This window comes from Tauraco erythrolophus, chromosome 13 (assembly GCF_009769465.1).
Source record: "Tauraco erythrolophus isolate bTauEry1 chromosome 13, bTauEry1.pri, whole genome shotgun sequence".
Lineage (NCBI taxonomy): Eukaryota > Metazoa > Chordata > Aves > Musophagiformes > Musophagidae > Tauraco > Tauraco erythrolophus.
In genome coordinates, this window is record NC_141477.1 from 17027567 (window position 1) to 17082875 (window position 55309).

The window sequence follows — 55309 nt, forward strand, 5'->3', positions numbered from 1 at the left end:
ATGGGAAGTGGTGACGGAATTCCTTGCTTTGCTGCACGCACGGAGCGTTTGCTTTCCCTGTTAAACCGTCTTTGTCTCAACGCACGAGTTTTCCCACTTTTCCCCTTCCGATTCTCTCCCCCGCCGCACCGGGGGGGCAGTGAGCGAGCGGCTGCGCGGACTCAGTTACCGGCTGGGGTTAAACCACGGCACAGGCCACGGCGGAAGAAAACTGCTGCCGGTCCCGAGCGCCGCGCAGCCGCGTCCGCAGCGGCCGGTCGCCACCCGCCGCCGTTTGCGGGCCCCGCCCACCAGCGCCGCCGTGATGTCACGGGCCACATTCCACCCCCGCCCTCCGCAGCCGTTGGTACAGCCCCCCCCCGCCGGAGGCGCCGCCCCTCGCCCCCGTGCCGCGGTGGTGCAGGCTGAGTTTGGGGCTCCGCGGCATCCGGCTCCGCCCGCTCCCCCCGCGCTCGGTGGTACGTCCCGGGACCGCCCGGCAGCGGACGCAGGAGTCGGTGCAGCCCAGGGCCTCCCCCCGCGCCCGCTTCAGTGGTAGAGGCCGCGATCGCTCCTGTTCGTCAGCGCCGCCGTTGCCTCAGTCGGAGCTCGCTGCCGCCACCGTCTCTGGCCGCCCCGTCCTCCCTCTGATAGTGTATGAGTGATCTATAACCCTGAGCCCGCCATGTCCACTCCGGCCCGTAGGCGCCTCATGCGGGACTTCAAGAGGTACTGAGGCCGCCGGCTGAGGGGAAAGGGGAGGGCAGGCGGGAGGAGGACGAAGGGCTCGGCTCTACCGGGAGAGGAGGGGGGCAGCACAACATGGCGGCGGGCTAGGGCGCGCTCCGCTAATTGCGTAGCGCTGGTCGACGCTGCCTGCTTGCGGGTTACGCTGTTTGCGCAGGGGCGTGTAGCTACCTGCTTGGGTTACGCGAAGTGCGCAGGGGCGGCCGCGCGGGGCGGGGGGGGGGGGGGGCGCGGCGGGGTCGGCGCCTCAGCCCTCTCTGTGCCCCGCAGGCTGCAGGAGGATCCCCCGGCCGGGGTGAGCGGGGCCCCCTCCGAGAACAACATCATGGTGTGGAACGCCGTCATCTTCGGGTGAGTCGGGCGGCGGCGGGGGGCCGGGGCCGGCAGGGCCCGCCGCCGCGCTGCCTCCCGGGGCGGGTCGGAGCCGGGCCGCCCGCGGGTAACGCTGTGCTCTGCTTCTTCCCTCCTGCAGGCCCGAGGGGACTCCTTTCGAGGACGGTAAGTGCGGCTGCGTGCGGGGCCGGTGGTTCGCGCTGTCGGGGTGAGCTGCAGCGTGACACGGCCTTGGTGTGTCACTGCTGTGGACTTTGCAACAGGTGTGGGCCGGGGATGGAGAAGGGACACGCACCTGGCCACGCGTGTGTCTGCTGGATCCAGGGCTTATGTAAATTCTTTTTTTTTTTTTTTTTTTTAAATCCTACTCCAAGGACGTGTTGTCAATTTAGATTGCTATGTTGATTTGTTGATTTACAAAAACATACAAGTTAGCTTGTAAGGGCTTGCTCATAATTGCTAAATCTGACTATCCTAAGCCTAATTTAATGTACTGTTTTAAGGATCTCCAAGCTTTTCTGTTGAACCCTGGCTCATGTTTTTAGGGACACTTATATTTGGAGAGCTGTCAAAAACCTGGTATAGAACCGTTGTGATTTGTTTCGAGTTCTAGTTTTTCTGACGCTGGAAGCGTTTTGCAAGTAAGTCCCAACGTGAGTCAGCTGAAGTAGGAAATGGGCTGAATGTTTGAGAACAGATTTTTCATTTCATTTTCAAGTTCAGAACAGATTTTTGTTTTTTTTTTTTTTTTTTTGTTCTTGGCATCTACTTCAGTCCGCTACAATCAGTATCATTCTGGGTTAAAGATTAAAAGGACTTTCTGACTTTAAAAGGTGACTAAATAGGTCCTTGTAACATACCTGTGTCCTAATAGTTTCCATCTGGCTATGTTGTCTTTTATAGTTTTACTGATGCTGTATGAACACTTCAGCATCTTTGTGAAAACTTGTTAGGCATGAAATACTGTCTACTGAAATCAGTGATGCATTTTTTTCTTTTAAAGATACTTTCAGTGCAGGCTATAATTAATCTTAGATCTCCATGACTCATGACAAAAGCGTAGGAAAAATTCCTTAACTCTTATGTTGTTCTTGGCTAACTCCTTTGTGTCTGTTTATCCTTGGAGGTAGCACCTGTGGGCATGCCTGTAAATTGCAGATGTGCTGGTTTTTTTTTTCTGCGAAGATTTTAAATATTTTAGGCCTAAGAAAACTCCAGTTACTTTTTTTTTGTTTTAATATGTTTGGTTATTTAAAAAACTTGTTATAGTAGTTGCTTCAGAAATCTAATGTTTAGAACTTGAGTATTCCATAATGTCACATAATAGAACAGATAGGCTAAATGTACTCTGCTATCTTATCTTATGAACCTTAAAGAAGGGCTGCCTTAACTTCTAATGAGGGTTGCTAGAGCTGCTTAGGTTCTTGGTGCACTGCCACTAATAGAGTGATTCACCATTTGGAGCAGAAAGCTGTCTCCTTGCAGCCTGCTGAAGTGCAGGTTGTTTCCATGTTCAGGCTCTTCCAGCTCAGTGTGGGGTTAACAAATGCTATAAGGGCTTTTTTTCATATATTTCCATTTAGTTGCAGAAGGCTGGAGGCTGCTTTTGAGAGCCCTGACACACTGATTTCCTCTGTGCTTTCCACTGTGGCGGCATTGTGTCTTTATCTCAGATGCTTAGGACGTGTTGCACTCACAGCAGTTTGAAGTTCAAACAGATGCTCGAGTCTGATACTGCTGTCCTACTGCTTTAGTCGATCTAATAACGCAATCTTGGTGTGCAATGGATTGCCCCTTTCATAGCAAAGTGTGTGTCTTCACAGCAGGCGCTGAGGAAAACAGATATGTCTTGTGTTGCAGGATATGCTGTCTCCTTTTCTCTGGGACCTATCTTAGGTTGTGCTAGATAACAAAATACTAAGTGGTGCCTAGAGATATGTGTGTGTTGGTGTCTGGGCTGTGCTTTTCCATTAAGTGAGCAGAGTAGCACAGTTCAGGTAGTGGGAGCACAGGTCAGATTCAGTTTAGCTTAATGTGCATAAAATTAAGGGAATTTTTATTTAACGGTATTGAGCTGTTAGTTTGGGCTTGTTTTTGTAACTGTGCAGGCCCTTGTGTGTCACAGGTGTGCTGGAGCTCTGTAATTCTTGTTATGAAGCCTTTGCAGGGCAGTGTTCTTCAAGTTGCTTTGTGTTTTCGTTTTTAGGCCCTGTCTCTTCCTGGTGGTACTGTAAAACTTCAGTTATCTAAGTACTTGTGAAAGTAGCCTGTGAAATATTTGTTGTAGTTGCTGTTGAACTAGAGTTGTAATAATTCCAACATTGTAAGAATTACTGTTCTTTATCCTCATTCTGGTGAGGCCCTTCTTCAGTCACAGCTTCTGAGGTTTCTTAGCTTTGTCTGAACTGGAAACCTTAAGCTCAAACACATTTGTTTACTTGCTGTGCTGCATAATGCAGCTAACAGCCCTCCCTCCCCTCCGCCCCCAGACTTTAAAGGGTGTTTTCACAACTTGGTGCGCGGGCTGACTCGGCCTTGGAGGCAACTGCTAATTTAGATCAGCAGCATAACTTCCATCTTCTGGTTTTAAGAGGATTTGATTGCAGGTGTCTGCAGTAAGGACCCTGAAGATGTTTATCCTGCTCTTCACCGTATTGCTAAGAATCTGTATGCATGTGGCGTCTAAAGTGGTAGTGCTGCCACAGTGACGGAAACCCAGGCTTTCCCAGTCCTTCAGACCTGTTTCTTGAAACTGGATGATAATATTGTGGTTAGTGCAAGATTCCTGGCTTGGAGAGAGTTAAATAACACAGCTATTGTAGTATCCTGCCTCGCTGTCCTAGTGCAGGAGGCTTGACCAGAGAAAGCAAGGCATTTGCCTTCTGTGTGGTTTGTTCTGTGCTTATGGAATACGGATTCTGTACCCCGATGCGAGAGAGGAAGAGGTCGTCTCAGAGGAAGAGATGGTCTCTGAGTGGAACAGAGGGGGCTGCTCTTGCTCCCTGCAGCGAGAAGGGCCTGGCAGGGACATGGGTGCTGCTCTGGCAGGGGTCACTTGGGCCAGCATACAGGTCATGGAGAAGCCTTCCTGTTAGCCACGGGAGAGTCGTATCCTGAGGTAGGAGACACAGAGCAACAAGGTAAGTAAGTACAAGAGAGAGAAGAGAATGTTCTTCTAAGATCAGTGATGATCCTAATATCAAGAATGACAGTGAATATGATTTATTCATTTTTAAAGTTGGCTCTCTAGGGTAAATTGCAAGGAATACAAGTTGAAAGATGTAAAATTAGTGACAGAAGAGACTGGACACTGAAGGCCTCATCCCTATCAGCTTGTGTCATGATGCCTGTTTCACTTGTGTGGGCTTTCAGTGCGAGCGACCCTTGGACTCTGGTTCATGGAATCTCTGGATTTGTCTGTTACTAAAGCTCAGCAATGAGGTGTTGCATGCTGTGGAGCTCTTTCAAAGAACCCTTGCTGCTCTGAGTCTTGGCTTGGTGATTTGAGTAGGTGGATAACTCCAGCTGGAAGCTGTCTCGTTGCTCACTCAGATTCGTGTTTTAAGTAATGCTATCCTGTCCCTGGTGGGACAGAGCGCTTCCCTTTCTTTCAGTATTTTTAAACGGATTCTAAGACCAAACTGCCCTTGTTACTGCTTTTTGGCGATCTTACCTGTCCCCTCTGCTCCTGCTTCAGTCAGCGTTCTAGAATAGCGTTCATTTTCTCAAGTATGCCTGTTGAACTCTACTGTTTGATGGTTTGTGCTCGGTTTCCAGCCTGATGCTTGCTTAGTCAGCCTTCCACAGAAGAAAGTGCCTGCTTTCATACCTCGTAAGGAGGCTGCTGGGAACCAGAACTGGGGCAGGGAGAGCTGCGGATCTCCCAAGATTTATAATCGAGTCTCTAAGCATTCGATTCTAAAGGGCCAGTAGTGGTTGGGATTGTCAGCATGTAGGGAAGGAGAAGTAGTCCTGAGCTGATGTTTGTGGCTGGTAGAAGTTGTTACTAACTTGTCAGTGCTGGCTTCCAAACCCATCTCTGATCTGGGTCTGTGCGACTGGATTAGCTGGAGTAAAGCTTGAAAGCCCCACTGCCGACTTGTACTAATTTGAACAATCTTAACTGTATTACTCTTGTTCCTTTTGTTTTACAGCAAGGTAGCAGGCTGGTGGTGCTCTGCTCTGATGTTGTTAGGCTGCTAATAAAAAAAAAAAATTGTAAAAACTTGTTTTTAGGATGTTGAGACTTTCCACTGCTGTACGGAAGGCTCCGAAGCGTCTGTACTCTGTCTTCATATGCAAACTGGAACGTGAAAGCAGTGACCTTCATTTCTTGAGACTTAGTGTTACAGTTTATCTCCTTATAAAGGAAGGAGTCCCTGGGAAATACTGCAGGTTCTTGCTGATCTGAATAGAAGGGGTTGAAAAACCTGTTCTCTGGCTACTAGTTGTTGGCACATGATTGCCAGCCAAGCAAAGGAATACGTTAATTTTAGTGCTGGAAAACTCCATCACAGTAGGAAGTAAGGATGAGCTTTATGTCTGAGCCTGTGAGTTTTAATTTGGGCGCTGAGTGTTGGGGAGGGGGAAAACCCTGTCAGATAGGTAAGAATACCCTTTCAAAAAAAGGTGATGTCTGCCCTGGCAGCTCGTTACAGTTACTACTGGGAGGTGCATTCCTTCTGCAGGAGAGCTGTGTGTTTATATCAGGGTGTTTCAGATACTTCTCCCTGACGTACCCAGGAGCTTCACTAACTGCCTCCTGGATTGGTTGGTCTGAGGCGATAGCATGGTGAAGAGAAACTTGCACGTTTTGGAGTATGTAAAGTTCTTTATTTACTGATGTGAATCACTAACAGTGCTTAGTCCCTTGGACCCGTGCTTATGCAGCTCCGTTGACAGACTTGTTCTCAGATTGTTGTAGCCTGAGCATGGCTAAAATGGCTTACGTTGGCGCAGGCTGTTAAAACGATTGGCTTGGGACTTAACTACAGGGTTTTCCGTTTCTGCTTAATCAACCTTTCCCAAAGGAAGACTAGTTAGTGTGAAGTAAACTATCAGATTTTTATTTTAAAGTGTCTAATCTGGATGCTGCTTTCAATACTGCTGTTGTAGGATAAGACCTGATTACCTTACAGTTGTTGATAAAAATATGTTTTCTTGAAATTTAAGCAGGAGATAAATAAGATGATCCTTGTCGTGATAGCACTTTCCAATCTCCAGGATTTATTAAATCATGGCCTGTTTCACAGATGGTTATACACCCGCTCATGGTGTTTTTACAGTGTGCTGGGATTAGGCTTTGTGGAAGAAAACCTCAAGGGCAGATTTATTTCCTTACACAAATCTTTTGACTGGGGTGGTGGTTTTGGCAATGAAAGTAAGTCACAGGAGATGCTCTTGTACCAGTACTGTGTAGGACTTCAGAGTTAATTATTAACTCCAGAGAGAGTAGAAGAATCACTGTAGGACTGAGCAATCTGTATTCCATATCCAAGGTGCACGTATGAGCTCAATAGTATCAGTTTGTGGTTGTGGAGAGATGCTACTTATTCATTCCTTGTGTCAGTTCATTCTGAATAAAGGTTACTTATCTCTCTTTCAACTCTAGGAACTTTCAAACTTACAATAGAATTCACAGAAGAATATCCAAACAAGCCACCTACTGTTAGATTTGTCTCTAAAATGTTTCATCCAAATGGTAAGTACTTACACAATGTTGTATTTGTTGTTTTGTTTGGGTTTTTTACTTATAGCTTGCTATAGTGCTGTAGGAAAAGATCTACTTATTATTAAAGTTTCCACTATCTAATAAGCTAGGAAAATTCCAGTGTGGTTCTGTGTAGTTTTGGAAAGGATGAATACGTGAGCAGTGCTTGGGCTTGAAGTGAAAGGGCCAGTAAAAGGCGCCTCTTAACTTTCAGGTGTTACAGCACAGTATTGATGAGATGCTCTTCTCTCAACTGTCTGTTGTTAACACCTTACAGAAGAATGTTTTTCTGCTTCAGCAGCAGGGCCTTGGACTTTTGTCTAGCTGTATTGCATGCATGGCATAATGACACTGCCGAACACAGTTGTCTTTTAGCACTTTCTTCCCCAAAATGCCTGTAAGAATGGCATACCTCGAAACGTAGTGCTAGTTTCCAACCATAGCTAGTAATAGTAAGATGGTTTAATTAATCCCCTTCCTTGGTAATTAAAGGTTGGAGATGTATTCCTTGCCTCCAAGCAAACTTTAGCTTTGTGAAGAAACACCGGAAACTTTCAAATGCAGCAAGGCTGCATGTGTGGGTAAAGTGCACTGAGAGAAGGTTCTTCTAAAGCTGCTGAGAAAGATGACACTGACTGTTGCCGATACTTTCTGGAGAAACCTTCTGTGTAAACAGCTTTTTGCTCGTGTTCTTGATATCGTTCACTTGTGGGTAGCTTAAAAGTTTTTACCTTAAAATCTATTCGTAGTTTTTCCATAGTGGTAGTTGCAATGTCACAGAGAAGCCTGATGTTGAAGAATAAGCAGGCGTTGAGTTTAAATACCTCAGGCAGCTGTAGGTGACAGGCTTCACCTCTTGCTACCTACAGGCTTGTTTGCTGGATTTAAGTCTGTCGGACACTACTGACTTTTGTAGTGTTTGTCAGTCCGTAGGGTTTCAGGATCAGGCAATACTAGGGAAAAACTGAGGAGCTGTACAACTTCTGTTTTAAGCCATTATTCTTGAACCTTTTTCTAGTCTATGCAGATGGTAGTATATGTCTGGATATTCTTCAGAATCGTTGGAGTCCAACTTACGATGTCTCTTCCATCTTAACATCCATACAGGTAAAAAAAAAAAAAACCTCTGCATGAGAAGGCAGAATGAAATTGGGATGCTTTGACAAAAACAGTTCAGGAAACGTTTGTTTGTTTGTTTGTTTCCCTCTCCTGAGAGCCAGTATAGCAGCTATACCTTGATATTTGCTAAACTGTTGAATACTTCCTAGATGTAAATTGGCTAGACAGTGACAGCAGGTGGCCACTGAGGGTCCCATCCAGTGAGTAAACTCCTTGGGTGTTGCTGCTCAGCTGCACTGCCAAGAGTAAGACTGATAGTGAAAGCTTCCAGTAACTTACAACTGGAATAATGCGACGTACCTCACCTGTGTCTAGATGAATTTCTGCACTCTTATTAGCATAGATAGTTTAAGGAATATGTTGGAAAACTATGCATACTTTCAAGTGCCTAAGAATGTTTTTCCCTTTGCACAGTCTCTATTGGATGAGCCAAATCCTAACAGTCCAGCAAACAGCCAGGCAGCTCAGCTATACCAAGAGAATAAGCGGGAATATGAAAAACGGGTTTCTGCAATAGTAGAACAGAGCTGGCGTGACTGTTGACCCAGGATGATGCAAATGAACACTGTTGATGAGGAAAATAAAGTGTCCGAGTCATCTTTTTCCTCCTAGCGTTTACTTTGAAAGCAGAATAGCTGTTGTGCTGTTGCCACCCTCCCTTGCTGAAGCTTCTTCTCCTTGGACATCAGAAAGCACCCACTTTGAAGTCAAATGTTCTGTACTTGGGTTACTTGCAAAAGAGTTACTGATGCTGAATTCATTTTCTGTGGTCCCTCTCCAGTCTTAGGGCAGTATTGTGCATTTCTGTAGTGTACACTAAGCTTTTAATTGTAATTGTGTTATACACAGTGATGCTTATGTGTAGCTTGATAAAAGGGATGTTTCTATACATACACATTTTTTAACTGATATTAACTAAAGTGCTGATCTGTCCAGGCTGGTCATTTACCTCTACTATTGGTTTAGACCCCACTGCATTTGTAAGTACTGAGTGAAGAAATAACTTCTCGTTTCCCTTTTGTATTGGTTTATCAACTCCTTACTTATGGAAAAAAAAAAACCCACAACACAACTCTTAAATTGATTCTAGTTCAAATATATAGAAGACTGTGGAATGTGAGTTACTTCTGCACTTCCCATGTGAGATTTATGTACAGATATACATAAATCGCTAGTTGTGGTACTTTGATCATTGCTTAGGGTGAGAAACAACCCTCTTTTTTTTAAATTTTATTTTAAAGGACATGCCTACAGAGACTGCTTCAAAAAGTTTCTATAGTCCTGTCACTGAGGCATTACTGGACAAAACCAGGTAGAGCTGTGGTACTCTGAGCGAAAGACCTTCCACATTAAGGAAGAGGTAAAACCTGAAGCGTTCCAGTGGTGGAATTACTCTCCTTCAGTGTCTTTCTCCCACCCCTTATCTTTATGAGAAAGATAAGTTCTTTGGGATCCAACTGTGCTTTGTTGAAAGTATGAATAAAGTATGGGGTAGGCACTTGAGTCTCTGCAGTTTCTGCTCTTTGTAGATTACTGTGTGGTTTGTGTGAGCTACTGCTGCATGCTTGAGTTAGTTTCCCTTCAGTTTATGAAAGTATTTTTTCAACTCTGAAAAAAAAAACATTTGTAAGTCCAGACTCACTTTTTTTGTAAGGCTCAGTTTGTACATTTGGATACAGTACCTTAAGCAGCAGTGTGGGATGGAACCTACAATTGTGTTGTCCACTGTTCCAGTGTCTTTTGTGTGCACATTGGTCTGTTAGTTGAGAAGTTTAACTTTGCACAAGTAACCCATGTAAGAAACTGTACATTTTTCAAAAGTTGTAAATAAAGTGTAACCTTAGTGCTTATTGTATAAATAGGCAAGAGGTGTATAACTGTGGTTCTTTTAACTGGGATGGCAGGAGTCTGTTGTGGGATCATGCTCCAGGTAGACTCTTTTGGCAGGACTGTGAAATACTTTCTGCCTTCTGCGCAGTAGTTGCTGTGCTTGGGTGCCAGCTGTGCCAGCTGTAGTGCAGGGAAAATAAACAGCCCTTCCAGCCAGAAGGAGGTGTGAGGGGCAAAGGAGGAAGGAGAGGCCGGGATCAACTACCTGGCAGAGAAATAGACACAAGTCTTTTAGCCAAAAAAACACGCTTGCAGGAAGCTCAGCACGGGGCCCTGCCTGGGAATGAGCTGCTGACAAAAAAGGAGCCTGTGAGAATGAGTTAGTTACAGCAACTTAACGGGCTTAGGAATGAATGGATAGAGGAATCGTTTCTGCTCCTGTCTTGCGAGGGACAGAACAGGCTTTAAGTGACTGACACATAACAAAAGCTGGTGTTGCTGCTGAGCTCTGCAATTGAGACAGAAGCTGCCAGGCTCTTTCAGAAAACTAAATCAGGATTTATACCTGCTGTGACAACAGCTCATACCCCTGAACAGGCCTTTTGTCTTCCATGGAACAGCCTTTTACAATCAAAGTCCTTCACAAGTTACATTGCTCATTTTCCTAAAGGAGGGCGTGTCCTAATGGCACCCTCATGGCAGCTGGATGTGGCAGTCTCCTAGGTGTGTATGGAGAAGGCAGGACAGTGAGTACCTGACACAGTCAGTGTTTGGTTTTTTTAAGCATTCCCTCTGCAAGACTTTGCCAAGTCAGAGCCAGTCAAGCAACGTGCACTTCAGCTGCACCCACCAAGTGATAGACCAGTGCAAAAAAACTCCAACAAACCAGCCCTGCCACCTGCATTGACAGGGCTGGCTGAAGCCAACCAAGAGTATTTTACCCATTGCCCTGTGCCAGCTGTAACTGTAATATTGCCACGTGCTGTTGCCAGCAGAACCCTTTCTGAATGGTCCAAGTCACTCTAATGTCACAGACATCCTCGTATCCGTCCCTCCATTTTTGTATTTGTCTCGCTAATCGCTAAAAAGAACCAAAAAAGTGGGCTCTTAAGGCAGCCTGAAACAACAGCAGCAGAATTGCCAAAAAAAAAATATATACTCCCCGTTTACACCCGTCTTAGGGAAGGCCTGCAGCCACTACCACGTTTAACCCCCATACTGGCTCTCCAGGAAGCTTACGGCTATACAGGCATCCCGGAGAGGCGGCACTGCTGTAGCTCACAGCTAGCACCCAGTCACCAGCTAAACAGGGCAGATCTGGCACAGAGCGGTGCCACACTGGCAAATATGGAAGTATGGGTGGCCAAGAGTGCCGGTGGCTACCCAGGACAGGAACTGCTACACTCTGCATGGACGCACTAGCCAGCCTGCACCCCCCAAAGAGGCAGTTTTCATCCCGAATACTGCAGTGAGGCTCTCGCTGCCTGTCTCGGCATCACCAGGCTTTGCAGACCTGCTGCATATCCAAGTCGGGGGGGGGGAGGGGGGAGGGGGAGGGGGCAGGGAGCCACACTCCTGCTTGCAGGAATAGCTGCCTAGAAAGTACCAGGCTCCTTCCACTCCTACATCACCATCTGCTAGAGCCCAGCCTTCTTGAGAGCAGAATCCGGAAGCAGAGAGAGGGAAAAATGCACACAAAAAAACCCCAAACAAAACAAAACAAAAAACCCAACATACTTTCAGAATTAATTGCCCAATTATTTCCTCTACAAAGACAGCAGAAACATGTTTTTCTTCAGGCGCCCCAGCTAGCAGCAGCTGTGCTGCAGCCATCCAGGTGGAGACAAGGGAATGCTCTTTTTCCTGAGCGAGCCTTACCTGCCAGGGCAGCCTCTTCTTTTTCACACTCTGGGGTGAAGATGCCTCTTCTAACTGCACATCACCAGGACATGCCGCTTCAGCAGCACAGTCAGCCACTCTCAGCGCTGAGAGCGTTGAAAAAGAAAACAGAACAGGAGGTGGGGAAAAAAGCCGAAGGATGATGTAAAGTGATGGAGAGGCAAACACAGGCAGCGGAAAAACAAAAGCGATAGCTGAGACAGAAGCCAACAGGAGCCCAGACAGAAAAATTGACTAATTTAGGACTAGCATTGTGCTAAAGAATCATCATCAGGCCCGACTGCTGACAGAAAAAAAACCCACAAAACAGCATCTCAAGGCACTTCTCACTCCTGGCTCTTCCAAGGTCAGTTCCTAACCTCTGTGTTTTCCAAGCATGAAGCCAGCATTCCTCCAAGGCTCACAACGCACCGTGTCCTGCGGTACTGCCCACGGAAGAGCCCAGGAGGTCAGCCTGCTTCCTGGCAAGCAGAGAGGCCCTCCGGACTCCCGGCAGCACGTGCCAGTCCCGAGAGACGCCACAGGTCAGAGCAACAGAAAGTTTACTCGTGGATCACCCTCAGCACACACCAGCACGGGTACAGCGAGAGAGCAGAGAGAGAACTGGGCACAGGTTTGATTTTGCTCCACATTGAATAGAAGCTCTTTAAAGTTTAAAAAAAAAACGTTACATAACTGTCCCCGCAAGCTACACGAGCACCTCTGAGCGTGGGCTCTGCCTTTACCTCCAGTTTTCCTGTTTCACGCTTCACTGTGGTATTTGCACACGCCAAGCAGTGCTCCGAGGTGAAAATGCACTTTTGGAATTCTTACTCCGGTGCTCTGACGATTCAGGTGCTCTCAGTAATTCTCAGCATGGGGGACTCAAGGTAGAAATATGAATATACAAATAAAACTACTGCACCAATAAAACTGGTGAAGGACATCTCTGCACACATACGCAGCAGAGACAAGACCTCGCTATATGTATTTCTCAAGAATAAACACAGTTTTCACACTTTTTTTTTTATATGAAGTGTGACAAATCCTGCTTTTTTCCAGAAATAAAACTTTATTTTTATTGTCATTAATACCAACTTTACATACAGGTTTATTTCCCCAGACTGCATTTCCTTTTTATCTTTTTTTTTTTTTTTTAAAAAAAAAGGCATTTTTTTTCCTTCCTTGGTCAAGAAGAATAAGGGAACTATAATTTTAAATGATGTCGAACTCCTTCTCATTGGACGTGTGTTTTTGGCTATTACAAAACTATTAAAATGTGAAGGAACGAGTAATATCAAAGACACATACAGCACTACTGCTTTTGGGTTGTGCTAATATACTCGAACGGAACTTGGCAGTTCTAAACGTCTAACAACATCTCAAATTATATTAACGAAGTAAAAGACTTTAACGTTAATATAACCCACAATAAAAAACAAACAAACAAAAAAAAAAAACAAACAACCACAAATGCAGCATCTCTGTCTTTAATCGAATCTCTCGGAAGCTCAGTCTCCGGTAGGATGGGACACCTGACCTCAGTTTGCTTCAGGCATAATGAGCTCGTAGTGTCCAACCTGACCTTCCTGCTTCAGCTGGTCTAACAGATCCTCCTTGCGCCGCTTCCTGCTTACCACCAAGTACCTGTTGTGGCCCTGCCCATGAGATTTACTTTTAAGACCGTATTTTTGGGCGATCTGATGTATCTGCTTCCGCTCATCCATGGTCAGTTCTCTGGAGAAAGTCAAGTCGATGTGGCTTTCTGAGCGTGCATAGTTTCGAATGATCTCTTCGATATCTCTTTTGGCGATTTTGTTTACCCTCTCGACGTCGAGCCCGAGTCCTTCCCTTTTAAACTGTTCCTTCACTGAAATCGGCTCTCGAATCCCTTCACCATCCTTCCCCAGGCCACCGCCTGTCCAGCCCATCTTTCTCAAAATCTGATTCCCAATGTTGTCTTCCTTGATCTTCTGTTTGAAAGCCTCTTCTGCTGACCGGCCCCGAATCTCATTTCTGGAGATGACGTCTTCAACGGTGCCTTTCTTCAGGTTATTAACAACAGTTGGCTGAGTCTTTTTGAGGATTTTCACGGCTTCCTCTGCTGCTTCATGCTTGACAGATTTCTTCACTCCAACTGCCTCTGCGATGAATTCATCTTCAAGCAGCACCTTGCATTTCCATCGCATGCCAGTCATCCTCTCAAAGACATACTCCACCGTCATCTTGTTGAACTGGGCAGTGTCATTCAGCGTGCACACTGGATTACTGGAGTTCTCATAAACCACGAGATCCTTCAGGTCCTTCTTCCTTCCAGAGCCCCGCGACGAGCAGCCCACCTTCTGAACCTGGGTCACTTTGATGGCTGCTATATTTGACTGCATCTTCTGCAGGATTTTCAGTGCCTCCTCAGCTGCTGCGTGCTTGCTGGTCTTTTTAGTGCCGAATCCCTCCGCCAGGCAGTGATCTTGCAGGTACACCTGACAGCGCCACGAGCGGTTGGGCATTAATTCGTATTTGTATTCAACAGACATTTTGTTATAGGAGGCAGAATTGTTAAGTATCCCTATTGCATCGCTGGCGTTCTCTGTGAGGACAAAACTAGTCCAGTGTTTGTTGGTATTAGCCGTACCTTTCACGGACTCAGTACCGGGCTGCATCGGGACACAGTCCCTGTTGGCAACTACAAACTCCTCATGAGGTTTGAGAGCTGGAGGGAAATCTGGGCGACTCACGCCTGCCTCGCACACCACCAAGTCTTCGTGATAGGTGTGCCTGAACTTCCGCTGAACAACTCTAACTTCCACAGACTTCTTCAGCAGCTTGACTGCCAGCTCCGCGGCTCGATCCCTGGATCCGTTTTTGCTGCCGGCGTAACCAGTGGCCAGGTAGACGTTCTGACATCGCACTTCACAAGCGAAGCCATCTGTTAGGAGCTTCTTGCTCTTGGGAAGGTCAGCAGGGGCGATTTCTTTCAGAGGAACATAAATATATTCAGGATTTGTCTTGCAAGCCTGAATTGAACGTGTCAAAAGATACGTATAGTTAATTTTATCAGTCCCAGTGTTTGCATCTGGGTTAGCAAGATTTTTCCAGACAGCTGCTGACAGTTTCTCAATAAAACTCTGCTTCAGCATTATAGCTGATGGAGGGAAAGTCTCTGATGCAGACTGGACTGCTGAAGGAGAAAGAGAAACCTGCAACGCACCACTTGTGGTAGAGTCCATACTGTTCGCAGCCGCCTTGGCCGCTGCTGCCTGGCCTGCAAAGCCAAACCCGGCTGAGCTGGAGAGCTGGGGATCCATCTCCCATGCACTTGCAAAAGAATTCGTACAGTTTTCAGCTGGCTGCGCCATGCTGTTGGCATTTCCCTCCTGGTTCACCTCCTGCATTTGGTTATCTAGAGAATCTTCCTTCTTGTCTTCCTTCTCAGCGCTGGTGACAAAGTGTATGGGCTCAAAACGTGGTCGCACCCGGAACCTGGGGACCGTCTTTTTGGGTGGCTCAGGAATCTCTTCCGGCTCTGGACCTATGGGGGAGGAAATGACAAGATTACCAACACGTGCTATGACAGGGAGACAATGTTTTCACAGTGATCTCCAGTGATCTCCGGGAGGAGCCTGCAGGCCCTGAGTTTCCCACTTCTTAGCCACAAACTGAAAGGTTTCTTTCCAAAGACATTCACAATGGTCAAAGACGACCGTTTATTCTTTCGCAGGTCACTACAGCTCCACAACTATCACACAAAATCTCTATGTACTTGGCTACATGGATTTTAGGTCTGAATCACTTGCTCTGCTCCCGAACATCACCCACTGAACCCATCTGGTCATTTCTGAAGTCAATCCATTACACATTACTGGCAGACTCTTGTTCCTTAACCAGAAGAAATGCAAATGAGGCAGAATATCCTGATAAGCACAGCTACTGCAGAAAAGCAGAATCAAATGGCTGATGAGCAAATATGTTACATTTGAAAGATGGTTATACAAGGCTTCTCCCGTGGCAGATTTAGCCCCCACGCACTGAAGTGGTACATGCGTGCGATTTCATCAGAGGAGCAAAAGGTCACCTCAGCGCCTTGGAATGAGATGCCTAATCCAGTGCAATGTGTGCAACCATAATATAGGTCAGGCAACACATCTGTCTAGGCATCCCACTGCCATGGCGAACTTATCACAGCTTAGCTCACTGCAGATGAGAAAAACACTTCACATACAGCACGAGCAGGCCTCCATATCCAAACCAGGTGACAAAGCTCTTACACGTGTGAAATCCGTTGGTCGTCAGTTTTGAGGAATTATGGCGAGGTTTACGGTTTATATTTCTTGCTCAGTTTGCTATTTTGCTGATGGCACTGCAGCAGCATCTAGAGGCTCTCACCAGCAGTGCTATCTGTGTAACATGCAATGGAGAACCCTTCCCCTCAAAGCTGCTGCCTGGGAGACAGACAAAACATGGGGAAAAGTAGTATTCTTCTCAGTTTTGCAGCCAGCCCATGGAAGCACAGACAGATTGCGGGGTGTCAAAGTAAGGGAAGAAACCGGTGGAGCTGGGGATGACATCCTAGCCTAGAGGAGTCCTGTGCTGTCTGACCATTTGTGCATTCAACAGCCAAACTACGACTGATGCCTCCTCACAAAGCAAGGACCTGCCTGCTCGCCTCCACAACCAGCACCTGCCTGCACGAACAGTTTCCCACCCCTCTGTCCCTCTGCAGAGAGGGCAGGGAGCTCTGAAGGTGCTGGAGAGGAGCAGATGGAGTCACAGGACTGCCAGCCCTCTCTGCCTGCTGCATTTCCTCTACTGGAAAAGCTACAGCTGGAAGACGGATCCTTGAGACCACAGGACTGAGCTGACAGATGCAGGACTCTTCCAGACCCAGTAGGGAGAAAAAAAAAAAAAAATTAACCCACCCCCCAGTGCTCCAGGCAGGCTGTAACTGAAAATCAGTAAGCTGAACTCCCCATCTCCATGCACATGTACAAGCCCTTCTCAGGAACATCACCCCTCGCCACAGTGAAGAACGGCAGACAGGTATTTCATTACCTGGATTCAATTCCCTAACACTATCACTAGGGAAAATCAATTATCTGGGAATTTCAATGAAAAATGGTCTTTTCTTCAGCAAAAAGAGAACTCTGCATGGATTCTGTATACTCCACAACACGGCCGAGGAGGGGAAAGGGCTGCAGTCCAGCAGAGCACATCACAGTCGCTGCCCTTCGTTTGCTGCACTGGCTCTCAAGGCAGCCCCACGGCGTGTGGCACTGCCCACGCTCCCACTAACACCCACCGAACAGTGGCAGGGAAGGAAGGGTGCCTCCTTTGGCATAGGCAGATATACTCACTGTCAGATGGAGAGCGGTATCTTTTCAGCTTCCTGCTAGGGACCAGCTCGTACGTCCTCGTTTCCCCGATATCGATACCTTCAGCCATCTTGAGAACCTTCTCCATGACCTCCAAGCCGTACCTGTGTGGATTCAACAGCAAACCACTTTAGAACTGGTCCCACAGGGGCAACACACACACATGCACACACAAGCTTTTACTATGCAAAATAAGAACTAAAGCTGCCTGAGAGATTGTACCTGGTTGGAGGGAGATGCTGCCCCTGGTTTTACAAATGGAGTGTTATCACAGGACCTGACCACCGGCCTCATGCCGTGGCTAGTTCGGCGCTGGCAGACAACCTGCACACCAGCCAACAAGCTCCTGGCTCCAAGCGGACCCAGTTGTGAGTAACAAACCGTGCAGTCACCAAACTGACAATGTTTTAAATTTAAATACGTTATCTGTTAAAACGTAACATTTGGCAGAGCTACTAGGAACACTAAGGAATGCCGGGCTGTGGAGAAGGAGCCTCCGTGGGCATCACAGCTTCAGTGAACTAAGCACAGGAGCGCCTGACTGGCACTGAAGTCTTGTCTGGGTCAGCAGCCACAGACTGTACGTCACCAGTACTGAAATGGCACATGTCAGATGGCACAGGCACTGCTCAGCCTTTATTGACCGCTGTTCAAAAACCCACGCTGATTTCCAGCTTGGTAGCTGTAACTGAAACGTTTTCAGTCCCTGAGCCATGACAGAGGTGAGGTGGCTGCAGACAGCTCTGTGCAAACCCTGACCCTGCTGCTGCACGCCCACAGTTCCACACGGGCAGGACACGCTCTGTACAACCCCATCACTCTTGGCCTTATGTCCCTGACCATCTAAATTTTCCTTCATTCTGGGTATCTGTCACACTTTTTCAAGCCACTTGCACGCTGAAGCTGAACAAGAAAAAACACCAAACCTTTCTAACCAAGGAGAACCTACAAAGAGCCTGAAACTAGCCTCTGACAGCTTCCCACCGTGGTTCAGAAAGGAGAAAAGGCAATCTTGCACCCGTTCCCTGGTGTGCTCACCTTCAAAACTCAAAAAGCACCAGGTCCCATGGACAGTCCATGACTGTCCCAACAGCCAGTGCGGCAATAACTTTCAGCGGCTTTTAAATACTACCATTCCAAGGGCTCTGTAAATCTACTCACTCTCCATTCAAGAAGTGCCCTCCCTGTTCCTGATTTAGGGGAGAAATTAGAGCCGTTTAAATTACCGGGCGAGAACTCTGAGCACACACTGCGGCAGCCCCTGCAGGTACCCAGCACAGCTCAGCCCCCAGCAGAGAGGCAGCAAAACTGGGCATGGGAAGAAAACGCCAAGAGGAATCGAAGGGAGGCAGACAGTGGTGAGACCCTCATCCTCCTGCAGCCAGAAGGGAGAGAGGTGGGAATCTCCGTTCTTCTCTCTGGCTTACAGGGAGATGAGTATGTTACCTATGATGGCAACATGGAGGACAATACCCTTCTGCAGGGTGCGAGAACAGGGTTAGATCTGCCATAAGTGTGTCGCTCTTCTTCACAAAGGATGGAGATGTTTGGGGCTCAGATTTCTACCCAGGGGAAAAATCAACCAGTCGCAATGTCTAAGCTGGCCTTAGAAATCTCAAGTTGTGGAGACTGCACAAAGAGGCAGACGAATCCCATGCTTCCAATGCCTCACTAAAGCCTCCCTGGTGTGACTTAAATACGTTATCTCTTATCCTGATCCCAGTAGCTCTGGAGCATAACGCCTTCCTCCTTCCCTCAATCTTGCAGCCACCTTACCTTTAACATGCATCTTCTCCCATCCACCCTTAAACTAAATGAATCCTGTCCCTTAACTCCTTCCTCACAGACCATGCTTTCTAAGTCCTCTGGACGTTTTCCAGATCATCCTCCAGCTGAACAGTCCCTCAGGTTTCATCAGCAAAGACTCTGATTTGTATTTACTCTGACAAACAGGTTGTCTTCAGCTAACAAGTCATCAACGTTAAAAAAAAAACAGACCACCACCAAAACAAAACACGACCAACAAACTTAAGAGAAAACAAGGAAAATCCCCCCCAATTTTGAAGTTATTCACTTGATACAGCAACAACAGCTCTTCCCAAGCAGCAAAAGGCAGTTCCAGGGAAAGCTGCGGGTCCCCTCCCTTTCCCAGATAAACTGGGAGTAAAGCTCCCAGTTGCTCTTTAGCAGCGCAGCGTGTTCACTGTGCCCGTGCGGCGTGTTCACGTTCAGGCATGACACAAGCTTCAGGGAAGCATCCTCACTGATAACAGCTCTGCACTGCCTCAACCACAAACCTATTGCTCATGTCTCCCCTCAGAGCTGCAGGTGGAGACGTTCATCAGGGAAAGAGCGTGCACTTACAGGCTCAAATTGCGTCGTTTTTTAGGATTTGAGACCTTGCCACATAGTTCTTCACTTCTGTTCTCAGCACCCTATAACCATGCTGCTGCATGGATTCCCAAAAGCACTGCCACAAAGGAGGCCCTCCACTAAGACGGCACATAAACACCTTGAGACCAAAGGGACTGTATCTTAAGAAGATAGGCTCGATTTTAACATACTACTCAAGCTTTGGAATTTGAAGCTGGTTTAAAACCATGTTCGATTTTGGTGCTTGCAGAGCAGAATAGTTTAATACTTTGACCAGGAAAAAAAAAAAAATCAGAAACCATGGAGCTCTACGTTTAATGACATTGATTTGGCTCTGCACAAACGACACAAAACATTCCCCATCAAGGCTCTGGGACACTAACATTAATAAAAGTCAAACTGCACGCCCTTCAGTGCTTACCAGCTCCTCTGCCACTGCTCACTTTGCTGAAGTTAGTCGTTAAACAGCTGCTTCTGTCTTTAAAGCCTTATGTCCAGTTAAAAATAATCACAGCACTGAAAGTGTCAGTCGGGACACGGGTGATGTTTCTGGGATCTCCACAACCCTGCTCGTTACGGAATGGTGGCTTCTGCACGGTAACAGCCATACTGACGGAGGGAAACTTCTGCCGCTCACCAGGCTATTTCCCTCAAAACCCTGAGCTCTGAGGGGGTTGCGGAGGCTGCTTTACGCACAGAGGGGTGCTTTCTTCTCACTTAAATTACAAAGCGCAATGCCACATGCTTAACGAGTCCTCGGGGGTGGGACATCCAGAACTACTTTCCAAACACAGATATACTTTTCCAGCAGGTTGCTCCCCCCTCCACATACAAACACACGCGTATCTGAGCAAAGAACACTGTCCCGGAACAGAAGTCCTCCTGCACCATCCCAGCCCTTCTGGGGTGACTGTCTACAAGGCGCTCGGGGCCGACTTCAGCCGAGCAGCGCCAGGCCGGGAGCCCCAGGGAGCGGGGCGGCCGGGAGAGGCGGCCGGAAGGAGCCCGAGCTCCCTTCTCCCGGGGCGGCCCCCTCCGGGCGCGGGCCCGATCGCTGCGAGCCCTCCCGCCGCCCCGAGGCCGCAGCCCGGTGCCGGGGCCGCCCCGCCGGGCCTCACCTGCAGCCCATGAAGACGTGGTTGGTCCAAAGGACGGAGAGCGCGAGGAGCTGGTCGATGGCGGCGCCGGGGTAGCCGTGGAGGTGGCGGAGGATGAAGCGGCGGCGCAGCTCCCATTGCCGCTCGGTCTCGTTGTACTGCCGCCACTGCTCCAGCACCGACTCGGGCACCTGCTCCGGTTCCGGCGGCGGCATGGCGGGCGGCGGCTCCGCGAGCGATGCTGCGTGGCCGAGGGGCCGTCCCCGCCGGTGGGCGCCGAGCCGCGGGGCACAGGCCCGCACGGCGGCGGAAGCGACCCGGGCGTGCCGGAGGGGACTAGGCCCCACGTGCGGACCAGGCCGCGGCCCGCCGGGGAGCGCCGGCCCGGCCCGGCCTCAGGCCCGGCCTCAGCCCCCGCCCGGCCCCGGTCCGGCCCCGCCCCGGCCCGCCCGTGCCGCCGCGGCGGGCGCTCGCCCCTCACTCGCGCGGCGCGGAGCGGAGCGGCCCGGCCGGCGCCGCGTCACGTGGCCGCGCGTCAGAAGCCCGCGAGACGCCGCGAGACGCCGGCGCCGCTGCCGGCCGCCCCGGCTCCCTCGCGCCCCCTGGCGGCGGCGGCCGGGAGAGCCCGGCGGGGCGGAGCCGTCCGGGGAAGAGGCGGGGAGCGAGCACCGGCACCGCGCCCGGCCCCTCGCGCCGCCCGGCAGCTCCTCCCCGCCACGCACCGGGTCGGAAGAGCCCGAGGCCTTTCCCCGAGGGCACCGGGGGCGGGGGTGTGTGTGTGTCTCCGCGGGGCTCGCCCCACGCCAAGCCGTTCCCGGACGTTTGCCGAGAACAGGCAGCGGGACGGCCGCTGCGGAGCCGCGGTGCCCGGGGCGGGCGGCTCTGCTCTGCTCGCAGGGCGGCGGAGCGGCGCCGGGAGCGGGGGAAGGGCCGGCGGGCAGGGCGCCGCCGCCAAACCGCACACCCGCCCCGGGGCTTCGTGGGTTTCGTTCCTTTTCGGTGACCCCCTGAAGCTCTTGGGACGCCCCGGGCGCAGCACCGGGCGGGGCTGAGCTCGCCGCCTTCCGCCAGTCCCGCCAGCCCGGGCCGCGGGAGCAGCAAGCACGACAGCACGCACGCAGGCTTTCGGATTTTTTATTTAAAATTGACATTAAAGTTAGAAAGGCGTCAGGCTCAACAGTGCTGGTTCTTCAGTGTTCGTCGTGTCAGCGTACAACGCGGGGCAGTGCTCGCGCGCTTCCGTTTGGAAAAAGGAAAGGAAACCAGGCGCGAGGAGAGAAGATGGCAGCTCGGGAAAGCATGCAGCGGGCGGGGCGGGGCGGAGCAGCAGGAAGCGCAAGGGCTGGATCCAGCACACTCTAAGGACACTGCATCCTACTCGCGGGGACTGGGATGGATCACTGTTATTATTAATTATTGTTATTACACCAGCTGTCAGCATCACCTCTCTCCCCTGATACTTTTTTCTAACTTGAAAGAACAAGAGGAGGTTTAGTTAGGAAAAAAAAAAGTACCACTCGGCCCAACCACCAGCCGATGGAGCTTGTTTAATAAGGTGGTGAGACACGGGAGGATGCTAATGAAAACACAGTTCTTCTTACTTTATTTCTTTGTTAAAACTAAATATTTCGTGGCTGCCAGCTGAGCAAATTGCACCATATTGATATTTCCTTTGACTCTGCGCAGTTTCCAAAACCGATCAAACAACAGCATATTGAAAATACTCTTTAGGCTTCACACCTCATGGAAGCCCAGGACATTTACATTATTAAAGACAAAATTAGAAAAAAAATATGCCCATAACCATGTTTGAAAATGTATTCGCTACATCATTAGTCCAAACATCACGTTTCTGTTGCTCTTCAAAGTTCCAGGTAAACGATCAGTTCCCCTGTACGACCCAGTCTTGTCACACAAATTACAAGACACTTCAATTTTAGGTACCATGCAAGTCAGTAAAAGAGCTTCTTCCTAAGACACTAACACTGAAGATTTGTTCCCTCCCTCCCCAGACATAAGACCCTTAAACTCTTCTAGAAGTGGCAGTCTTCTCCCTCAGACCCAGTGCAGCTGGCGGAGACAGATTAAAAAAAGCTACAGAGAGAGAAAAGGGAAAAAAAGAGAAAAAAACAGAAGATTAGCAAAAAAGAGAAAGACATTCAAAAAGCAGGAAAAAAAGAGGTGCAACATGAAAACAGCTGACAGAGGAGACATGGAACCTCCTTGTGGTACCTCAAGTACTTAAAGGAAATCACACCAGTAAAAACCTTTTTTCTTTAAGTCTTTAAAAAGACTTAACATAACTTTAAATAACATTATAATAAGGCAAACGGTCAGGAAGAACAGCCAGTGACCTGCAGTATGGTAAGACAAAGCCACATTAAATGGTTCTTTTAGCAGATAATCTAGAAGTCGTTGACAGACTGATACTGACTGGTTTTTGGGGCAGGCCAACGTTCAACAGTAGAGGAAGAAGTAAATACTCAAATTATTTTAACTTGCTTAAAACAAACAAACGAACAAAAAAACCCCAAGAAACAGTCCAAGACTTTTACTGGAAATAAAATTGTATTTATGGTAAAACAGAATACCTGAGAAAATACATTTCAATCAGGAGTATTAACTGCCTTGATTGCTGGACACTGAGGCCAGACCGTCGTTTGATCCGGGTGACTGCCTAAGGGTTGCTGCTGCCAGGAGCAGGTAGCCAGACCAACACGCTGTATGCCAAAACTGTTTGTGAGGCTCCAGCATCATCCAGTCCACCTTTCCAGTAAAATTCTCAGCAGTGGCTTGCACTAAAACCAGCGTTACCTATCATGGCTAGGTCTGAGGTGTGCTTATCTTCCAAAAACCCTGGATTTGAAGGGTTTTTGTTGAAAATATTTGGAAGCACCTTTCCTGATCTTTCAGCAGAGTCAGGATGTGTGGATTCACCCACATACAGAGCTTAGCCTGCGTACAGTGCCACTGAAGGATCAAGGTCAAAACAAGCAAGTCTGAAATGGAAACCAGGAATAAATACTAGTCTTCAGGTAACACGAATTTGCAAAAGAAAAAAATAAAAGCAAATAAAAAAAGATAGGTGATGTCATGAAGAGGACACCAAATATAAAGAGAAAAGACGTTTTTATCTCTCAGCTATGCAATAATTAAACTACGGTGGTGGTGTCATTTTAACATCACCAATAAATACATTTAAACTGCGTTATTATTTCGCCAGCAAAAATAACTCAACAGAACTTATTTCCACATCTCTCATTGATCTGGGTGGAGAGGGACCAGGAGAAAGGGGAATCCACTAATTGTAGGGAAAAAAAAATATTGTAGGATTTAAAGCTGCAGCATCCAAAACCTTGTCAGGACTAATTTTACATTGTTTAATAAAAGCAATAACCACCAGTACATAGTAGAGACAGAATCACAATGAGGATATAGGAGAGAACAAGGGTAACACCACGGAAAGGTCACAGCTGAAATGCTGTCACGTTTTATTAGACCCTCCGATTTAACCAGTAAATGAAGGTCCATTCCAGCCCATTGTATTCAGGGGTAATTACTCAGTACAGAGCCATGGGTTACTGTAAAAGAAGGGCAAAGAAAACAAAAAACAAAAGAAGTAAATGTTAACCAGAATTCACTGTCTGACGAAGTCTTTATTTAAAAAACAAAACTCATCCAGAAATACACAGAGAAGACAGCTGCAGGCAAACCACAGTTGCACTTGGCCAGAGTGAACTCCTGGCCCCCGTGAGCAAAACTCCCTCCTTTTTAGTGCAAATCTTGCAGTAAACCAAGGTTTTTGCTGAATAGAAAACATGAGTGGCAGCTTGCCAGCATCTGTACACTTCTAAACAGATGCCAAATTAAAAAAAATAAAATAAAGGTAATACTTTTTGCATTAAAACCAGAAATTGTTGGAATCACTGAGAAGAAAGAGAAACATCATGGTCTTTCTTCACAAACACTGATATGTACAGCAAGGCGACCAGCTTTCCCTGAGATTGGATCCAGGTTGTGCATCCAGGCCAGCACACTGAGAAGGAGACAAGGCAAGAGATCCTTCGTGACCCCTGCGGCATTCAGAGAACACTGAGTTGCAAACCATGGATCCAAGTTTGAGAATCCCCCAAGCCCGGGGACTGGAGGTTTGGACTCAGGCCCACGCCTGCGAGGATGTCAAGTTTTGCAAAAAGTCCTTTAAAATTAGAGTCACACGGCAGCACGGAGGGGGTAACGAGGGGTTAGAAACAGCAAATTAAAAAGGGGAAGAGGGCAGCCAGTCTCCTGAGGCAGCCAGGAGACTGGCAACCATGGCCCCCACAGCAGCATGGTTGCATTCGCAGCAGTCCCATGACAGGGGCTAACGCAGACCACCAAGCAGCCGTGCTCGGACCGTGCAGCCCTCGCACGGAATGGAACGGAATGGAATGGAATGGAATGGAGGGAGAGACAAAAAGCCGGGCAACTGAGAGGAGGGGACGCGAGCCCTGCGAGCACTCGGCAGCCTGCCGGCGCCCCAAGGGGAGAGGGGTCAGCAATGAGCATTTCTCGCCAGTTCCACGTAGGCTGTTGCCGAATTCTTCACCAGAACAACCCCAGCCTGCAACAGCCACGGGCACGGGCTCTTGCATAAAACAAAACGGTGAGCGCAGGAAGGGAGCAAGGAGTAAAAGGTGAGCAAACAGGCACAATGGCATAGCTGCGTGTTAACCGAACGTGGGGGCATTCGCTTCTGGTGTGAAGGGAAAGGTTCTACAGGAAACCCGAACTGAAAATGAAAGAAAAAGGCAGATCAATGGTTTTATGGATTAATGACAAAAAAAACCAAAACAAAACAAATTAAGAACATAAATGTTTCCTAACACACATTAAAAAAAAAAAGGAAATGTTGCTAAGTGTTAATAAGGTTTAATTTGATTACAAAACATGCTTTATGCAGACACGCACATGCACATACACACTCAGCAGTGGGATGAACCAAATTTATTTTCTAAAACAATCCTTTCACAGTTCTGCGAGCTACAGGACTCATCGACTGTGACTTGTTTTGTGTTCTGGCAAAACAGTGGAGCCCTGCAATACTTTATGCATCAATATGGAGAGTATTTTTCTGAATTCTGGAAAAGTACCATATATACATATTTAATTTAGCAAGGACAAATGCCCATTGAAAAAGGCACTGTCTGCATTTGTACAGTGGGAACAAAGGACTCCTCTGGATTCAAAGCTCGGCACACAATAGCGTACGGTTACGAGGACAGCCAAAAGCAATCCAAAACCAACAAAAATCAGTAATGTTCACTCCAACTGCACTTTAGCCGTGCCTCTGTACTCAGCACCAGAATGAACACTGTTATTCTTTGAGCTTATTTTTCCACATTCAGAGCCTGATAAGCAGAGAACTGTTCTTTTCATTGTTTTACAGTTACCGTTGGCAGCAGAGACATTCATTCAACTGGACTGCTCAAGACGACTGCAAGCTCCAGTTCGAGTCAGTGCAAGACCCTTCTGAAGCTCTTCTGTTAAGTGGAACATCCCATTGAAATGAAATTCAAATGCCTCTCACTGACAGCGTTAACATCTACTTGCTTTTCCATTTTCCTTGGTGGAGCTAAGAGGGAAGGAATCCTGCCATCAGCTTTTCCCTATTTAAGAGCAGACCGTAAGTTAGTTTGGACCATATCCTGCACAGAATGTAAATCCTAGCTTTGTCTGCAGGGAAGGGTGGACTCAAGGCCGAGTTTTTAGGGTGTTTTATAGTTAAGCGCTGCTGTTCCAACAGGTTGCTTCTCCAAGAGACCTGTGCACCTCAGCCTGGGGTGCTGTCACCTCTGCCTGGGATAACAAGTATTGCTGCTCTCTCAAGAAGCAAGACATTCCTCTGGGAGCTTTCTTTTTCCTCTCACCAGACAATCAACAGCAAATTAAAAAGGCTCAATTAAACACACTCAACCCGGCTATAAGTAGACCACTGTCATTAGCAGTTTAACTAATAACCCTATTGAGGATGCTGCTCTCCTGCCAGGCAGGTAATTTTCTTACGCATCTTTGTTTAAATGAGCCTTCATCTTACAATGGATGCTGGCACTTCAAACTGCAGATGCTTGCTTATGGCAAGGTTTCTTAACCCTTTCAGGCAACCTTATCTGTTCTACAAGCCTGCCCATGGCTATGTGGCCACCTCACATCCCTGCTCACATGAAGGCAGAGACCCTGTGGACAAAGTCACAGCAACTGGTGCAAGTAGACTTACAGTGTAACACCACTGACAGGGCTCTGCTCCAGTGGGAACTCTCCATGCCTTGGCAAGACTCCTTGGAAACTCAGATACTGGCCTTGTTCAGGGGCAAAGTGCTCTGGCAGGCTTTCTGGATGCATCTTGAATACAGCCCTCTTCTACCACTAGCCTTACCCTAACCGTGGGCACGCTCGGTATGGCTCCCAGGAGTGTGGGTCTGTGTCTGTCTGCTACAACTGAACATCCAATCCATGGGTGACCCATTTAACTGGTAAAAATATCATAAAGTCTCTCAGTCTATTTTCAGAGCCTTCGTTATCTGCTAAACACTCAGCCCATCATCTCTTGTGGTTTTGGACAATCAACTGTAATTGGTCACAGCTGAATATTGGTTCAGTCACTCCGCAGTAGCTTCTTTAACACCCCCTCATACATACATACACACACACAGAGACACAGTTTGGTTATTCTCTGGTGATTTGGGACAAAGGAAAGCTCTAGGTTTAGCAGATCTTACCATGTGTTAGTGTGTGAAGGTGGGGATAGAAACTAGTCTTGCAACTACCTTCACCTGCACTGTCACCACCAGTTAAGACTACAACTTGGAGGGGTGGGAGGGAAGGAGGAGAAAGGAAAAAGACATTCGCCTGGCTAGCTGGGTTCTGTCATCAGCACCACATCTCCATAGCAATTGTTGCCATAGTATCAACATGGCCTGTGTGATTAAAGAATATAACTTATTTCTAAGGGAGATGGAATAAAGAAAATGGAGCCAACAAAGCATTGGGAAGGTTTAAAAGGAAGAGGACCCTATTTCTCTACATTTCATGTCCTAATACTGAGTCTCTCTGCATTTTACTTTACAGAATCTTTAAAGACAAACTTCATTGCATCCTTTTTCTACAACTGCTTATGGAGAGAGACTGGTAGAGCAGGTATAGTAAGAGTGAAAGCAGAGGAAGACAAAGATAATACTTATAGGCTTCTGGACTTGCACAGGGTCTGCTTTTTTAGGAACTGTAACTGATCCCACTGTGAGGTCTGTATTAGTTAATGACGCTTACCAGGACAATGTGCCTCATGCACCATGCAGCCAAACAGCAGCTAACTGTAAAACAGCATACGTGTAAGAGCTAATAATAATGATAATGATGTAACAATAAATAAAAAAAAAACAAGTCATGATTAGAGCAAATTACAAAGCTTGGGTTTAAAAGAGTCACCTGTGAAAGAAAAAGGCTAGTGTACTGCCAGCCACTAGTAAACAAGATACAGTTAAGCTACAGCTTGTGAAATTCATGGATTGTTAGAGATATTTATGATCTAAATACTGAAATGAATTATAAGCACAATTGGAAAAGTTACAGAGTAAAGAAAGCAGCACCATTTCTAACACAGCTCTTTTCCTGGAGGAGAGAGAGGCCTCCTAACATCTTCCCAAGCCTTACTCAAGCACTGACCTATTTCTTTCACTGAGCTTTCTGTGCCTTTCTGTGTCCTTATCTGACAAGGACGGTACCAATGTTTTTCGATATGAATATGCTCGGTGTCAAGGAGCTCTTCTGAGATCAGAACCACCTCTAGGAAAAAGAGTGCGACTTGGGCCACAGCAACTAATTGCTCATACGACAGGGGATGTCGTCTCCCTTTTCTGCGTTCCTGACCCTGACCAATCTCAGGGCTGAAGTCTGCAGTCCTCAGTGCGCAGATGTCTGAGGGCTCTAAGCATGAAAGAACTCAGTTGTGTAGTCCTCACACAGTCCAGACTGTCCCCAGTCAGTCTCAGGCTCCTCAGTAAGAAAAGATATTAAAACCCCCTGAAGGTAATCCAAAAGAGCAAATCCAAATACGCAGTGGAAAAAGGAACGGACAAGCGAGAAAAGGGCAGGAGCACTAATTGCTCACCGCACAAGAATGTTGACGTTGAAGCAGCTCCAGCTCAAAACTAGAAAGACTAAACCAGGATCTCGATCTAGTTATTGGGTTTTTCCTCTCCGGTCTCATTTCATTCCAAGCTTAACAGTCAAGGGCTATTTTCCCTGACAAACAGTCCTGTCAGCTCTTTGGGCATATGCCATGTTGTTCATATTAACAGCACTACTCTGGGTACCTGAGACTGTGTAGCGCAGGCAAGATTTGCTCTGGATTTGCCCCAGGGATGCACAGAGAGGGGATTATGGCAGTGGTATAGAAACCAGACCCTCGTTTATCTGCATACCACTCTTTGTGCGCGTGCTAAGGTGCCACAACAGTCCATTTCAAGAAACGTACCACAGTGAGAAGGAAAGGAACTGCTCATTGCTAGCTGAACTGGGAGGACTGTTTCAGCTGTACAGCTGGTTGCTCTTAAGCAACTACAGAGCATTAGGAGCCTGGCGTGGGCACTGCAGACATCCCTGACAAGGGACTGGATCCTGTCACACCAGTCCTTGGCATGGGGAACCTCTGCTAAAGCCATGCAGTATTTCTGCCTGTTTCTGTGGAGGGTGAAAAGCTGATTTAGGGCTGGAGAGAGTACTAGCACTAACAAGGAGCCATGACCTGTCCCCTCATTTTGCAGCCTTACATTTTGCAGATTCCAGAATTCAAGACTACTAGTCACCCTGAATAATTCCCACAGAATAAGCTTTTTTCCAATCTAAGCAAATAAGACCCTGAGACAAGACACGCTCCTCTGTAGGGTAGCAGGACATCCCTGCTACCCACACCCTAGTCTTGGCAGCCAATGTTGTTCCACTTCATTACAGGCACTGACAGACCAAGGGAGGAGCAGGGAATCTCGGGGAATAAAAACAAGTTCATCCTCTCCCATGCTGTCAGCAAGCAATGAGAGAGGTTAGCACTGCTCCCTGCTCTTCAGGATGACAGCTAAAGGTAAAATGCTTCCAGCTACTGCTCAGCCTTACTAGGGATTAAATCTGGCTGCAAACCTTCCCGTGATAAGGACTGGCTAGGTTGGGAGAGAGATATGAACATCCAGAAAAATAGTAAAGGAGAACCATTACCAAAAAGCAAATACCACTGGGTTAGCAACTTACTTTTTTCTTTCCTTATCTCTTTTAAGAGTTTGCGATCCTCCAGCCTGCTGAGCCTGAGATTGGAGCAATTCAGCTGCTGTCTTCCTCTGTTTAAATGCATTTACTTCATCATCCAGAGACTTCTTCTTATCCTCTAGCTTCTTTTTTTCATCCTGATGTAACTTCTTCAGGCGATCAAACTTTTCGTGCAGCTGGAGGGAAAAGAGAGAGGTGAGCAGGACCCAGCACCACCAGATACTCTGTTCACAGGAAAAGAGGAAGATGGAAGGTTCCATGAGATTTGAGCCTCCAAGTCTCCATTGGTCTCTACATCACTTCTAGCTCCCTGAGCTGACATCGCACGCATGAAGGGCAGGGAACAGTCTCCTTCCACAATAGCTTACAAACCAGGCAGTGTTCCAGTGATGCACCATTGCACAGATTAACAATAGAGGATTGGGAGATCATAATCATAAACAAAATTTAATCCATTTCCAGGGGTCTCTGCCTTATTCCTCTTTAGAGGTCAGTAAATTAATGGATTTTTCACCACGCTAAGGAAGTTGCATGGGTATAATTTTTTATATAACAAGCTTATATCAAGGCCGTTTCTCTGCTTGAATTTTGCCACACTCCAACTCTCCATCAGAATCAGAATGGCCAGACTAGGACACTTTCATGGTGCAACTAAGTTGTACACTACAAGTACTGTGATCCAGTTTAGTCCTACAGGATCAACACCTTAATGTCCCCATGACCCCAGGTTAAACTTTACACTTCTTCATAACAAAGTCCTAAACCATGCTCTGCAGAAAGTGCTTTGGCAGCAGCTACCTACTTGGGAGTGGATCTATCACTCACAACCATTAAGAGAAAAGTACTGCAGTCTTCACCTCTTTTTCAGCCTCCTTCAGCTCCGCTTCTTTTTCCTTGACCCTCTGGACAAACATTTGCCTCATTGCCTCTTCCTTTTTCTGCAGTTCCCCCAGAAACTCATTTCTTTTGGCTTCATAAGTTTCTTGTAAGCTAAAAAGAAAGTCCAGTGATATGACTTGAGACAAACTCTGCTTCCCCTGAGTCTCTGAAATCAGGCTCTCACCATGAACATTGCTTGCCCACAGCACATCTGCTACTCACCCACCCAATGTGTGCCCAAGGTCTTCTTTATCCAACCGTTTCTAGGGGCTGTAATCTATGGCACTTGTCTGTATGTTGAATGTTGGGCAATTCCAAGAGAATTGGGCTGGCAACAAACACTAGTTCAGAGGGACAATGCTGTATGTCCGCAGCACAGACATTTCTCCTCCCATACCTGCAGTTTCACAGTCAGTCCTGCATACACGCTCTGTGTTGTCACCTTCTCTCACTCAGCCAGCACCTTTGCTGAAGTATGGATTTATCTGACCTGGCAGGTTTTCTTGCTGCATTGCTTCTTTGCATGCTCTCTCAAGGACACACAAATACACACACACACACAGAGCACATCGAACAACGCCTCTCTCAAGATCTCCTCCAGGGATCCCACCTGAAGGGTTTGCTGTCTGGATCGGTGTCCTTGAAACCCATCTCTTCCAGTTTACATCGCCGGTACAGCTCATAGTGGCGTGTGTGGGTCTGTTCGCGAAGGTCTTCCATGTTCACCCGGATCAGCATCTCCCGCAGCTTCACAAAGTCACAGTGAGCTTCATTCTCCACTGTAAGAAAACAGGATGAGGAGTCAGATGGGGGCAGAAACAAAGGTCTCTTCCCACATTCCCCACCTGTCTACTCCTCCAACAGGTTTAACAGCCCTTCCAAGCACAGAAAACTGTCACTATAGGCCTGACACACAGATTTCACAGAGGATAATCCTCAGTGAGATATTAAAGTCCAGCAGGCCCTTGTTCCTCTTATGAGAGCCCGCTGCCTCCTGGCAGAAGCGTCACCATTCATGCCATGAAAATCCCAGGGCTGACTCACCCTGCACTGTGCCCCAGGGGTACTGACGAGCTTTCATCATTTTGTTTCCTATTTTCAGCTCCTCCGTGCTCCCAATCACGGCAAATGGCAAGTGGGCCTGGAACACATTTAACAACAGCCATGTTAGTCCCTCGCAACTCTGGCTGACTTGCCAGCACACAGAGACTAGCACAGCCACTGAGCAAGACAGTCATTATGCACACACTAGTCTCAGGGAGTCTAGTCACTGGCCACTATCCCGAGACAAGAGGGGAGAAGGGAGGGTCCTTTTTGGAAACCTTGTTAGTGCTACTGCTCTATATCCTCTACCTGGCTGATCCTCCCAGCCACAGGGTCTCAGGTGAGATGAGCCAGTGCAAGACTAGCATCAGAATGACAGCTCGAACAATGTGCTGCGTGGCTCTGACTGCGGTGCTGTCCCAGGGGCTTGCCGTGGCTGAGGAGAACATCTGCACAAGCACAGAAGCAATAAAAGAGGTCTTGGAGCCTTCTTGATTCTATCCCCCCACCCACTCCCTCAGCTCACACTGGGGCACAAGACAACTTGCTCTATCGAATCATGAGATTAAAGTTCCTCCTTCACCCCAGAGTAACAGCTCTTTCCTCCTGACTTGCTTCAGCCCTGGTGAGGAAGGGCTGAACACAAGTCCCTTCTCCAGGTCAGCCTCTGCATCCCTGTGTGCCCTGAGGTCTGCCCCACGCTGAGCTGGGAAGGATTCTGCATGCCCTGGGGCTGCTCTGTGCTAACACTTCATAATTCCATGCTGAGGCTCACTCTCAGCATCCCTTCTCCCAAATCCTTTATCAAAACTGGTTCTGAGAAGCCCACAGGAATGCTGATGGCTTTGTAAGATCCTCGTAATGTTGACACTATACGCAGCCGCTGCTAGGCGGCTGCACAGCTAGAGGACAAAGGAGGCCAAATCCAGGGATCACACCCGTGAGGAGGGATTCTGGGGACAGCAGAGCAGAACTGTACCACTGCTCAGCTGTGCCTTGTTAAGCTCTTCAAGCAGAGACACAGACTCCACAGAGTACAGTTGTTACTCTGAAGGCTGACTAACAATAAGAGGGATTTGCTTTTCAAGAACTCAGAAATAAAAAATAGTAAATTCTTAGTAAATAAGATACTTTTTGCCTTCTGCAGAGAGGCTAAGAGAATTGTCCAGTGCAAGCCCAGCAGAGCTGGAACATAAACACTTCTGACACCTTTCTAGGTTCAGAAGACCTCACCTAATACTCCCCTCATTCCCCAAACTCAGGCAGCCAAGCAAATCCCCCAGACGCTGCTATTGTACTTTGCTGCATTTATCTGTTGTGCAATAAGTGAGATCTCTTCCCACCTCCACTTGCTCCTGGGAACTATACTGCAATTCTGCCAAGCTGCAAAGAAGTCAAGTGCAAGGTTTCAGCGCTTAAAAATAAAGTTGCCAGCTCCCTGCACCCACCCCTTCTGCTGAGTTTTGTGCAATGACGTCTGTTAGCAAGAGCTTTTGAAGTGCGCTGAGTTCTGGGCAATTAAAAGGGTCCCAGGAAGCCAATTATGTAGCAGATCAGTGACCCTGGATTGCTCTCAAGAGCAGGTAGTGAAGTTTTAATTCCATGGGTTATCTGAAAACTTGGACAAGTTCACGACAGCTGGTACGAGTGAAAGATTTCAGAGATGATGTTTTCTGCTTTCAGAGTGTGGCTCATCCAGTCAAACTGCAAATGCAGCAAAACCTCCTGCGAGCGCTCCCAAGGATGGGCTCTTCAGTTTTTATTCCTTGGCCTCCCAGCTCTCACACAGGACACACATAGAGCAAGTGGGGCTGGTGGTCACTCTGACGGGGCCATCATGGGCCATGCAGAGGCTCTGTGCACCAGGGCCTCCTGCGTCACCCTCCGTGCCGTCATCTTTGCCATCAGGCTGACACGTCAGCGCCGTCACAGAGCTGTGCCTGCTCCACACAGGGCAAGCTCCCTGCCGGAGAGGCCAAGCAGCAGAAAAAGGAAAGCGGTCTCCAGGTTGAAGGAGCCTGATTTTCAGCAGAAGGCTGTCTAACTGCAAAGGGCAAGGGATACAAAACACTGGAGGGGAAGGAAACAAAGCTGTCTCAACTGAACAGCCTCCGCATCGCGGTATAAGGGAAACTCTCCTAGCCAGCTTCCAAAGCAGTCATTTGCCGCCTCATTCCTACAAGCTGTACCTTTTCCTGCCTTCAAGGCAGACCACACACAGCAGCAGCACTATCCACGAACACTTCTGCACATGGGTCAAGAAGAATCATCAGCAGTCCCTGTGGAGCAGGTCACTGCCTCTCCACCAGCTGCAAACAGGCCTTGCACATCCCACAGCGTCCCGCTGCACAGCCACCGCCAGGCAGCCCGACGGGGCAGAGGGCAAGCAGAGATCCCGGGGCTGAGCAAGGGCCACGTGCCACCTTCGGCTGCTCTGGGAGGAACCGGAGACATCGCACTGCAGGGACGTGCTGGCTACTGCCAGGCACTGGGTGGGCTCTTCACCTACTGCAGGTCGGGCTCCTCACTACAGGATGTGCTGGAACTGGTCTGTACCTGTGTCCAACTGCTGGAAACTCTTGACACGCCTCCGGTGCTAAACCCTACAAAGGCTACAGCCTCCTCTGCAGGCCTACACAGTGCTATTTCCAGAGGAAATGCCATCGCAGTTCTGTGGCACCTGGTTTCAGGCCAGCCATTCCCCCTCCAGGACACAGGATGAGGCAAATGTTTGCTTGTGACAACGTGCTCCCCACTGGTGACCCTCTCATCCACAAACCATCGGAGCTGTCCACTTCTCTTCCCATCCTGCTGCTTCTGGGTGAGAGCTGCCGGAGCTCCCTGTTGGCTTCTTCAGACTGTCCATGAGGAGCATCCCATGGCTGGCTTCTCCCACAACTGTTAAGGCTTTTTGTTTGCTTCGTATCCAGGTCTCCAGGAGAGTGATGTAAGGGGATTTCCAAGGGACAAAGTGAGCAATGGGAACAAGAGGAGCAACCTGAGACAGCAGCAGAAACACCATGCTATTGCCACACAGGCACAGCCTGAACCTTAGCCATCCATGGGGCTGGTTACCCTCAACAGCAGAGTCACTTGCTCCGCTGATCCCAACTGTTTGGCTGCTGCCTCTGCCAAGGAGAAAGTGCTGGTGATTTCCTTCTTCCATCAGTAAGGAAGTTCCAGTTCCCACCATGTGGGCCAGCTCATGTAGCTGCATTTTGTTTCATTTAACTAGCAGGTGCAGGGAAAATATTTTCTCCAGTAATTAGACTAATTCCTTCAAAATGGAAAAGCCAACAGGGAGTTGAAAGAATAGGAGAGCTTGTTTTTCTTATTTAAGAATAAAATCCAGATGGGAAGAGATCTAAAGAATTTTGGACAGTGCTTTCTCTGAACTTGTAAATATATGCTTGGTGAGATTCTCAAAAAGACCAAATCAGTCTCAAAGAAAATCAGGCAGCTTGTTCTGAAGATTTGTTTAATCTGATTATTTTCTAAATACTTCACTTGACGCCTTTGTTCACAGTTACTTTTGTTTCTGATCTTTATGGCACAGATTTTAAATCCTTCAGTTAATCAACTCCTGCCAGATCAGGCAGTATTTTCTCTGATTAGTAAGCCAATCTGGAATGCAAAATACTCTGAAATAAAATTCCTAATGCATCCAGCACAAGTGGACATAATAAAGTAAAATGCATATGAAATAGTGAGTTTGCACATTTTACAGGGTAATTTTACTTTTCATGCAAAAGACAACTAACGCATGTTATAAGCAAAACATTAAGTAACCAAAAGACTAGTCTCAATTTTCTCTGCAATCAAAAAAAAAAAAAAAGTAACTGATCCAGCGAAGTTGCTGGTCAGGCAGAAGCACTACTTAAGCACGAAGACTGCATTTATAACCTTTCAAAGACGTTGATCTGTAACAGGCAAAGACAATGAAGCTTTCTGTAGAGAAGTACAAACACAAAGGTTAAGGTAATTGATTTAAATCAAAGTTTCCCATTCCTCAATTACAAACATGACTAAAATTGGCAATTTAAGTCACAAATCTAACTCAACCCATCCTGGCTCTTTTTCTAGTCTCAGTCCCTCCACAAGCTCATCTCCTGACCTGAAGCATAAGCAGATTTGTCTTATGTTGCTCATAAAATCAGTATTTGGATACAAGTTTTCTAGGTCGGCAAAATTGCCCTAATCAGATTCAGATTCTGGCCTGCTTAGTACCCATAAACCTGGTAATTACGATTTCATTAATGGAGGATTTAAAGAGTTGGCTGACACAACCCAGAACGTCTACGACCTGAGATAGCAATTCCCTCCCAGAAGACATGTAAATGGCTGAAAGGAAAGATGAGCAGAGGTTTACCTCTGCCCTCAGAAGGGCCAAGGGGAGAGGACATCTCCCCTTGTCGTCACACCCCTGGTTCCTTGAGGATGGAGTGATGCTGCATCTTTGTTTCCAGGAGTAACTGTATTCTGACACAGTGAGAACTCTAAGCTCTGACAAAGATGCCATCAGAAAACTACTCTGACCAGTAAACCACCACTGACAGATCTTACGTTAGGACAAACTTCATGTTTCTTTCAGGCTTCTCCACAACACTCTACAACTATTAATATTAGATCAAGAGACAACACAAAATACATCAGCTAGACCTGTACTTCATCAACAATACAGCAAGCAACTTCCCCTACTTGTTGTCCTGTAAAAAGCCTTCTGGAAAATGGGGGCATGGTCAGGACACACTGGCGAAGGGGCCAAGGGACAGCTTGCTCCATTTTCAGGGAGCCACAGACAGGCTCTCATGATGCTAGGAATGCCAGAGCCAGAATAAGTACCTGCAGGCACTTCAAGACATGTTTGACCCAAGTTGTGTACCGTTTATCACATGTTGCTGGCTGTGCTGTGTAACTCCATGCCACAAGATCCTGGAAGTTCACTGGTAGGAGGACATCAGGTGATGCATGGGACAGAAATCTAGAGAAACCCTTGAGTGGAATGTGTTTAGACACTGGCGAAGTATCTAGGGGAAGCAAAGCATCGTACACATTCCCTCTCTTCTTATATACTCCACAAGTGACCAAAAGCAAATGTTTAGGGAAGAGAAGGGCCACTGGGCTGGATGGGCCTCTAGTCCCACTCTTGTGTTTTATTTCTCACATCAGCACTTGGATGTAGCTCAAGGGAAGCCACTGCTCTAACGAGCCTCTTTGTATCCCTCTGTCCATCCGTTCTGGCCAACGGCACCAGAGCCAAAAGGCCAAACTAGACTAAGGACTCAGTGAAGTAACTTGATCAATAATAAAACAGCAACTCAGTGCCAACAGGAGTCCCAGAGCTGGCCAGCTGAAGGGACCCTGCTGCAAGGACAGCTGCAGGCAAGAGGAGACACCCATGGAGGCAGGGCTTCGCTGGAAACATCAGCCCAGGACAGCAAAACTGTTTGGTGCAAAAATTGCAGGGCAAGTAGTAGAGAGTTTCCTACAGGCTGTCTGTAGACAGCCTGCCCCTCACGCCAGACGGATACCACTCATCTGATTAACTCATAACCCAGCACTGTCCTCGCCCTGCACAGCCAGGCCTCGCTATCCTTCTGATTCCCTACAAGTCCCTCAATAGATATGCATTAGGACAAGGAAAGGGGTTAAAAAACAGTCTGTTTTCTGACTAGAAAAACCCACCGGAGAGGCAGCAGGCTACCACAAGGCTCCGCTAGCCTAGGATGGGATCCCTGTGAAATCCTCTGGTTTAAAAACACAAAATAAAAGGGAAAGGGGATTTGAGAAGCACCCCGATATAGGCCACCAAGCCCTACAGTGACAGGGCTGTACTGGGAGAGGAGAAAGTGTCGAGTCACTTACATTCATTGTCCCATTTATCTCCGCCACTGATTCATCATCTGTTGGGAACTGGTAGATCTGAACCCCGTTACTGACCAGTTCACTTGTGATTTTAATTTTAAATTTGGTCAGCTCACTCTTGGAAATGGCGTCGGATTTGGCAATGATGGGAATGATGTTCACCTAGAAAGGAACAGAGTGGTAAGAAGTCCTCAGTTTTGCTCCAGGGAACTTTTCCAAGTCTGCGTTACAACTTACAACATCTTAAAAGCGCTCAATAAACACACAGGATTTATCTGCCAACCCAGTCATCTCCACTAGCATAAGGGCTATTCAAGGTGGGGAGATGCGCCCTGGAAAAGCAGCAGCCTTACCACCACACGCACAGCAAACCTGTCCCGTAAGAGCTACATGCACCTACCTTGCTGTCAAGCTTCTTCATTGTTACCAAGTCCAGGGATTTCAGCGAGTGGCCTGTTGGAGCAATGAAGTACAAACAAGCATGGATCCGGGTGTCATGGTAGTTGTGCAAGACCCTTTTGATCTTCAGTTCTTCTTGCAAGTAGGCTTCAAATTGAGCATCAATGAACTCAACGATGGGCTTATAGCTTTGGTAAAAGAAAAAAAAAAAAGTTATACATCTCACAGCCAGAGAGGTAAACAGTGCTCCTTTGCTTGCTTTTAAGAAACAAGCTGTTTGTTAGATTTCAGTTCCCAAGACCGATTCCCTCAATCACCCTTCCTCTCCACCTGTAAGAAATTTAAAAGGTGCACTACTGACAAGGAGATGGGTCCCACATCAGACCTTAGCAGCCTGTTTGACAAAACACAGTCCTGGAGATTCAGCAGAGGACAGGAGATACACCATCCTCTCCAGGGAAAGTGGACTCTCATACTTAGAAACGTGAAGATGAGAGACTTTCAAAAGGAAGGATAACGTAGACTCATTTGTAGCAGTGAATAACCCTTGCTTGCACTCAGGGAGCAAGCAGCTTGCCGCTCTCACAGTCCCAACTCTTGCAGGCAGAAGGCACATCTCCATTCAGTACTTTGCCCAGTGCTCCAGGGCGGGAAATCCCTGCAACTCCCTCGCAAGGCCATCTCAAATGCAGAGCCTGTCAGACTCACGAGGCAAAGGACTTCAGTGCATCTCAAACAATGCTAAAACCAGAATCTAGCAGACCCACAACAAAGCAAATCCCATCTGCAACGTCTCTGTGAAGACGCACCTTGGAGACGGTCTGGTGGAACTGCACACCCCTTAACCGCCATGCTCCAGCCACGCCGGAACATGAGCTGCCAGAGACACTTCCCCAGAGTATCTCACTGCACGTTTATCGTGCTTCCTTTGGCAACATGGAAGAGCCCCGCCAGAAGTGGCTGTTAAGCCAAGTGGTCACTTAGACCATGCTAGTGGTTTGGTCGGCAGCTTGCGGCCACACAGCACAAGGAAACAAGCACAGATGCCCTGGAGCTCTCCGCTCTCCCCACCAGATGAATGAATTTGGGCAGAAGGCTGCCAGCAGGGCAGATATTGCTCTGACAGCATGAGAAAAGCTGCTTTGATAGCTGGAGCGGTGCTGACACACCACAGCCTCTGCTCTACCTGTCCCATCCCAAACAGATGACAAGGGCAACCCATAAGAAGGAAGGAGGAAAACTTTATAGCACAGTTTGGCCCAAGCAGGGCACAAGGAGAGACACTGCATGAGAAAACCATGTCACAATACAGCCTCTCTCCCCCTTCACTCACCTGTCCTCTTTGTTGATCTGATCCCCAAAGCCCACTGTGCTCACAATAGTCAGTTTGAGGTTGACATTGCTCTCCTGCAGGTCATAGGTACTGGATTTCAGCAGGACCCCGGGCTGTGAGTGAGATGCTGGATCACCTTCAAACTTGGTATTGAAAAGTGTGTCCATGAGGGTGGACTTACCAAGGCCAGTTTCCCCTATTGGAGAAAAAGAGAGGTGAAATGTTCTGTTGACTATTAACATGGCTTGGCCTTTCAGCTTCCAAACGTTAACAGGGGTGAAATTGTAGCAGATGAAAGCAGATCTCATGCTCCAAAGGGATCGTCTGGCGAGCAGAAAGCCGTGTACAATGGGAGGTCTGTATTCCGGGCAAATTACATTTCACAGTTCAATGCCCATTAACATCGTTAGAAAACAGAGATGAAAAGGAAGAGGCAAAAAGGCAAAGGGGACAGCATCGTTCAGATCCTGCATAATCCCACAACTGCACTACAGAAGATGATGTTTTCATTAAAAAGTGGGAGGGGGAAAGGGGCTCATAGCCTTTTCCTAAAAAAGATGTTCCAGATTAATATGTCTCTGAGCCACTGGAATAGCCTCCTTCTGTGCAGAAACACTGAGAGTTGGTTCCAGTCCTACAGTAAGTTGTACAGTTGGGTTTCTTGTACTCAACTGCACAACAGACCGAGTTGGGGGATCAGCCTTCTAGACTGGGAGGGGACATTTTCCGTAATATCTGTTTCCATACCTTAGAGGCTACGCAAGCTATACAATACTCAAAAATCCATTTCCAAAAGTTCTGCAGCATTGAACTGCTATTTGGATTCCATTTAGCAACAGGGAACTATTTCTCTGTCTGGAAGGAAGAGACAAATTCCAGAGACTGGTCTTGAATTTGTTTTAGATACATCCCGGGAAGAACAAAACAAATCCCTCTGTGCATTCATTCCACAGGGCAGCCTCCCTTACCACGCTCTGACAACGGCGCCAGCTTTTCGAGCCCAAAGGATCTGACTTCATGCTAAACCCATAAGCACTCTGGTTCGCTGCCCTGTGCCCTGTGTTTTGGGAAACAGCGGTTTCTGAGCTGCCCAGATGGCTTTTGCTGAAACTTCAGGACCCAGTTGAACCCCACCAGCTGTGAAGCCTGCTCCTCCAGCCTGCTGTGGGATGTGGGACCACAGTGAGACGGCGTCTGGCTGAAGCAGCCTTCCCCTCCCTCTTGGAGCCCTCAGCTCCCAACCACGACAACTTCATCATTTTCCTACTTTGCTCAGAAGAAGAGAGCTTCTTATTTTTGTAGGCTTAGAGCTCTGCAACAGATCCAAACTTGCATGAAATGTCCAATTCAACAAGGGGAAACTCCTTCCCATCCTCCTCCGTCCAAATCTCCAAGCCTCACCCCTGCGAGCAGGCAAATTCCTCTCTCTTGGCCCCAGAGGGACTTCTCGCACTCAAGACTGAAGTACATGACAGGCAGGGCAGGGCAGACATCTACTGCCCTGGGAACTGCACGGTCTCTGATTGCCAGGATCATATATCAAGTATCTTTCCAGAAGGCAGCAGGATGCATTAACATTTGAAAGTCAACATACACCTCGAGCTGCAGAGCTGCCTGGGAGCCAGCTCAGAGCTTGAGCTCCGTCACTGACCAATGCCAGCTACCGCCAGAACAGCCACAAATCCAGTTGCTCTTCACGCCAAGCTTGTTCACAACGCGAAGGGGAGAAGAGGCAGTCGACACCAGGAGCTGGCATTGCTGCAATCCCTCGTGCTACACTAATGCATCAGCTGTATCTACAACACCGCCGACCGGAGTGCAGCGGCACGAGGAAGACAGGGAGATGCAGCAAAGCACAAGGTTATCTCTGCCACCGGAGGAATGAGCTGGACCATCCAGAAGACTCATGGCTGATCACAGCAAGCCTTTTGTTGACTTGGAATCTCGTAGTCTGGGCCTTTGGGGTACCGTTTGTCCCACACGGGGAGCAGGTGCACAAAGCTCAGCAGACCAGAGCATCGCCATGGTTTGGATGGGGATTTTGAGAGTTAACAACAGACCGCCTGTACAACCCTGCCAGGCTTTTCTCAGGGATTCCAGGAAAACAGCAGCACAAAAAAAGGACAAAAATCTAAACAGCCTGAGAAGGTTACAGCATTTCCAGAGCCCCTGCCAAGAGATGGGTGGGACAGAGCAGTGAGTCGGCTGCTTGCCTATGAATGCCAGGATCCCTGATGAGGCTTCTGGGGACAGGGGAAGCTCATCCTGCTGGGAAGGCAGCCCTGGGGTGCAGGAGCATCGCCCACACACCAGCCCCTCTCTTGTGCTGCCATCCCACACTGTCCCACAGCCTGGCAGGCCCCAGAGCAGGGTTGGATCCAGCAACCCAGGCCCCAGGCCTCCAGGGCAGGGTGATGTGGGAGCAGCAGCGGTGATCCGGGCAGGGAGCTGCTCTCTGCAGCAGATACACAAGGTCGGGTGTAAATCACGCAGGCTTCCGGGCAGACAAAACACCCTGTAAGCCACTTCTCATTTCTGCCTCCCTCCTTCTCTGGGGCAAAAAGTGTTCACGTAAGGCCAAGACTATTGTTTAAATGCATCCTGAACCTGCTAATCACCACCTGCTTTCAATCAATCAATCAATCAATCATCTAACATGTTGTTTCCAGCAGGAGTGACTTTAACTGTCAGAGGGGCCAGGAGCAGTGCGTAAGAGATGCAGGCAAATTTCTATGACAGAACATGCTTCTATATTCCACCTCATGACAGCTATACAGGGCCAGCAAAGGCAACTTTGAATTCACATGCGGAGGTTTTCCTTTTGGAAAGGGAAGACCGGAACTGTTAAGGCATTTTTCCATACGTGGGAGTTGCCCATCCAAAGACCTACAACTTTGTGTTTAAAACACCAATACCAGCCGCTAACACGGCATCTCAAAGGCGAAGTCTGCACACCAGAAATGACATTCAGCCAGCAGACACCCCCATCTCTGCACTAGGTAAACCCACTGACACGGCACAGCATTGAAGCCTGCCAGGGAAGAGGTGGATGGACAAGAGGGGAATGACTGTCTCAGCTAAGAGAAACACGACATTAACATTGATGGACTGACTCGAGATTGTAAAAGACTGAAGATTATTAATAAAGTGCTTTGCTGTGTAAAATATGACCAGAGCTAGGGAGCTGTGCTACTTTGAAGGGCAAAACGACAGAAGGGAGGATTTCTGAATCTCCTGGGAGTTTCTGACTGACACAGAGGCAACTTTCTGCTGGCTGGAAGATGTAAGCAGTGCCAACTGCTTCTTGTAAGGACTGGAGTCCAGATGGAACAGACGGTCTGATGAAAAGGACAAGTAGTTTGTGCTTGTTCCAGCTGACAGCACTGGAATCTTCTCCAAAAATCAGAAACGATGAATGGGGATTAAGGGAGGCAGCATTACTGTGGAAAAAGCAGTGGTGTATGCAAACCAAGGGAGAGGCGTCCTTGGCAGGGAGATTATTTCCTGATGTGAGGCTTATAGGCAAACATGTGATTTGATCCCCATAACCGTCCTTAAGGATTATGCAACTCGACAGTGGTCTGCTCTCCTGAAGCAGGGCTGACAAAGCACCGTGGGGAGGACAGGGCAGGGACAGCGACCTTTACTGTTAAGAGTTCTGCACCAGGAAGCTCTGACAGCTACCGAAAAGCTGCAGCATTGTGCCCTTCATCATGGGATCAATTTTTGCTTTTAAGTCTGATGATTTTCAGCAACATGAAAAAAAAACACGGCAAGAGACACCACACCAGTCAGGCTCTGGACATGCGGCCACCCTACACCAGTGCCTGGTAGGTACCATCCACTCTTAACACCTGACAGCCTGCCAGGCTAGAGATGCTGCGCCAGGCTCCCTGCATCTCCTCTCGGATTCCTGAGGCACGCTCCCTGCTCCGACTACACATGCACACGGCATCTTCAGTACTCGATGGAAACAGTTCATCGAATCCCTCGTTGATGGAGCAGTGCCACCACTTGCAAAAAGACAGCTGGGACGAGCACCATTCTCCTCCCTTCGGCTACTCTGCAGAGATCCTCTGCTCTGGGACCAGACTGCGCTCCCCGTGTTGCCTGGGCAGGACCTTGCTCACACTCTTTGGTGCTCTCCAGATGGTGACCAGGCAGAGCTCCAGCCAAAAGACAGCAAGCACCAGTGCTGCAAGAAGTGAGTGATCCTGCTGTCGGTACCACAAAGCGACATGTCACACTGTGCAAGCAAGCAACACGAGGGCTACCCAACACCAGCTATTCTGGATGAGATGGAGATGTGAGAGGTGGGGGTGAGGTGCTACCATACCTGTCTCTGACGCTGGCCAACAGCTAAGGTGGAGGAATAGAAGCAGCTGCACCCACAGCAAACCAAAAGGGGTATCTTTGTGCTGAATGCACCTTCGTGGCTTCTTCCTTCCACAGAAATTTTGGCGTCCCAAGCATCCGACAGCAGTAAGCTGAACTATAAACCACAAAAGCTGTACATTTTTTGTGCCCGGCAATTTTATTTGTTTTCCCCTACTACATGTTAAGTGAAACAACGAACAACTGCTCACTGGCTCCTTCTCCACATCACTCAGGATTTAAGAGTCCCCAGTCACATAATCCTTGATCAACTCTGTGGGAGGACAGAGGAGCCCTTGGAGTATTTCCCTGTTCAAAAGGCATGGAGCAGCTTTCACAAGCATCCCCTTCCACGAGAGAGCTACACCTGTCTTTCACAAGATTAACCACCGTGGCTCCACATATCAAATAATTCAATCTTAAAGAAAATGTTTACACATGTACAACCCTTTCATGTGAAGAAATAGGAGCTAATCCAATGTAGCAGGTTTGTTGAGACAAGCCCTGAGGCAGCTCAGCCTGATAAGGCCATCTCTCAGGAAGAGAGGGAAAAACAGTTCTTTTCATCTGACAGGCCTACGGAGACTCCGCTCCACTCACCCATTGCAAGGCAAAGGCTGGGCTGCGGGGACAAGACGAGCAACACGAGCTCACAAAAGATGCTGAAGCACCTCAGAGGATGACCAGGCTCCCAGCCACCACCCTCCGCCCAGGGGCATCGGCAGTGAGGAGGCAGGAGAGGGCTGAGGAGACCGATGGCTTTTTGGTTGCAGAAACCCCGTTCTCTCCTCAGCTGGTTGCACCAGCAACCACAAAAACAACTACTGGGCAACTTCCAGGCTGTATGGCTCATCACCGCACAGAAAGCTGCCTGCTGGAGAGCAGACAGCAGCTCTGCACGAGGAAACCTGTGCATATCCCTGCCTTCCCCAGCCGGTGAGAGCTCCCGCACGCCAAGGGACTCACTCCTTTGGAGAAACTCACTCCTTTGGAGTGAGAGACCTCAAGCAGCTGTGGTACAGCCCCTGGGAAAAGAGAAGGTATTTCTGCCACAAAACAGCCGTTTCTCATTGCACTGAATAGGCTGCTTAGAACAAATTCCCTGCAAATCCTGGGAGAGAGGAAAGGGAAAAGTCCTGCTTATAATGGAATTCTAGCATAATGCAACTGTAATCTGCCCTGGCCAAAACTGAGAGAGTTTACAAAATGTCAGCCTGTTCTTCCTCTTTCTTTCCCCCACCTCACTGAGAAATACAGTCAACACAGAAGGTCTCACAGAAGCATTAAATACTTCTCCAGCCTTTGCACTGAACAAATAGGCAACTAATGTTTTATCACAGAAGTTTTAGGAAGAAAGTGGTTGTGCTGAGGAATAAAATATCTTTGAAACCATCCACAACTCCTAACTTCTTATGAGAGGTTTGCTCATTTACTCTCTCTCTGGCTCTAGTCTCAAAGGGGAGACAGCTTTCAGCATGAGAAGAGCTAAAAATTGCTCCACTCTGGGTGTGCTGCTGAGAGTCGTTTCTGAAGCTTTCCTTGGCTCCTCCACCAGGAGCTGGAGGAATCGGTGGCTCAGATCCAGTACGGTGCAGAGAAAAATTGTGATTGGATTTTTCCTCCAACGGATGCTGCACACAGCTGAAAAATGGGGGGCAATGAAGTGCCTTTCTCTCATGCTTAGTGGCCTGTGGGATGAGTTCATCTATTTGTTGTTTTGTTGACTCCAATCCTCATTTGCTCCCTGTTCTTTCAATTCTTCACCCCAAACTCCTGCTGTACAAGTGAGACTCAACAGAATAAATGACAGAAGGACTCTAGGACTTTTTGTTTTCTCTCTCCAGGATGTTTAAGAGTTTAACTTTGTTATCACAAGTTAACAAAGGCACCAGACAACTCTTAAAAGATGTTTTAAAGACTGACCTCCTCAACTCAAGATTTGTGGATCGTTTTCTAATGAAGCTTATTAAATTTTTCTATAAAGTTTCTTTATTTCAAGATTGACCATGTCTGTGTTATTACTATTCACAGAAGACTGACACTGATGTGCGTTGATCTTGGCAAGTCCTTGTTATTCGATCAACAAGCAATTAATGCATTCCATTTTGGTCCCGCAAAGAGGAAAGCAGAGGCATTCAACTCCTCTCCATACATCAAAGTGAACATATAACCACAGGAAGCATCCACTGCTGCACCTATAGCTTGTAGAAAAAAAACACAGCAGCTCAATAAATGCGAAAGGAAATACTGCAAGACTTCAACTTTTGGGACAAGAGTTTCACTAGGTCACATCACATTCACGTACTGTGGAATCACCTAGCGACTCAGTCTGACAGCGACCTCCACTTGTCAGCCAAGTTTATCATCTCATAGGAATGCCATTGTCAGGGAAAGTTTTATTCTCAGCTCCATTTAACAGGGCTCTGCTCCTCTCGTCTCAGAATTAACCCTTTCTTGGGCAAACAGCAGGTTTATACCACGAGTGGATCTCCCACAGGAGGGAACACACAACCTTTGTGCAGTTGCAGAGCTGACCACCAGTTAAGATGAGTCCCCAGCAGGAATCTACAGCTGCAGCTCTCCCCTCTGTCACGCCAGACACTGCTAGGAGTATCTGCAGACAGGGCTTACTCTGAGCAGCTACGGCCACACAACAACCTCCTGCTCCCAGGGGCAGGGCACTGGCACCAGTAAACCAAACCAACCATTCCATCAGACAACTATTAATTCCCTATTATTAATTTCCTTATCCACCTTACCAAACTACCGTACCAAAGCCATACAAAGATATTACTTCTGTTATCCAAGAGTGCCTCTGAGGAGACACCATTTGGAATCCTAACCCTGGGGAGGACCTGTGAGACGGGCAGAAGACACTACAGGGACAGACACCAAGTCCTACTACAGCGCCAGGCCCCAGCTGAGATCCATACCACATAGCAGCTTGGATAATCGTCCGACCAGCTAAGGCTTGGCCAGACACTATTTTAATTCAAGTATGCACAGAAGGGAGGAGAAAAAAAAATAGCTTTCAGTGATTTAAGAGGAGCATGACTGGTATTTTGCTAAAATAATTATATTAATAATTCAATACCTAACCAAACAAGACCGCAGAACAAAGTTCTCTGGCATGAGTACCTATTTTCTTTTAAAAACATGAAATTGAAACATACTAGGAAAATAAAGATCATAATAAAAGCCTGGGATTTTATTTCTATGGTTCACTGCTTGGTGGAAAGCCATACTGCATAACCTCAGCAGGGATTTCCCAGGGCACCAGTAAATCTTGTTACTGAAAATAGGCAGAACAGTGGGGGAAATTTAAATCAAAACCACCTTGTTAACTCTGTCACCTACAAGCTACATCCAGCTGCAAAGAAGCTCTTTCAGCAAGAGAACTTCTCAAAATGGAAATACTCACCCACACACAGGATGTTGAAACAAAACCCATGATTAACTGACTTATTAACCAGCTGGTCAGGCAAACTGTCAAATCCTACGTGTCCGGAAAGCGGGACAGTGCGACAGCCTTCACCCTGAAATACAATGAAACAGTTGTGTCATTTTCAAGCAAAATACACTTATCTGTATAAAGGCTTAAGACCTCCCAAGTAGAATCAACTGCACGGTCCGAGCAGAGATTTGCATGCATACTGTAAATGGTATCAGCGTGCTTCCCTCTTCTCCAAAACAAATCCAGACGGCACAAATAAAACGTTCCATTTGCCACGCATTAGAAGGTAGTCCTGTTGGAAAAATATTAAACTGTGCAAAACACATACCCAAACACAGCTGCTGAAGTAGAGAGATGGCAAACTACTTGTTTCTTGAGGAATTATGGAGACACTCAAGTCTCACCTTACACTGAAAACAAAAAGAAGCACCTGTACAAAGGAATGCATTAATGATGCCTCCTATAAGCCTGTTACAATTCACTTACTGTGAACTGTAACTCACGTGTAACTCACATACACAGCTGCAATTACAGAAACTAGCCAGAAAGAGTTGGGAAAAATGTACGTACATCTAGTAACTGAACAACCCAAAGACACTATCTCTGCAAAGCTCCAGTGCTGTAGCACAGAAAGAGCAGAGAATACAAGTTTTGAGCTATCAAACACAACAATATCTTCCATATTGTTGTGAAGATGATAATCTCAGATGGCAAACAGAAGTCTGTGCAAATCTAAAGGTGGACCTGCCCATGGCAGGAGGGTTGGAACTAGATGATCTTTAAGGTCCCTTCCAACTCAAACCATTCTTTGATTCAATAAAACAGCCATTAGCAGAAAAAAATCAGAAATCATTGAAGGAAGCCATGAGGAAGATGCTCTCATGGGCAACTGACCAGACCACACAAGCTAGCAGGTCTTCTCCAGCTCTGAGTGTTGCTATCCAACCTTCAGAACGTATCTTTCAAAGCTACGAAATGAACGGGGGGGGGAAATAAAAGCTGAGAAAGTGTCCAGAACTGAGCTGCTTGTAACCACGCAGCCCCATCAGAAGGGAGCCAGCGCGGGGGTTTGGGAGCAGAGGCACCCTGACCTGCCTGCTGCAGGGCATGGGCCGCTCCTGCCCAGCCACCCAAACAACATCATGAGGAGCTGCTTCCACACCCTGCTGTCTCCTCTGCCTGGCACCACTAACCCAGTCTCCCCAGGTGTCCTCTTTCTGCCCTGGGGAGTAGAAGGTCCAAGCTCCAGCTCCTGCTCACACTGAGCTCCACACCCAGCACAGCCACTTGCTTCTGGAGAGGTCAGGAATCTTCACCTGGCCACTGCACAAAGGCCTCTGGACGCCAAGGCACTCCGGGTTCCAAACCTGCACAGTGGACAGTAATAAACCGCCTGCAGAGGCTCGACCTCAGAAACGGCATCATGCAAAACAGAAAGTTAGTGCCAGCCCCGTGTATTTGTATGTACTGGAAAGTTCCCTTCTGCAGCCCCTCCGAGAGGTATTTCCCTCTCTGGAGCAAAAACTTCTCTTAACATTGTATTTTACTGTTGAATACAGAAAACTCCCCTCTGGTCTTTCAGGGACATGAGCAGTTTGCAAGAAATACTATAGTGAAAAGGCAATAGTTTATAGGGTGCAGTTTTTAACTTATTCTTTCAGAATCATGTTTTCACACTCTTCTGTTAATGGCACTGGCATTTTAGACTAGGAAAACATCCCTAAGGACTAGGACTGCATTTGCTACAGTAGTCTGTCAGGGTACGATTACTTGCCTTGTTACTGTTTTGCTGGTTTGAGGTTTTTTTCCAAATCTGAGGCTCCAAATACACTTCATCCATTAACCACATTTACCACCCTGCAATGTGTAAATATGTTTCCCCTTAGCCATATTTTGTGTATGAGTCTGACTCTTCCTGCCAAGATGTTCACCAAATGCGGCGCTTTATTAACGCCTGAGCACCTTGCCTCCAAACAACATGTTCATTAGGAAGGCGCATGAGTTCCCCGGCAGATTCTGGTTTTGCCTTCTGAGGATGCAGCTCCGAGGCCAAATCATTCACAAATAGTTAGAGCAGGAGAAAGGGAGACCGTCAGGCATACAGAGTTTGTGATGACACACCAAAACTCTCCTAAACTGCTTTCACCAAAACAAAACCTCAGCACTGGGGTATCTCAGGGCAGTGTTTGATCCGCACCGTGGCCTCAGTGAAGAACAGATGGCTGGACAGAGGCATGAGAGAGAAACACAGGCAGAGTCCTCCTGGGAAAGCAGAAATATCAAGTGTATTTTTAATACTCAGCCTTAAGACTGCACCGTTGGAAAACTGTTTGAACACTAGTCTCCCTAGGAAGCGTGGGCAGGAATGTGGGCTCTCATTAAGAACACATCTTCTCTTCGTCCCTAAATATAAGCACGATCCAGATGGAACAAAGCAAACGGCAGAAGTTAAGCCACTCTCGGCTGAGAGGAGGCATTTACCGTCGCACAGAATTCAGCCTGCAAGTCATTTCCTGTAGCCTCTTTTTCTAGTCACCTGTGGTTTTATAATGCAGTTAAACCACACTTCACATCTGCTACCGGCCAGGAAACAAGTACTGCAAAATCTGATTTCCAGTCCCAGCAGCTGAGCCTTCATGTTAACTAACAGACACAAGATATATTGTGCTACTCTGGCTAAAAACCCAAAGCCTGCTTGGCCAAGGCATTGAGAGATCAGATACAATGAAAAAAAATAAGAAATAATGTTTTAAGGTCAGACTGGTTTTGACACACGTCAGAAAGTTGTCAGCAATTACCAAACCTGCAGAGAGAAAAGAAATATTTTCTGTCTGATCCACCAAGAAACAGTGCAAGTCACCAGTCCTCACGCACCGAGTGGTGTCTCTGTATCCAAAACGCTTCTATATATAAACAGCATCATCATCAACAACATATGAACACAGCGATTACTCACCCTGCCTGTACATTAAACGCAGATTTGGATTACCTTGTTCGAAACGGAAGGAGAATATGTTAAGCTTATAAGCTTTTTGATGAAAAGGTGTTCAAGAGCTATCTTCCATTATTTATCTTCAAAAATAATCTTTCAGATCAAATTTAAAACATATAAAGAGGTACCAACAAGGTAAGTAAGGTTTAACCACTGCCTGTGTGAAGGCTTTTTCCAAGAGCATCAGTGAGCACTGGATGGCTCAGAGTCCATCCGTACTCTCTATTTTAAAGCTAGCATCTTCTTGGAACGAAGACAAAGATGGGATCTCTGGGAAGCCAGTGTGAACGCTGGCACCACACCAAGATACCAGATGCCTTTTTTTCCCCATATAAGTAGAGTGACCCCCTCTAGGATAGAATGGGCTGTAGTTGCTCGGGAGGAAGCAAAGCATGTTTGCCACAAACCAGATTAAAATAACAAAAAGAGCAACACGCTCTCTTGCTGCATTGCCAGGCTGGGATATTGCAGAGCAAAAGTAGGCAGAGTAGCCACTTGGAGAGGTTTGTTGTTTTTTTTTTTTCCTGTCTTTGGAGGACTTAGGACTCTTTGTTAGGGCTTCTCCCTGCCACAGAAATGAACGTTGTCTACTCTAAATCTTACAGAGAACTATCAGAAATATATGGAAAATACAAAGATGTTACAATAAATGACCCCAAGCCTGAAAGCACTGCACATTAAAAATTATTTTACATGAAATGGGCAAGATTTAGAACTCCAGGTGTTTGAATCACTCCGGGGTCCTGAGGGATGAAAAAACGATTAGAGGAAAACCTTGCTGAATGTGCATCTCTGCCTTGATCTGCTTTACACGACAAGTAGGGACAGCACTGTCAGCTCCCGACACCCTCAGAGCCCTGACAGGCTGTTACCACTGTGCAGAGATAAAGCAGAGCATCCTCCCCGAGAAACGCCATGGTGCTGCTCACTGCAAATGTAAATGCTCCATATTCAGGACAATTTCTGGTGGCCTGGACTAAAGGAACCATGAGAAAGGACACCATGGCAAAAGAAAAGCCTCCCCTTGGCGATATTCAGGCAGAGCACAGCAAATGAAGAATGCTACAGCTCTGAACCCAAGGGATCCAGCATCCAAACGAGGCGCGCACCGACAGGAAGACGCTCCCAAAGACTGCGGATATAGTTCTGCATCTAATTGAAAATTAGTTCTGCAATTAGTTCCCAATACTAGTTCTGCATCTAACTGAAAAGAGTGTTTCTGTTTAGGACACTGATAGCCGACATTTAGTCTTTCCGACTCAATTCCCCACCTCTCCCCAGATCTTCTCCAAGTGCCTTGGAAACTCCCGTTGGAGGATTTCCAAACAGCTGCAACAAACACAAGAGCACCATCCCTCAACAAAAACAAACCCAGCAATGCTCACAGAGCTCCACCACCGCTGCCAATGCTCACAGCAGCCACTGCTCTGCCCTTCTGCCACCCCGCAAAGCCAAGACCCGAGGGGTTCACCCCTGAACCTGAGACAGTTCTTGCACAAGAAGTCAAATTTCCAATCGCAAAGCAAGGCAGAACCTGAGTTCAGGTTTCCACATCACAGGTTTTCAGATCATCTTTAAGCCAGAACAACATCACATCACTTCTCACGACCTCGGCCTTATGGCACCCACTTCCCCAGGCTGCATTTGGCTCTGATTAAACAGCAAATCAGAGCAACATTTGTACCAATTACTTCTCACTTGTACAAATGTGTAATTCTCTTATGCAATGAGAGAATTATCCAGCAGACATCCGAACACCCTCCATGAGATAAATGCAAAGCAGGAATGTAAAGTGTAGATAAAGACTTTGTATTTATTTCCCTTGCTTGGTGGATAATAAATCGTCAAGATGCATATAAAAGAAAAACAACAGAAAAGAGAGAAAGAAATAGTTCCAAATCAGCCACCACAGAAAGCAAGCAATGTTTCACCAAAGCTCCTGACCACTGACCACCCTCTCCAGGCACACTGCATTATGCAGCCATTCAACGTTCACAAACGATCAACTGCTTCCAAAATCTCAAATTCTCACAGCTTTTAAGATTGCCTCTCTTTATGTCCCTGCCAAAGGGCTGCAGAAACATCACACTATTTGGATATGTTCCCAGGAGAAGGCTCCTCCACCAATTAAAAAATAGATTATCTATATCCACTCTTAGTGATTTTTCTGACCTGTACTACAGAGATTGAGAGTCAGACAGTGCCCAGCAAGCTGGTCCTCTGCACCCATCCTCCACTCATGGGGAGATCCCTGTGGGTCTCAGCATTGAAATCCTGCACCCTCCATGCTGGCAGAGAGGGGCCTCAGCCTGGCAGTGACAGGGTCACTCTGCCCGTCTAGGGAGGAAGGGGTTTCACCGACCATCTCCACAATAAATGCAGGTTTAGATCAATGGTTTGCTGGGACAGAGGCAGGGTGGTGACCCCAGCTCCCCCACACACCCAGCCCCTGCTCTCACACGTGTTCAACCCCATCGGCACACGCAGAGCAGCCCTCTGCATCACCAGGATGTTACGGCTGACTGCTCCACAAACCACAGCCATGACCGGATGCTCAAGACCTGGGCTGACAAGTCGTCAGTCTGGACAAAGGCATTTTCAATTTGAAGCACACTAATTTCATGTCCACCTCACAGCTGCTAGCTTTCCCTTTTGCCTCCAAAGAGAGACTGTGCTGTATCCTAACTCATTCCAGGCCACTAGCAGATGTCTGAAACTCTTGTACATTATCTTAGGAAAGCCTAACACTCAATTTCTTTAAAAGACAAGGGAGCAAGTGAGTCACTTTACATACCTTGGCAGTCGCATACAAGGCAATGGGTATGTCCAGGAGGAAATACTATCACAAACTGGCAAGGAATGGCTACATCTACCTGTTCAACAAGATCAGGTCCATGCTAAAACCTACTACTGCTTTGAAGACAAATGGCAAGCATTCATCTCAAGTGTTACTTCTGTACCAACACAGGGACACGAAAGTTGGAAGCCCATCAAATCACAGGCAAAGCACTTCCATGTGCAAACGCGTTACAGACACCTCCTTAGCGTTTCTCTTAACAAGCACAGAGGTGGCTCAACTTCCTCTGCTCCTCTTCTGGATAATTCTCCGCGGACACACGGAGAGCTTGGCGCTGTGCTAGGGAGGCAGGCGAGCGGCGGCCGGTGTGCCCGGAGGCAGCCGGGGACAACCCTGCGAAGGGACCCCCGGGGACAAAGCGCAGCAGGGACGCGGGGCCGGTGCTCGGCGCGGGCTCCCGCGGCTCCGCCGCAGCGCACGGTGCCGGACTGACGAGCTTCCCCGCATCCCGCGCTAACAGCCTCGGGACGACGGTTTCTTTGGGAGGCGAACAGCGACCCTGCAGAGGGGCACGCCAAGGAGCGCTTCGCCCACCACTGCCCCCAGCCGCCCAGGGTGAGGGTGCAGGATGAGGCCTCCCCAGCGCGGCAGTCCGGCCAGCCCCGGGCTGCGCGGCGGGTCCCTCCGCGGCCGCGACGGGGCCCAAGGACGGAGGGACCGGCGGGGCAGGACCCCCAGGCCCACCTCGGTGCGAGCGGCCCAAGGTCGCCGGGCAGGGCTGCTGCCCCGCAGCCAGCGGGGGGAAACCCGAACCTCCGCTCCTTCAGGTAACCCGGACTTCCCTCAGAGCGGCCTCCAAACCCCGACCCCCACTGGGAGGCCGCCGCCCCGGAGCCCGCGGGAGGCCCCAGGCCGGTGCCCCCGCAGCCCCCGCCCCGCCCGACGCAACCTGGCCCGGCTCGGCTCGGCCCCACCTGCCGCAGCCCACCGCCCCGGCCATGCCGGGCGCTCCCGCCTGCCGCCCTAGCCGTGCCCGGCCCGCACGAAGCCGCCGGCGGCGACGCCCGACTCCCGCTCCCACCTGCCGCGCCACCTCGGCCGCCGCCATCGCTGCGAGCCCGCCACAGGGCCCGCCCCAGCCGGGCGGGCGGCTCTGGGCGCGCCCACCGCGACGCGGCGCGGGGGAGGACGGACCCGCCGCGCCCCCGGCCCCGCCCCGCCCCGCGCCCCTCGCGCCGCCGCCCCCTCGCCCCGCCGTCCCGCCCCGGTCGGCCCGGCTGGTCGCACCGCCGCCGTTCCCCTCCGGGAGGTGCGGGGTCACCGGTTCATCCCCCCGCGGCTGCCCGCGATGGTGCAGCCCGGGCGGCGGGCGGGGACGTGGCCACAGTGTGGCGGGGCGCGGCGGGCGGAGCGGTCCCGGGGCGGCCGGGGGTGGCGGCGAGCGGGGACTGGGCGCACGGGCGCTCCCCGGGGCAGGCGCGGAGAGACCCCGCCCAACTGCCCAGTAACCCTCCGGTGCCACGGGCCGTGCAGCTGGCCGGGGGCCAGGCAGAGCAGGGCAGCATGGAGGCCGGGATGGGGTTCGTGGTTTGGGTCTGAGGGTCTGAGGTCTCCCAGCCTCGGTACATCACTCGCTATTTAAAATAAAACATCTGTGCGCTTTGCGCTCTTCCCCCGAGGTCTGCTGGGATGGTTTGCGCTCACCCGGGAACCTGACCGACGGAGGCAGCGCTGATTTCCAGGGGCAGCACAGGCCCCTCCCTGTGGATGCAGCCTCAGCCTCCCGTCCTGGCAGGCAGGGGCTGGATAAGCCCATCTGCTGCTTTGGGCATGTAGCTGGTGCCACTTGAGCTTCCCTTCATTTGGTGCCAGCACAAGCATCCAACAAAGGCTGAGAGAGAGGAAACTTGGTCCTTACCCAAAGCAAGTAACTTTCTCAGCCCCTGGGACCACTTAGTAAAGCCCCCAAGGTTGGCACCCCAGTTTTAGCCCAGTCAAAGCTCACCAGTGTGACCAGTCCCTAATGCAGGCATGACCAGGGTGTCCCTAAGTGGGTGCTTTGCTTTGCATCTTCGGTGCCCTCAGTCCCCCAAAGCAGCTCCTCATTTCCCTCCCTGTTTTCCCTGGCTGCTACCCAACAAGTGTTTTAAACCATTCCCCAGGGTCCCGTGGTTGTGTGGGTCAAGTTCTTTGCCTCCCTGAGCCTGCAGAAGCCACCAACAGCCAGTGACAAAACCAGACAGTGCCAGAGAGGGAGCAAGGGGACAATTATATTTTCACCAGTAGTCATTAGGACTTTATGGGATGACACTATCTCCCCATGTGTCCCAGAAAAACTGATCCAAGGGGTTGGAGAAAAGCAAAGCTCCCTTGAGGGCTGACAACCAGGCTGGGGCAGGTCGGAGCAGGGCTAAAGCTTAGGGAAGGTAAAGAAAAAGGGTTG

At 48.4% G+C, this 55309-nt stretch overlaps 3 protein-coding genes across 11 annotated transcripts; 1 reads left to right on the top strand and 2 right to left on the bottom strand.

Moving 5' to 3' along the window:
* Window positions 1–499: 499 nt before the first annotated feature.
* UBE2A (ubiquitin conjugating enzyme E2 A) lies at window positions 500–9743 on the top strand. Of its 3 annotated transcripts, none has more exons than XM_086619524.1 (6): window positions 500–708; window positions 997–1077; window positions 1199–1224; window positions 6671–6760; window positions 7788–7876; window positions 8303–9743. In XM_086619524.1, exons 1-6 carry the CDS (start codon window positions 665–667, stop codon window positions 8429–8431), a joined length of 459 nt encoding a protein of 152 aa, XP_086475650.1. In that variant the 5' UTR covers window positions 500–664; the 3' UTR covers window positions 8432–9743. The 3 variants fall into 3 exon arrangements, with proteins under 3 accessions (XP_086475650.1, XP_086475651.1, XP_086475652.1); XM_086619525.1 differs by having other exon boundaries at window positions 9130–9743; XM_086619526.1 differs by lacking the exon at window positions 6671–6760.
* Window positions 9744–13070: 3327 nt separating this feature from the next.
* Window positions 13071–20650, bottom strand: NKRF (NFKB repressing factor). The gene is made up of 3 exons (XM_086619627.1): window positions 20457–20650; window positions 16948–17069; window positions 13071–15125 (listed from the first exon to the last, which is right to left on the bottom strand). The coding sequence occupies exons 1-3, from the start codon at window positions 20648–20650 to the stop codon at window positions 13138–13140; spliced, it is 2304 nt and encodes a 767-aa protein (XP_086475753.1). The 3' UTR covers window positions 13071–13137.
* A 3234-nt stretch (window positions 20651–23884) lies between these two features.
* SEPTIN6 (septin 6) lies at window positions 23885–53974 on the bottom strand. 7 transcript variants are annotated; one of them, XM_086619930.1, is made up of 10 exons: window positions 53948–53974; window positions 47045–47159; window positions 39250–39445; window positions 37918–38104; window positions 37518–37679; window positions 31653–31749; window positions 31219–31387; window positions 30587–30719; window positions 29715–29905; window positions 23885–24508 (listed from the first exon to the last, which is right to left on the bottom strand). In XM_086619930.1, exons 1-10 carry the CDS (start codon window positions 53972–53974, stop codon window positions 24394–24396), a joined length of 1392 nt encoding a protein of 463 aa, XP_086476056.1. In that variant the 3' UTR covers window positions 23885–24393. The 7 variants fall into 7 exon arrangements, with proteins under 7 accessions (XP_086476056.1, XP_086476058.1, XP_086476062.1 ...); XM_086619932.1 differs by having other exon boundaries at window positions 23992–24016; XM_086619936.1 differs by having other exon boundaries at window positions 23992–24016; window positions 53936–53974.
* Window positions 53975–55309: the final 1335 nt, after the last annotated feature.

What these genes read in the sequence shown, in the direction of transcription:
- NKRF (XM_086619627.1), bottom strand. Translation starts at nt 20,650, where the DNA reads ATGCCGCCGCCGGAACCGGAGCAGGTGCCCGAGTCGGTGCTGGAGCAG. An exon ending in CACGTCTTCATGGGCTGCAG is followed by an intron (nt 17,070 to 20,456) that starts GTGAGGCCCGGC and finishes GAATCCACACAG; the next exon opens with GTACGGCTTGGAGGTCATGG. An exon ending in ATACCGCTCTCCATCTGACA is followed by an intron (nt 15,126 to 16,947) that starts GTGAGTATATCT and finishes CCTCCCCCATAG; the next exon opens with GTCCAGAGCCGGAAGAGATT.
- SEPTIN6 (XM_086619930.1), bottom strand. Translation starts at nt 53,974, where the DNA reads ATGGCGGCGGCCGAGGTGGCGCGGCAG. An exon ending in TTTCAACATCCTGTGTGTGG is followed by an intron (nt 39,446 to 47,044) that starts GTGAGTATTTCC and finishes TTTCTCCAATAG; the next exon opens with GGGAAACTGGCCTTGGTAAG. An exon ending in AGATAAATGGGACAATGAAT is followed by an intron (nt 31,750 to 37,517) that starts GTAAGTGACTCG and finishes AATGTGTTCCAG; the next exon opens with GCCCACTTGCCATTTGCCGT.
- UBE2A (XM_086619524.1), top strand. Translation starts at nt 665, where the DNA reads ATGTCCACTCCGGCCCGTAGGCGCCTCATGCGGGACTTCAAGAG. An exon ending in TAAAATGTTTCATCCAAATG is followed by an intron (nt 6,761 to 7,787) that starts GTAAGTACTTAC and finishes ACCTTTTTCTAG; the next exon opens with TCTATGCAGATGGTAGTATA. An exon ending in CCATCTTAACATCCATACAG is followed by an intron (nt 7,877 to 8,302) that starts GTAAAAAAAAAA and finishes CCCTTTGCACAG; the next exon opens with TCTCTATTGGATGAGCCAAA.